Below are 72,089 nucleotides of genomic sequence, written 5' to 3' on the forward strand. Positions count from 1 at the left end.
TGATTCTTCAACTTATATGTTTCACGTGTGCCTCTACTTACAGTCACATCGATGTTTATAATGATAATCCTTTGCAATTACAGTGACTAATTACAGAACACTTGTGATCTAAGATTTAATTCATACAAAATGTTATCCTTATTTCTTATACACCATCTTCTTTTGTTTAACAGTGATTGAACAACCTTTATATTAAAACTCGGACTGAACAGTAAACAGGTAACAATAGGAGGTTTCTGAGTGACAGTCTAGCATTTGCTTTAAAACCCTAAACTGTAAGCTCTGTTTAGAAAATGGACACTAACCCAAATATGGAATTTATGAAGTTTAAGTACTGCTTAGAGGCGATCACATCTCTCTTAATCTTGAATTTACTATTTCAACCTTTAAGTATAGATCATATCAGTACTCTCTGCTGCTACTTCTGCTGCTGCTAAGTCGCTTCAGTCGTGTCCAACTCTGTGCGACCCCATAGACGGCAGCCCACCAGGCTGCCCCATCCCTGGGACTCTCCAGGCAAGAACACTGGAGTGGGTTGCCATTTCCTTCTCCAATGCATGAAAGTGAAAAGTAAAAGTGAAGTCGCTCAGTCGTGTCTGACTCTTAGCAACCCCATAGACTACAGCCCACCAGGCTCCTCGGTCCATGGGATTTTCCAGGCAAGAGTACTGGAGTGGGGTGCCATCGCCTTCTCTGAAGTACTCTCTAGGACTTTTGTATTTGTCATTCCTTTAGGATTTAAACTCCACAATGTATTGTGCTCGAAATTGCATGTCCTTATGGTTGACTAGGTTGTGGTTGCCTAAAATTATTGCTTCTGTCATTTTTTCCTTTGCCTATAACATATTTAACAAAGCTAGAATTTGTTAGAGAAATTAGCATTACATGTGATAGATTTTGTACTCAGCCCTGAAAAGAAATAAAACATAAACTCTTCCCTCATTAATAATCCAACCATTATTTTAATAGTATTACTTATGAGATGAAATTGTCTAACCATTATTCTCGCACCATCTAAATTTTTTTTTCATTTTGAAATTTGGAGGTATTGTACTTAGTATAATTTCCTCACTTGTTATGCTCCAAGTGTATATTGATATTTTCATGTTTAGGTAAGCACATGTAATGAAAAGACCCTGATGCTGGAAAAGATTGAAGGCAGGAGGAGAAGGGGACAACAGAGGATGAGATGGTTCGATGGCATCACCGACTCAATGAACATGAGTTTAGGTAAACTCCAGGAGTTGTTGATGGACAGGGAGGCCTGGTGTGCTGCAGTCCATGAGGTCACAAAGAGTCAGACATGACTGAGCGACAGAACTGAACTGATGTACACATGCATAGATCCATCATTGCAAGTTTTTGCAATTTAGTAATCCTTGTCAGTTTTTAATAAAATTAAAATTTGGCTATTTGCAATCAGAAAGTAAATATTTGATATATCAACATTCCTTCTCAACTTGTCTATGCCATGAATGCAAGATAGCTGATATATTAAAACCACTGCACATTAGCAAAAAAAAATTTAAAAAGAGGTTTAAAATACTATAAATAATGATGCATATTAGATTTTAAGACTGTAAGATCCTTATATCTGTGTGGAATCTGTATCAGATAATGCCCTTCCATCTAGAAACAGCACAAAGCATGTGTATAGAAGGAAATAAAAGATCACATTCCTAGGGTCTTCTTTGTGGTTTCAGTAATCCCCGATACCTGTATAGATGCTATGTAGGATTCTGTAAGACACCACTGTATTCTTATTATTATTGCCTTTTTACTGGAGCTAATTAGACTTAGTTTCTCTCCCTGGCACCCCAAAGCTTCCCAACTAAAATAATTTACCATCAAAATAAAAGTAGAATTAAGACTAATAGTTTCAGTAGTTTAAAATATTGGTTATAGGAATTAAATGATAGGACTTCCCTGGCGGCTCAGATGGTAAAGCATCTGCCTACAATGCAGGAGGCCCAGGTTCGATCCCTGGGTCAGGAAGATCCTCTGGAGAAGGAAATGGCAACCCACTCCAGTACTCTTGCCTGGAAAATCCCATGGATGGAGGAGCGTGGTAGGCTACAGTCCATGGGGTCGCCAAGAGTCAGACATGACCAAGCGACTTCATTTTCACTAGTTCATTTCTAGTTCCCCATCTTTGTAAGAAAATACATGGGACTATAACAAATGAGGAAAGATGTGAAACTATGAAATATATATATATAGTAATTGTGGAAATATTGAAGCAATGCATATATGAGGCCAGTATGAAGCAACATCTAAAGGGCACTATTTCAGAAACAGAAGTTCTTTTCTCTAATGAATTTGATGAAGAACAGGAATTTCCGGAAGGTAGTTTTTCATGATTCAGATTGCATAAAATCTAGTAACAAAAAATGTCATGTCTCCGAGTAAGATTTTGTGGTTTCTCAGCAAAAGGCCTTTAAAGAACAAGAAACATACATATTGCTCCACTGGGGACCGACAGAGTCTTTCATTGCAGACTCATTGGCCTAAAAAAAGTGCTGTCCTCAGGAATCTATAACTCCTCCACAATATGGGTGGGAAATGAAGAGACAGGGCTCTGAATGATGAAATGCCTGAGAAGCCAAGACTCTGAACACCCACAGGCAGAGAAATGCATGATTAACCATGGTTCAGATAATAAGAGCTAATATTTACTGATTGCTTGCTTTGTACTTACAAAGTCTTTCGTTATAGTCAACTCTTCATTCACATATCAGCTATTTGAGACTAGAAAGTGTTATCACCTCTGAGAAACAAGATTGTAATAAGTGATGGGCTAAAGATCACCTAGTCTGACAATGGAAGACTTTGGATTTTCATCTAAGAGGTCTGGCTCCAGGCGGCGGCCGCCAAATGTGATTCTGCTCTTTGACAGCTATGCCAAGAATAGGCAAGTGAATAATACAAGTGAGGGTGAAGAATAGCCTCCAAAAGATGTGTCCGTTCTCTAATTTTGTTTTACTTGTGCAGTTTTGTCCTTTACCTCAATGAGTCACACTGACATGACAATTAAGGCAATCACATTTGCAATTGCACATGCTCTATAATTTGATATATTCCTTTAGTAAATATTTGTTGAGCACCTCATCCAAAGCTAATCACCAGGCAGACCGTAAGAAAATACAACACGGAATGTGTTCCTGAAGCTTCTAAGAAGACTAGGGTAAGATGGTTAATGGCAAGTTGTAGAACCAAGCATCCATGAAGGGCAGAGAGAGCAGTTGCTAGGACCACATAGATGTGGAGGACAATCTCTCAAGGAGACTGGTCAGCCAGGGTTTCTGCAAGGAACTGGGATTTTACTTGACATGTAAGGCGATTGCCTCTGTCTCTGACTTATAAATGGGAAGCCCTTGTGAAGCAGTCATCAAATTCTTCATCTGCAACCACCCCATGACTCTTCAAACCTACAGAACAGCAAAAGTTAAAGTTCTAGAATGAGTATCTGACTTTGTTTAATAGATCTTCATGATCCTCTGGACCTGAATTCTTCCCTCTCTGTTATGTGTTATTTGCTTTTTAAGGCCATAATTGAACTTGATATAGTTTACAAAACATCTGTCTAGTTTGGTACTGCTGACTTCTGTGGTTCTCTCTCTCTCTGTCTCTTTTTTTTTTTTTTGCTTTATTCTTAGCAATCATTATCTTAACTTCCTAAACTTGTTCTAAAATTTATACCATTATTAGAAGATTTCAAATTACTATCCAACAATCTATGGCCCTGTTTCTTTTCCCCAACAATATATTGCTTTTGCACTGGGCACGAAGTGTGGTGCTATCTAGGATTTATGTGTATAACACTTAGAGATTATCTTTATTTTTAATTTTTTAAGGTATCTGGTTTCCACTGCTAACAGCTTAGTCCCAAATTATATGAGAATAGAAGTAATCTAAGCTTTCTAATTATTTTTGTTGGATAATTCTCCTCTATGGTATTTATGTGTTATTTTATACTATAAGATTAGTTATACTATAAGAAGTTAAGGATAGCATCCATAAAGGCATCAGTTGTGATCCTTTCCAGGAATACAACTGGTGGATTATCAATAAAGCAAAATCAAATATTAAGTGACTAGAAAAATTGGGTATGAACTCCTGAAATCACTGGAAAATTCATGAAATTCCAAGACCTGATCTAAATTGACTGACATCCTTGATATTCTATTATATAATTTGAGAGGAGGTAATCTATGAGTTATTCCTTTAAGTTTTCATATTTTTTCTTCTAAGATGTAAGAACCTGTTTTTGAACAGTTGAGGTCTTTAGATGAGGCTCTGGAATAAACCAAAATGTAATCAGACAAACGATGATTACTCTTTTAAATTATGCAGAATCTTAACAGTTACAATAAATGGGGAGAACACTTCTATGGAAAGAGTCATGGCCAGATATCAAATCCTCTGAGTCAATTATCCATACTTGTTCCTATGGATTGGAATGATATTGGAAACCCACCCAACTTTGATGCATCCTTTGTGACTGCTCAAGTTTCCTAAAGAAGAAAATGTTAGTAGTATTACATTTTAACTATATTTTACCTCTATCATCATTAATTATTTGAAATCCTCATTTCAGTGTGAGTTAGAGTCCCCTTGTCTCTTGAAACGCCCACTTAGAGTGAAAGTAATCTCCTGATTCTAAGCCTAGGGCCGTGTCCCCTGGCCCTACTTGCCTTCCTACTCCTTCCTTGTTCCCTCATTCTCAGATTGCTGTGAGTCTTGTTCATTTTCTTTTCTTTTTTTTTTTTTTTTTTAACATTTTCTATTCAATGGAGAAAGAAAGAGAGGGAGAGACCCTGCTTGGTGCCAATCTTCATAATTGCATATTGAACATAGTAATTGACTCAATGGAATAAATGTATATTTGGAACCACATCCTTGAGTGGCAAGTATGATTTAAAATTCTGCAAATCACATGAAAATACCAAAAGTGTAGGTTGAAGGCAATTGAAGTCCTTTTATAAAATCTTTGTGTGTTTGTAAGTACCTTTGCAAATGAGTGTGCAGTGTGCATATATGTGTGAAAATACACAGCAAAGGTCGTACCTTTAGCAGCCATAAAATTCATATGTTTTGGGGAACCAGAGGTAAAAAATGTGTTAAATAGTGATATTAAAAACTTCATGTGGTAACAGTTCCTAACCTTCCTTTTCTGAAATTACTTTTGACAGAAAGTGAACTTACTCTCTATGCTTGCTAATATATACTAGTATGGAGTCTTTAAAAATTAAGCCAGTGAGATGAAAAAATTAGCAGATAGCTGCTGAGCTAATATAATTTGAGACTTCTTGGATTGAACATAGGAATATTTTAGTGTCTTGGAGAAGTGATATTCGAAGTGCAGTGTCTACTTCCAAAAGTACACACACACACACACACACAAATACTGGAACTTGTATTATTCTTTATTTAGTCTCATAAGTTTAGATCTACTTCTGTTTATGAAGTTTTATTACAGTTGTGTGGGCATAGCGTTGACAAGTAAAGAACATGCATGTATTAGGGAAATGTGCTTAAAGTTATTATTATTATTATCATATTAAGTAGGATGTAAGAGAAAAAAATTAGTTACTGGTTGAACAGTGTTATGCAATGCAAAGCATAAATGGAAGTCTTCAACCACCTCCAAAACTCCAAAATTATTCTTAATGTGTCTGTCAACTTGACATGAACAACAGATTGTCCACTTTGTAGGAGGGAAAGGAAAAAGCATGAGTGACTTCCTATTCCCAGTGAAAGTACAAATGTATTTCTATAGATGGTTCCATTTAGTATTCTGTCTTAAAATGTGATTCTTGTTTTCTTCATGCAAAATTTATGTTGATGTGCACACACACACATACACACACAAATGAAAGATTGTTTCACAAAACGCAATGGCTATGGACAAATTCTTAGTAAATATCTATGTTGTAAACTGGCAAGTCCAATTTTATATAAAATATATTTTACAAGCTAAAGGTTGTGAAATAGAAACTGCAGAGAAAATTCCACTATAGGTTGTAGTGAAAAATTGTGCCATACAGTCATATTTAATATAGCTTACTTTTTTGGAACACTTGAGTAACAAATGACTCTTTAGAATTATATATGATAGATATTATGCCACACATTTGTGCTTTTACTTTTAGTTTTTATACTTCTCAAATACATTTAATACTGCATGTCAGTGTTTTAAGGATTTTTAACTACAGTCAAAAAGTTAGTTTTTGAATTTTAACATTTTAAAATTAAGCTTACAAAATACTATTTATCAATAATTCATTTCCCTGAACATTATAGATGAATCATAGTCAGATCTCAGAAGTGAGTGGTTAAATAAATATACTGAGATAGGTAGATTCACTATTTAAGTCAACCAGTTTTATAAAACTTCTGTAATGAAATTGAAATTTTCCCTATTATAACATTTTAAAAGTATATTTAACTAAATTTTACAAAGCACAGAAAGGAGGGTGATGGTAGCCAAATAGATAACATTTAAATTTAAGAACGATACTCTTCAGATCAAAACAAAACACGTGTAATTACTTAATGTCCTGAGAAATTTCTAGTTATTTTTAACTTTATTGCAAAAGCAGATGTCCTTACCAGTTTTACTAGTGTCAGTATGTTGCTAATGAAGATTTTTCCTGTATGAAAAATTCTCCCTAAGAATATTTTAGGATATTTCAGAAAATTAAGTTTTTCTCCTGTGCTATTACAGTATAGGTGTGGCTCTATTTTTAAGAATTCCAAATAGGTAAAGATCTTCTGAATTTACTCATAATACTTTATGCAGTTAGACACAACAGATAAATGACTAATTGTGCTTATCCTTAAAAAGGATTATTCAGCTAATGACATCTTTCCATTTTTGTTTGTTTTTAATAAAAACTTAATTCTTGCAAACTTTTTATATAGAGAGCCATTAGAAGATAGAGACTATACCTGAATCAATAATAAATTAAATTACTGTTCTAATGCCTCTAATCATATCCTAGAGGCCTAAAAGTATTGATGCTGTTTTCACAAAAATCTAATATATTCTAAAGAGAGTAGTTTCTTTGCTATAAATCTCAAATTCATTTTGTACAATTATCCCACTGATATTTGACACCGTGTTTAGAGGCATATTTATATTTAAATGTCTTTCTCTTTATTCATTATGAGCCTTTTGGAAGTAAAAAATTCCACTTTTTTATGTTGTAAAAGATAAGATTGATCTCTTTGGTATTGCTTAATTGTTGATAATAATGTTAAAAACACCCATCTACATACCTCCAAGAATGCTTGGGTGATTAATGAGGTATATTTAAATCATCTGAGTTTCAGAAATGAAAGATACTATATAAATATAACATTCCATGCTATTATTATTAAAATTCAGGCAGTTCTGATTCAACCTCATAACCATTTTATAGGATTTATTGGCCAAGGAAATTACCTGGGTAAAATAAAATATCATGTCAGTATTTCCAATGCTGAGCTTATTCAAAAACTTTCTTTGAGTCTATGTACACAAAAGAAATAGACACTAAGGGATAATTACATCGTAGGAGGCCGTCAGTTTAGAGATTAAGACACTAAGGTCGAAACCATGCAAAACAGCACAAGAAACTGAGATATCATACTCAAGACGACAGCAGGTTCATCAGTCATTCCTCCCACCTCATAAGATCCAGCATACAGATTCCTCTGCTTCCAGGCTTTTCTTCAGTTGAAAAGATCTATTCATTACTGAAAAGCTCTTGTGTTAAAACAATCTTTGCAATTTTTTTAAATTTGCTGCTAGATTGATTACCTTTAATTAACCTACTGCCTTATCAGAGAGAGGTGTGAAATTGCTCTTTGCTCTTCTCAGCTTCTGGCAGGTTATCGAGCAGCGTTCTGTCGGCTTTGCTTCACAGAGCAAACTGAAAATGACTGTCACTAAAACTTTCCTTTTCTGTCTAAACATCCCAAACAGTTGACAACATTTCCCCATCATGAGATCTCCCAACTCAGAATTTTTAATTTAATTCTACTTTTGTTTGGATTTAACTTGTCCTTCCTCCAAATTAAACAGCAGGAGTTCACACCCAGTGGGTAATATCAGAGTCTCATCTGCCTAAGAAAATGTTGTAATTCATGTTCATATTTAAATTTAGAAACAAACGAAACTTTACTAGTATTTTGTAAATGGGTTGGCCTTGACATCTGCACTTTGTGTATGAAATTATCAGTTTTTATTTACAATTTGGAGCTGCTTGAAGAGGATCACTTCCTACAAGAGACCTCTTTTCCAATACTGAGAGAGATGGTGGTTTTATCTAATGCTAAGAATCCAGCAAAGATCATGAAAGACTGCAATGAACAATTGTGTGTATGTGGTCAGTCTTGTCTGACTCTGCGATCCAATGGACTGTAGCCTTCCAGGCTGCTCTATCCACAGAACTTTCCAGGCAAGAATACAGGAGTGTGTTGTTATTTCCTATTCTAGGGGATCTTTCTGACCCAGGGATCCAACTTACACCTCCTGTGTCTCCTGCATTGGAAGGTGAATTCTTTACAACTGAGCCACCTGGGAAGCTACAATGAACAATCATATGCTAACAAATTGGAAAGCCCAGAAGCAATGTATATATTCTTAGAAACATATAGTATAGGAAACTGAATCATGAAAAAATAAAATATCTGCACAGATTGATTAATAGCAAGAAGATTGAATCAGTATTCAAAAACCTCATAACAAAGAGAAGTCTCAAACTAAATAGGCTTACTGATGCATACATGCTCAGTTGCTTTAGTCATGTCCGACTCAGTGACCCCATGGACAAAGAAGCTTGCCAGGCTTCTCAGTCCATGGGATTCTCCAGGCAAAAATACTGGAGTGTTTTGCCCTGCCCTTCTCTAGGGGATCTTCCTGACCCAAGGATCGAACCTGTGTTTCCTGCATTGCAGGCAAATTCTTGACCAACTGAGCCCGTAGGGAAGCCAGCTTTCTGGTGAATTCTACCAAACATGTAAAGAAGAATAAATGTCCACCCTTATCAAACTTATCACAAAATTTGAAGAGGAAGAAAGCTTCCTAACTTATTTTACCAGGTCAGCATCACCCCAATAGAAAAACCAAACAAAAATATCAAAAAAAAGAAAATTATAAGCCAATAGCCCTGAAGAACATAGATGCAAAAATCCTCAATAAGATGGAAAGGAAAGCTATGTTTGAAATGGGAGAAAATATTTTCAAACCACACGTTCAATAAGGAGTTAATATTCAAAATATATAAGGAATTCATATAACTCGAGAAATAAAAAATAACCCAATCAGAAAGTGGACAAATAACTTTAAGAGACATTTTTCTAGAGAAGATATTCAAATAGTACACAGGTACATACATAATACATAGTTGTTTAACATCACTAATCATTGAGGCAATACAAATAGAAACCACAATGAGGTATCCTCTCACACTGTTTGGGATATTTATTATCAAAACGATAAAAGAGTAAAAAAAGTGCTAACAAGGAGGTTTATAAAAGGGAACTCTTGTGCACTGTTGGTGGGAATGTAAATTATTATAGGCATGATGAAAAACAGACTGGAGATTCTACAAAAAATTAAAAATAAAATTGCCACATGATCTAAAATACCACCAGGGGGTATGTGTATGCAAAGAAAGTGAAATCAATATCTGGAAGAGATGTCTTTTCTTTCATGTTCATGGCAATATCATTCACAATATCCAAAGTATAGAACAACGTATGTGTCTGTTGAGGAATAAATACAGAAAATGTGATATACATATATAAAACGGAATATTATGTAGCCTTTAGAAAGAAGGAAACATTTTTCATTTGCAATGACAGGATGAACCTCGAGAATATCATGCCAAGTGACAGAAAAGACAGGGAAAGACAAATGCTACATGATATCACTTTTATTTAGAATCCTTAAGAAAGAGAGTTCCCCTTACAGAAACAGAGAGCAAAAAGTGGTTGCCAGGTGCTACTGCTGCTGCTAAACCGCTTCAGTCGTGTCCGACTCTGTGCGACCCCATAAATGGCAGCCCACCAGGCTCCCCCATCCCCAGGATTCTCCAGGCAAGAACACTGGAGTGGGTTGCCATTTCCTTCTCCAATGCATGAAAGTGAAAAATGAAAGTGAAGTCGCTCAGTCGTGTCCGACCCTCAGCGACCCCATGGTCTGCAGCCTTCCAGGCTCCTCTGTCCATGGGATTTTCCAGGCAAAAGTACTGGAGTGGGGTACCATTGCTTTTTCTGTGCCAGGTGCTAGCATGGGGAAAATAGGGAGAGGCTGGTAATAAGATAGAAACTTTCAGTCATAGTTGACTAAGACCTGAGGCTAATGCATCACATGTTTGCTATATTTGGTAACACTGAACTACATAACTGAAATTTGTTAAGGAAAATAGAACTAAAGTATTCTCACCAAAACAGGAAGGAGTATTAAATATGTGAAGTGATAGATGTATTAACTCAATAGGAAAAATACTTGGACAATGTATAAATATATTAAACCATTACATAGTACATTTTAATATTTTTTTCAATTTTATTTATCAATTTTATCTCAATAAAGCTGGAAAAACACTATAATCCTAATATTACAAATTACTTTTATATATAATGCTATGCCACTTTTATATTTTATATGATCAAAATATTCATGGTCTACTTGAAATCAAATAAAATTATTTTTCTCTGAATGTGTTTTATTTTTGTAACAGACTTTTCTAGTGTACTTTTAATTTGTTATTTTTATCACTAAAACAGTCATACATTTATTCACTTTTGTAAATATGTTTTCCAAAAGTGTTTTTATTATACCAGTTCATGCTAATGTTACAGCCTATGAAGGGTAAGCAAAATGATAAATGATATCTTTTCAGCTGCTAAAAGGATGCTAATAACAAGATATTTTTACAACTTATGATTATTCTTCAAGTTAAGTTACAAATACATATTATTTGTATTGCAAGCAATGCTTGATGTTATTTTTCTTCAAAGATAGAAAAGGTATCATTTTATGTTAATTGTATGGAAAATGAATAGAATCATAAAATTTTTTACCTATTTGGAAAAATTTGGCACTGATTACAAAGATAAAATTAGAGTTAATATATAGTTTTAAAAGGGCAGTAAAGTGACTTCCTTAGTAGCTCAGATGGTAAAGAATCCGCCTGCAATGCAGGAGACCCAGATTTGATCCCTGGGTCGGGAAGATCGCTTGGAGAAGGAAATGGCAACCCACTCCAGTACTCTTGCCTGGAGAATTCCATGGATGGAGGAAGAATTAGAGTTAATATATAGGTTTAAAAGGGCAGTAAAATTACAAAATTATTCAGTTATATAATTTAATGGCTAAGAAGACAGAAAAAGAATAGACAGATAAGAGAACAAGAAGATGAAACAAAGTAAACAACTTTATTTCTGTTTCTAAAATGATTAAGGATTCATTTAAGTATATAGCAAAATATATCATTTGAAAGTATTTTTTGTTAATTTGTCTATTGAGGTTTTGACTTAAAATATGTTCACTTTTAACTACAATACAGAATATCACTAAATTTCTTCAATTATATGAGCATCAACTACCAATACAATTCTGAAATAGATATGAATTTTAGCTTTAAGCAATCTGCTTGTTTGTTTGATTGTACTTTTCATTATATTATTCTCAGTCAAATCTTCCATTTAAGTTACAAAAACATGCTGGTCGTTTCCCTCACAGTTTACATGACTGGTTTTCATGTGTTGCTTCAAGACCGATAGTTTCATGCAGTTGGTGCTAGAAATTTCTTGCATAAAAAATGCTAATTTTAGTCTGATTCCTATTTCCACAATAACTGAGACACAAAAAATTTAAGAATTTGCTTACATTCCTTTGTTCTATGTTGAGTGACATTGATGTGGATTAGTGCATTGATTATGGATGGAATTGTTGTTGTTTATTCACTCAGTCATGTCTGATTCTCTTTGACCCCATGAATCGCAGCATGCCAGGCCTCCCTGGAGTTCACCCACTCCCGGAGTTCACCCAAACTCATGTCCATTGAGTGGGTGATGCCATCCAACCATCTCATCCTCTGTTGTCCCCCTCTCCTCCTGCCCTCAATCTTTCCCAGAATCAGGGTCTTTTCAAATGAGTCAACTCTTCACATCAGGTGGCCAAAGTATTGGAGTTTTAGCTTCAACATCAGTCCTTCCAATGAACACCCAGGACTGATCTCCTTTAGGATGTGACAGGTTGGATCTCCTTGCAGTCCAAGGGACTCTCAAGAGTCTTCTCTAAAGCCACAGTTCAAAAGCATCAATTCTTTGGTACTCAGCTTTCTTTATAGCCCAACTCTCACATCCACACATGACCACTGGAAAAACCATAGCCTTGACTAGATGAAGCCTTGCTGGCAAAGTAATGTCTCTGCTTTTTAATATGCTCTCTAGGTTGGTCATAACTTTCCTTCAAAGGAGTAAGTGTCTTTTAATTTCATCGCTGCAGTCACCATCTGCAGTGATTTTGGAGCCCCCCAAAATAAAGTCAACCACTGTTTCCCCATCTATTTGCCATGAAGTGATGGGACCAGATGCCATGATCTTTGTTTTATGAATGTTGAGCTTTAAGCCAATGTTTTCACTCTCCTCTCTCACTTTCATCAAGAGGTGTTTTAGTTTCTTCAGTTTCTGCCATTAGGGTGTTGTTATCTGCATATCTGAGGTTATTGATATTTCTCCCAGAAATCTTGATTCCATCTTGTGCTTCCTCCAGCCCAGCGTTTCTCATGATGTACTCTGCATATAAGTTAAATAAGTAGGGTGACAATATACAGCCTTCACGTACTCCTTTTCCTATTTGGAACCAGTCTGTTGTTCCATGTCCAGTTCTAACTGTTGCTTCCTGACCTGCTTACAGATTTCTCAAGAGACAGATCAGGTGGTCTGGTATTCCCATCTACTCAAGAATTTTCCACAGTTTATTGTGATCCATGTTATTTAATAATATCATAATAAAGTTGCAATGATAATTGTTCTTAATAATTGTGCTATGAGCATGTAAATTGTTAATATTTAGCAAAACATGATGGCAAATGTAAGGGAACTCTTGGTATTGTTCTTTCCATTTTTCTGTAGGCTTGCTATTAGCCTCATATTGAAAAATAATATACTGTTTAATATATACTAATTTAAAGTATTCAACAACAAATGATACAAAATCACACAGACCAAAATTTTAATTTTTTTAGTTCTCATGAGGCACTTAATACTGTGAGACAAGAAAGTGAAGTGTATTTACAATTTTAAAATAACAGACGAAAAAGAAATGAGCAAATTAAAGCAAGAAGTTAAACTCAGCTCTGAGAATCAATAAGAGGGAGTGGCAAAGCTTTCCCCTGCCCACTTCTTCCCCTTTGCCAGAATAGCATTACCTGTTTGCACAGTTATGGCTATATATACAGGTTTTTTTGAGTTATAGTTAATGTGTAACAGTATATAAGTTTTAGATGTACAACATAATGGTTTATAATTATTAAAGGCTATGTTTCACTTATAGTTATTGTAAAACATGGCTATATTCCCTCTTTGTACTATATATACTGGTAGCTTTTTAAATTTTATACATAGTAGCTTGTACCTCTTAATCTCCTAAACCATGTTGCCCCTCCCCACTTTCCTCTCCTTCCACACTGGTAACCACTAATTTACTCTCTATGGATTTGAGTATCTTTGCAGTTGTATTCATTAATTTGTTTAATTTTTTTAGATTTCACATATAAATGACATCATATAGTATTTGTCTTTCTCTGTCAAACATATTTCACTGAACATAATACTCTCCAAGTCCATCCATGTTGCTACAATGGCAAATTTTTATAGATACCACATCTTCTTTATCCTTTCATCTGTTGATGGACACTTAGGTTTCCTCCATGTCTTGGTTATTATAACTAATGCTGCTGTGAACAATGGGGTGTATGTATCTTTTCAAATAAGTGTTATTTATTTCTATTGGCCAAACACTCAGATGTGAAATTTCTGGGTCATATGGTAGTTCTATTTTTATCTTTCTGAAACACCTCCATATTGTTTTTTGGATTGACTGCACCAATTCACATCCCCATTCACAGTGTACAAAAATTCCCTTTTTTCCACACCTTTACCAAAATGTGTTATATGTTAAATTTTTGATGATAGTCATTCTAACATGTATGAGATGGTTTCTTATTGTAATTTAAAATTACATTTCTCTCATGATTAATGATGTAGAGCATCTTTTCATGTGCTTTATGGTCATCTGTGTGTCTTCTTTGGGAAAATGACTATTCAGGTCTTCTGTCCATTTTTTAATCTTGTGGTTTATTATTACTATGTTGAATTGGATGAGATGTTTATATATTTTGGATAGTAACTTCTATGGGTCATATCATTTACAAAAATTGAGCAAGTTGTCATTTTGCTCTATTGATGGTCTCCTTTGCTAAAAAAAAAAACTTTTAACTTTAATTAGTTCCTATTTCTTTATTTTTGTTTTTATTTCTTTTGCTTTAGGAGACAGATACAAAAACTTATTGCTATGATTTATGTCAGAGTGTTCCACCTATGATTTTTTCTAGGAATTTCATGGTTTCTGGTGTTACATTTAGATCTTTAATCCATTTTGAGTTTATTTTATGGTATGAGAAATATTCTAATTTTATTATTTGACATGTAGCTGTCCAGATTTTCCAGCACCATTTATTGAAAAGACTATGATTTTTACTCCATTGCAGATTCTTTTTCCTCAGTCATATATTAATTGACTGTAAGTGCATGGATTTCTTTTTGGGCTCCCTATTCTCTTTCATTGATCTATGTGTCTGTTTTTTGTGCAATATCATACTGTTTTTATTGTTGTAGCTTTGTATTATGGTCTAATAACAGGGAGCATTCATCCAGTTCTGTTCTTTCTCAAAATTGTTTAGACTATTCAGTCTTTTGTGTTTTCATATAAATTTTAAAATTATTTGTTTTAGTTCTGAGAAAAATTCCCTTGGTATTTTTATGGGAATTGCACTGCATCTGTATATTGCCTTATGTAGTATGGTTACTTCAACAATAGTAATTATTCTGATCTATGAACATGGTATATCTTTCCATCTGATTGTGTCATCTTAAATTTATTTCATTAATGCCTTACAGTTTTCTGAGTACAGGTCTTTTACTTCCTTAGGTAGGTTTATGCCTAAGTATTCATTTTGATGTGATTATAAATGGGATCATTTCCTTAATTTCTGTTTCTGATAGTATTGTATACTGTTTTAATAGTGAGCACTGTTCTCTCTAAAACTATGTGATTGGCATCTGAAGTTGAAACCTGCAAAGATACAAGTTTCTTTAAAATACATAATAGATTAATTTGCTAAACACCAAACTCTACACTGAGCATTACACATTGAACAGGAACTTTTCTGGAGACTTGGGCACTGGGCATGTCTGCCTAGCAGTGCTAGTTACCAGTAATAGTTCCAGTTTATATTACTCTAGATGATGGATTATGTAAAGAAAAATCTATTTCTCAGAATTATCTTCCCCATTGAAAGATTATACTTCATACCAAATTTAAGCATATTCATGTGGTCACACAATGTTAATATTTAATATCCTCATAATAACAGTGTGGCCACTTTATCTTTCTTTCTTTTCCTAAATATTCTTTCTACTGTAGCAGAAAACAAGATCTTTTAAAAGTTGTTTTATTTTGTTGAGTATATGACAAAGTTGACAGGATATTTTATGAAATAAAGTCAAAGTAATTTACTTTTATTTATCATTTGAATGATTTCTCTTCCTTTTTCCTCCAGCCAGTCACCACCTGTTCAGGTGGGAAAATAAGACAGCAATTGATTTATTTATTCTGGGACATAAGCTGTACAGAATCAGCTTAATACATGTTGATGCACTTAGAACTACCTGGGGATTTTATAAACACCCTGACCCCCAGGTTGCACCACATAATAGCTAAATGAGAATACCTGAAGGAAAGAACCAGGCATCAGTCTTTTAGAGCAATATTTCAAACAAAACACTGAAAACCTTTCTGCCTCAAAAGAGTTGAAAATTCTCAATAAAATGAAATAAGTTTTAAAAGGTTTAGATGAGCTGACGATATATTAAGGCAAATCCCTGAAAAAGGGACCCACAAAGTCAATAATATACAAAATAATGCTGAAACTCATTAGCAATTAGGAAAATGTAAATTACAATAATAATTACCTACAATTTCACACCTATTAAATTGGCAACAATTTAAAAAATAGCAAGAACTAATGGTAAGGTGTGGGGCAAAGGAAACTCTCATTCACTGCTGCGAGATTTGTAAACTGGTGCAGCCCCTCTGGAGAACAATTTCACACTCTCTAGCGAAGTAGAAAATGCACATGTATTATACTCAGAAAGTACATTTCCCCAAGAGATGCCCACATGTACCTAAGGAGACGTATACAAAAATGTTCCTGATAGCTTTCTTTGTAATTTTGAAAAATTGAAAATAATATGAATATTTATTCAGCAGAATAAATCAAGAAGTTGCTTTAGCCACACAACACTGAAGTAAATACTAAAATGAAAGAACAAGGGCCTCTTGTAATAATATGGATAATTTATTTTAAAATATTGACTGAAAGAGCAAGTTCCAGATGATCATAAAGTGTAATACCTTTAATATAATTTTAATGCATGCAGAATAAACTACATGCTGTTTGGATACAACTCCACACAAATAAAATATAAAAATTTGCATAAGAGTTTAAATGCCAAATGTGGAGTAGAGGTTATCTGTAAGCAGGAACATTGGAGATGAGTTCTGGAAGGAATAAATTGCAACTTTGATTCTATTTTATTTCTTAAACTTGGCAATAGATGCACAAATGCAAATTATATTATTATACATATTTTCTCATGCTAGAAATAGTTTACTAAGCAATAAATTGCTTATTGTACACTTTAACTACTGAAAATTTTGTGCTTCAATTTTGTACTTTTAGTTTTCAGCTCACAATCTCCTAGCCTAAGTAGACAATAATTTCTGAACGATTATGATTACCTAAAAGAAAATTTTAATGTACATATTCTGGATAAGAATTGCTGACTGTTAAATCCTTTAACCTAAGATCATTTTTCAAATGGAGTAAGTAAAAATTAATGTTTTTAGTCTGTTGCTGTTTGCTTTGCGCCATACCACATCTAAAAGTTTGCAGATACTGTTTCTCTTACCATTGCTAAAGAAAGAGACACCCATTTGAGGAAGAATTTCTTGATCCACAGGAAGAGTGAATTAGCTGTTACAAAGTTTCTGCCTGGAAAGTTGCTGTCTGACAGTTCTAGGGAGTCCACAGTGTCCCTGGGGCCTCTGCAATTCTGTTATCAACCTAAGTGATGCTGCCTTTATGTGTTAATTCTGGCTTCCAATTCCAGTTTACCTTATCAGTTGCACATCCATTATAATTATTCCCTGTTCTGTTTCTGTTAATGATTTATTCACTCTCATAGTTTTAATCAAAGTTGACAAGTTTAACCATAGGACTGTTAAGGGTCCTCTTTGTACTATAGGTACCATCTGGCATACTCCACTGGTGGTGTGCTGGATAGGGATTTCTCTTATTTCCAACTCCAAAAACATTTAATTATGAAGGATCATCTGGAAAAGCACTCTAGTAATCTAGTGTAATCATTTCCCCTTGATATTCTAATGTCATCAATGAAACCCTCTAGACTGTTGGCAGCCAGTGCCATGTCTGCTGTGAATAGAGGCAGCCATTTAGTGGTAATGGAGTTCGAAACACAACACCAAGTGGCACAGTAAAAAACACCCAGTACCTTCTACTATTGCTGCACAGAAAAGACTACAAAAAGCAAGAGAAGAAAAGCAGGCTAATGGAATAGGCATATTTCCCTATCATTGAGGCTCCTGGAACTTGCTACTATTAGTACTATGTTCTAGAGTAAGAATTCTGTATGATCCTTCCAGACACTTTCTTTGTTATACTCCTAAGGATTCTAACCTTTGATTAAGTCCTGATTGCTCTAGAAAGTCTTCTGATATAACTAGTATAGATGAGAAGTCTAGCATATTCATGAATCTTTATTAAAAGATACAGTAAAACAAATTTTGAAAGTTAGGTTTTTAGCTGAATCATTTTCTTTCTGGTCCTATATTTTAGGCCTACTTTATCATACTTTGCAAGTTATCGGTTTCACATAAAATTATTCTCTGGACCTTCTCAAAAGTAGGGAAAAAATGAAAAATTGACAACTTGAAATGGACATATATGACTCTTATTGGTCAGAATTCTTATCAAAATATAAACTGTGGTAGAAAGAAGTTGTTAAAATTAAGATATTTCACAGAAATTTTGTCTGAGAAAATAAATTTTAGACAGAGATTCTAGAATTAACTTTCTACCCCACAGCATAGAAGTGGCTTCTTAGAAAAGCTATTTCCTCTGCCATGAACATAAAGCTGCAAATCATTCATTCCTGCAGTTTCAGGTCTTTGCAAAACTTGGCATCAGTGTCAGCACAAGGCGTATGCAGTACTTTAGTTCTCCATTTATCCAATCAAAATTTCCCTTGGGTGCATAAAATTGGTGGAATCTAAATTTCATGTCTAAGCCTTAGTAGAAAGAAAAGAAAATGATTTTTTTAAGTAAAAGGGAGTGGTTTGGGGAGATTCTGTATTGGGAGGGCAAGTAAAATAAGGCCAAGTAAAAGGTAAAGCAAGAGACCAAATTATGGAGACAATTACTGTTGGTGATCAAAACAGATATCCACCAGAATTCCCACCTTGGACTGTTCAGTATCAAAACAGCAGTAACATACCTTTCAACATAAGATATTGCAACATCCTACATATAAACAAAATTAGATTTATCCCTTTCCCAAAGGGCAAGAGCCCAGTTTTATCCATCACCGAACACAGCTTTGAGTCTAAAGTTTTTAATTAATGGCCTTTCCTCTGTAATTTCTTCACAGACATATCTCAATAATCTCTTAACTGTGTACATAATAAAATTAACACCACAGTATATTAAATGAAAAGTAAAAGAGTATTTCAAAAAAATTAACTAATATAACTAATTTATTTCTATGACTTTTGTTTCTTCAACTTTTCACAAGGTCAAAATTACTATTTTTACTAGCTTTTCTTTTTTTCTGGTTTAACATTTCCTTTGCATTCAATGAGCACTTCACTTGACCAGGACTACCTAATTGGTTGGATAGCTAAACTTACCTGAAGATTAAGAAACTTTCAATACTACTATATGCATATTGCATTAACTTTAATCAAAACACATAGAATTTTGTGTTGGTGCCTTAGATCTTCTATGCTTACAACTTATTATACCAAAAGTATTGTTCTTTGTTAATCAGGAACAATTATTCAAGATTAATCTCTCTGTTCCTATTTTCTCAATGACCTGAGCAGTCCCAAATGGTAATTTTGATGGTTAATTGTATGTGTCCACTTGATTGAGTTAAGAGATGCCCAGGTATCAGGTGACACTTTATTTCTGGGTCTGTCTATGAAAGTATTTCTGGAAGAGATTGTAGATAACAGATTGTTACACTGTAGGATTTCTCGGTTTCCATATCACATGCGCTAATTCCTGTAATAAATTTCTCTTTGTGTGTGTGTGCATGTGTGTGCAGATAAATAGATAAAGATATGGCGGTGGCTTAGTCTCTAAGTTGTGTCTGACTCTGTGACCTCAAGGACTGTAGACAGCCAGGATCCTCTGTCCATGAAACTTCCCAAAATAGAATGTGAAATGGGTTGCCATTTCCTTCTCCAGGGGATCTTCCTGCCCCAGAGATCAAAACTGGGTCTTCTGCATTGCATATGATCTTTGACTTCTTTCACCAAAGAAGCCCGGATAAAGATACAGGTAGATTGACTATATATATATGTACATAGATCTGATGGATTCTGTTTACCTGAAAAAACAAGCTGGCTAATACAACCATTTAGCAATCATAGCTTTTAAATTCAATAGAAATATATTTGGAATCCTCTTTTGGAATGTTTTCAATCTTTTCCCTACTAGTATAAGACCTCTATAAGAGTGTAACTTTAATGTAATATGTTACAAAATCAATACTTTGAAAGGAATCTTGATTGGAAGTTGCTACTCTAGCTTGTAATCCTTGTTCCCTTGGGTTCATATTTCCAAACTCTGGGAGAAATAGCAGTACATATTGATCTTATGTTCTAAGCTAATACATCACATTCCAAACCCAGAGTATTATCTCCTTTTTAATGTCTTAACTGAGTATTCTATAGAACCTTCCACTATTCTTCCAGGCCAGCCATTTTTGAATGATAAGAAACATGGTAAAGCTAATAATTTGATAAGCATGAGCTTATTTTCTCCCTTCTCTTTCTATAAGGACAGTTTATTTATCAAAGAAAAATTCTGTGGGATATATGAGCAAATGAGGATTAGTAAGGATGCAAATCGGAGAAGGCAATGGCACCCCACTCCAGTACTCTTGCCTGGAAAATCCCATGGATGGAGGAGCCTGGTAGGCTGCAGTCCACGGGGTCGCTAAGAGTCGGACAAGACTGAGCGACTTTCCTTTCACTTTTCACTTTCATGCATTGGAGAAGGAAATGGCAACCCACTCCGGTGTTCTTGCCTGGAGAATCCCAGGGACGGGGGAGCCTGGTGGGCTTCCGTCTATGGGGTCGCACAGAGTCGGACATGACTGAAGTGACTTGGCAGCAGCAGCAAGGATGCAAATGGCAGCAGAACTGTGGACAAGGAAGGAAAATCCACCTCCATAATCAAACCCTATACCAGTAAGGGAAAACAGGACTCCTTCCATGGCGGAATATATTCAATATTATTAACCTGCCATTGGTAAGCAGGCTGTTATCTCCAGGGTATGATAACATGTGAAAGGCTCTGGATTGCTGATGCCTAACTCTAAGCAAATATCGAGTCACAGTGGTAGCCCAGTCAGCCTTGGTTAAGGAAAAAGGAACATATTAGTGAACCCACGTATTCCTTCCATTCTTGCTACACCCAGTTTGTCCATTAAGCTGGTAGTTGAAGATAAGTCTTGCTAACAGCTACAGAACAGATAATTCTGTCATTTGATTATTGGGAAATTTTTGCAGTGGGTATTAATTGATGAGCATTCACTTGAAACAAGCATATTTTCAATCTGGGTCTGCAAGGAAAGGGCTTCCCTGGTGGCTCAGCAGTAAAGAATCTGCTTTCAATGCAGGAGACTCGAGTTCCATCCCTGGGGCTGGCTACAGTTCACAGAGTCACAAGGGTCAGACATGACTTAAACCACCACCACCACTACAATGAAAAGTTCTTCATCCACATACAGGCTTTTCCCAACTTTGGCCAAACTTCCTTGGTATCAATATTACAGTCTTGATTCTCTCAAGTTCCCAGATAGGCTGTGAACCCAGTAATTATGCACATGGGATAAAGTAATTATATAATAAAGGCTGAATCAACAACAGAAGGGTTAAATGAATAATTGAATAAATAGAGCAATAAATTCACCCAAATCTTTTACAAAATAGAAAGCATGTAATTCTAAATGCATCTGGTGGACCTGCCACAACTTACTATTTAAGTTTAAATTTGTCTTTCCATAGTAACTTAGGCTCTTTATATTAAATACACTTATATAATGGTATCCAGCATATATAGGTACAGTAAAAATAATTTGGGGAGAAAAAAATATAAACTAAATTTATACCTTTCTAATATTATATTACTAGCAAAAAGTGGGCTTACCAGTATTATGATTTTTTAAAATTTAAAATTTAAATTTATTTATTTTAATTGGAGGCTAATTACTTTACAATATTGTGTTGGTTCTGCCACACATCAACATGCATTTTAGAGAAAAACATTTTTGCCATGTTACAAAGGAAAATAATTGCTCTTAAGTTATATCAACAGTCTTAAAGCCATAACATAATCAGAGACTAACTTTTCAATTGCACTCTTCTTGAAATGGTTAATTTGTCTCACTGTCTTCTATTGAAGCATTGTATTTTAAATACAGTTTATACTCATGATTCAATGCAATATGCCATCTTTGCTTTAAAACAACTTTTTTTTTTTCTGAAGAGTATGATTCAGAGAATGGTACTAAGTGCCAGAAATCATTTGAGGGGATATTTATCATTAATAATGGCAGGTACTATTGCCCAGTTAAAATAATTTCTTACAAACTACTCATTAACTAAAGCTTATACAGAATTTCCTTTTCATAAAAAGTTTCAATAGCTCTTTGTGTCTCTAGAATATTATTCATGTTGCAATATCTAGAATTAATTGAGTTGGAAACTAATTAGAGTAGATGAAATGCTACTGTAAATAATGACTAATCTTATTTATCATGATTTTATTCACATTCAGCATCACCGTAATTCACTCTTTTTAAGTTCACAAAGACAAATTATGTCTTTTTAAATACATGTTTTTATTTTGCTATTTTTTGTTGTAAAAATGACTTAGCTCTGTTCTTAAGTGTGTATTACTTGTTAAAAAAAACAGTATTTGTGTGATTTTTCTGCTAATGTTAGTGATTTGTGGTAAGGATTTAGCTATCTGCAGTAATTGAGCATAAATAAGCCAATATATCAAGAAAACATTAGATCAAATTAATCAATACTGGAACACAGGGAGACTATAGCATGAAATGGTTTTGACTGACATCTAAGATAATTCATCTAAATTTGTCAGGCAAGTAAAATTTGCAGTAAACAATTTTCTCCCATAAATGGAAAGATTAATTGCAGTGTTAACCAAATCTCTTTCATATCCAGGATAAATCACTTTTTCTTTTGTGAAGAGTGCATTAATCATTGCAGTGAGGCTGTGCTAGATTCTAATTAGTAACTAGATAATGCTTATAATGTGTTTTCTTCAGACTCATGCAGCTTAATTTTCTACCTTGATCCTTCCATGTGTATGTCTCATTGTGAAAAGGTAAATGGGGCAAACTAGATAAAACAAGAAGCTGACAACAAGAGTTAGCTATGACTATCGATGCTCGGCTAATGACATAGAACAAACTTATACACTTCATGCATATCATATCCTATGTAAGTCTGCCACACCAGACAGAAATCACTGTTTCGACAAAAATGATTAAGGTTAATACTATTAGGAACCTTTTCAGGAGTAAGATTCTAACTCATTAATTGCAGACATAAAGACACTATTATCTGTGCCAGTCAATGTGAATGTCTCTGGAATTCAGTTTTTAATTATATTGGGAAAGAATAAACCCCGTACGATTTTCACTATAGAATTTACTTATTAACCACTTTCTTGAGTCAGTCTTCTGTTTTGGATTAGTTATATATTCTGTAAGTAAAATCTATGCTAACTCTGCATTCCTTGTTATTTTGCACCTAGCATACATTAATAAATAAAGTAGCAAGTGTCGTGCCTTCTTCAGGGGGATAAAACAAGATAATCACCATAATTCATAAAGAACCAGGACTCTTAGTCTCTTCTTTATCCTGAGATGAGTATTATATTCATTACAAATTTAACTAGAAATAATAGCAGAGGGCAAGAGTTCTATTTTACAGACGTTCAATCTATTTTGACACTGACAGGCATTACATTTCAAAACTCATGGATCCATCATTAGGTTGCAGAGTAGCATTACCTGTAATTCTGGAGAGTCATGCAATGTACTGTTTCTTATTCTTTAAGACTCCAAATCTTGTTCTTCCCATTTTTTACTTTCTGAGTTAATTTCTCTACAGTTAATTTCTTCCCTATTTTATATGCATGAAAGACTCAGAAAGAGCCAGAATATCATGAAATGACTTTATCCTCTTTTATGGTAATTTCAAAATTCATGTTTGTAATGCATTCTTCATGATAAAATATAGTTTTGAAGACATTATTTTAATTTGCTTTCACACTTATTATATGGAAGGAAGGACAAGTATTACTAGTTTGATTTTAATAGTACATGAGGCTCATAGGGTGAAATTAATGTTTTTCTTCTAAGCTGAATAGCTGGTAAATATGACAGTCAAAAATTCAACCTAATTCAAGTTTTCCACCTAGCTCTCTTCCTTTCATAAAATACAGTTTTGTTTTTTTTTGCTTTTGCTTTGGGTGATCATCACAAAATAGTTTCATTAAATTGTCACAGTCTTTGAGGTAGCCCTCATCATTTAAAATTAAGCAATGTTTAAAATTTGCGTTGGTAACCTTTCATGTTACTCATATGATTAATAGCTTTTACATGCATACTCTTACAATAGGCATATGTATGCAAGCCCAGTTAGGCATACCTATACAACCTACTGCCACTGAATATATGTGTAAAAATGTAAATGTATGTGTGCAGTTCAGTCATGTCAAAGTCTTTTCAACTCCATGGACTACAACACTTTTTAGCCCACCAGTCTCCTCTGCCTATAGGATTTTCCAGTGGGTTGTCATTTCCTTCTCCAGGGAATCTTCCCAACCTAGGGGTCAATCCCTAGTCTCTTTCATCTAATGCATTGGCAGGTGAGTTCTTAACCACACTGGCACCACCTGGGAAGCCACCAAATATGATAAACACAAAAAACAAGCGCACCCTTGGCGGATTCATGTTGATGTATGGCAAAACCAATACAATATTGTAAAGTAATTAGCCTCCAATTAAAATAAATAAATTTAAATTTTAAAAAAACAAGAGCAAAGGAATGAATTTTAGTACTAATCATTTTCAAATTCCTCGATAGAGAAGGATCTAAGAAGACAAAGGTAAAATTAAACAAACAAACAAATAAACAAATATAACTACGTGACTGTGTCTGTGTGTATCTACTCAGTCATGTCCGACTCTTTGCAACTGGACTGTAGCCCAGCAGGTTCCTCTGTCCATGGGATTCTACAGGCAAGAATACTGGAGTGGGTTGCCATTTCCTTCTCCCAGGAACCTTCCCAATCCAGGGATCAAATCCATGTCTCCTGAGTCTCCTGCATTGCAGGCAGATTCTCTACCACTGAACCACCAGGGAAACCCAACTACATAACTACATGGCTTTAATGAATATATCATGAAATAACATTATCTATGCAACTAACATAAAACTCTGAACAACTTTTTAACATTAGTGCATATAAATATATTTTGTTACTCAGTATTTTCTTAAAAGTCATCTCAGAAAAATGAGTTATACCTAGTGTGTTAGTGTGTATAAGTGAGAACGTTTTAGAATTTGTCTAATAAGTGAACATCTGAATGAATATCTCACCCATATCGGCACCTAAGCATGTGGCTTACAGGAAATCCCAGCACCCATACTTTCAAAATTCTTTCAATTAATTTTAGCATTGAGAGATCCTTCATGTCTGTGTGATGCTAAATTTTCATGAGCTGAGTACTCTGTAGATACTAGAAATATTGTATCCAGCACAGATACACTTACTTCCCATTTTTCAGATACAGAAACTGAGGCTTAGAAAAGGAAAGCAATGACCTAAAGTTCTACAACTGGGAATGTAGATAAACACAGATTTCTCTAGCTTTAGAACTCTTGGACTTGCCTTGTGTCTTAGCATGCCATCACCAAAGTAATTTATTCTCTCTCCAGCTTCTTATTGTCTGACTGGCTTTGGGAAAATGTCTGAAGTTGGAAAAGTAAAATGTTACAAAACGACCTCTCTTTTGCAATTATTTTTTCTTTTCATTCTTGCTCCACTCTGATCTCTTAAAAGACATTATGATTTAAAGGGAAAATTAATTGCAAGATGTTCTGGAAAGTGCAGAGCTGAAATTATGAGATGTTAATGTGGTTATTTAAGCAACAATTCTGCCCTATCCCTCAGCTGCAAGTTTTTATACCAGAGAAACTGTATATTATCGACACATTTCCTAAGTCTTTGAGAATATTCATGAAAAATCTTGTATGTTATAGAATACTCTAGAATACCAAACGATGTAGCTACTAAGATATTTTTCACATGATTTGTAACTCATTTAGGAAATTGTTACACTTGTCCACAACCTACAGCAAAAGCATTAATGATCTTACCCTACAGATGGAAAAAGCTAAGGACCAGGGAAGTTAAAAAATTGCTTAAAATTAAAGTTACTAAAAATAAATAAATAAATAAATAAAGTTACTGTTGACAGAACCAGAATTCAAATACTAGTCTGCTTGATTTATATACATATATTTCAACCACTTTGTTTCATTGCCAATGATTTAATTGTAGACTGTCTAGCCTGATTTGATATTGTTTGCATTTGAAAATTTAATTTTCAGTAAAATAACTTGCTAACACATATATTTATTTGGCCTCCAAAATCAATATTGATGGTGACTGCAGCCAAGAACTTAAAAGACACTTGCACCTTGAAAGAAAAGCTATGACAAACCTAGACAGCATATTAAGAAGCAGAGACATCACTTTGCCAACAAAGGTCTGTATAGTCAAGGCTATGGTTTTTCCAGTAGTCATGGACAGATGTGAGAGTTGTACCATAAACAAGGCTGAACAATGAAGAACATTGAACATTGATGCTTTTAAAATTGTGGTGCTGGAGAAGAATCTTGAGAGTCCCTTGTACAGTAAGGAGATCATATCAGTCAATCTTAAAGGAAACCAACTCTAAATATTCTTTGGAAGGACTGATGCTGAAGCTCTAATACTTTGGCCATCTGATGCATAGGGTAGACTCACTGGAAAAAAAAAAAAAAACAAACCCTGATGCTTGGAAAGATTGAGGGTAGAGAAGGGGGCGACAGAGGATAAGATGATTGGATGGCATCACCGACTCAATGAACATGAGTCTGAGCAAACTCAGGCAGATAGTGAAGGACAGGGAAGCCTGGCATGCTGCAGCCCATGGGATCCCCCAAAATTGGACACGACTGAGTGACTGAACAACACCAAACTAAATATATACTTTCGACAACGTTTGTACAATATATCTACAGATCAATAAATCTTTCTACAACATATCTATACCATTTATAGATATGCTATAACATCTTACAGCATTGATAACAAAAGTCTGTTCCATTCTTAAAAGTTTGTTTTAAGTTCATAAACAAGTAAACCATTTCAGGAATGCTCTCGGTAAATGATCAAATCCTAACAAACAATTTTAAATATTTCAATAAAAATGTATGTGGGCGGAAGAACAAGAAACAACACAAATCAATTATTTAAATTCTTTAGCAGAAACAAGTTAGAGAATTAAAAGCAATTTTTAAGAAAGCTTCCTAAATGAGTGCACCCTCCCTCCCATATGAGACAAGAAGTCAAAGACTTATCTTTTCGAAGATGTCAAAGCAATTGAAGGTAAGTTTAACAACAAAGAAACAAAATGTCAAAGCTGGAGGAAGAAAAGTAAATCCTTTCGATGTGAAATGTCACTAACGAATATCATGTGCTGTGGTTAGTTGCTCAGTAGTGTCTAACTTTCTGCACCCCCGTGGACTGCAGCCCGCCAGGATGCCCTGTCCATGGAGATTCTCCAGGAAAGAATACTGGAGTGGGTTGTCATTCCCTTCTCCAGGGGATTTTCCCAACCCAGGGATGGAGCCCAGGTCTCCCGCATTGCAGGCAGATCTTTACCATTAGAGCCTCTTCCTGCTAATATCACCTTACCTAGAAACTGTGATCAGAACATCCCTCATTTACTTATGAGCTCAGAATCTGGTCTTCTCGACCTTCTGCCAGTTACTTCACAAAGTTTTTTCTCTCATGCCACATCAGGCAACTGACAAGTCTTTTATCTTTCATTAACCGCCCAACCTTGAAACCTCTTTAAGTGCATTATGTGTGATACAGAAACAGGTTTCTAGAAGAATTCTAGAATTTCTTCTTGCATCAAATCCATTGTCTATACTATTATTTCCAGGATTTTAAAAATTATTATTCTAGTTGGTGCTCAATATTTAGTGTGCTATTCAGATGAGGAAATCTATAGCTCTATTTTCTATAACAAATACTGTCTTTTTCTAAAGTCAACATTCCTGCTCAATAGTCAAGGAATAAGCAAAATTACACATAGAGATAAAAATCTCCTATATTCACTTAAAATCATCTCTTCCATATAATTAGTATTTCTCTCTTTCTATTTTTGAGCACTGCATGGCTCATATAGTAAATCCAATGAATTAAATATTGCTTGATTTATAGAATCATAACAAAGTTATTCTATAATAACATCACCATTTTCCAAATCAAAGCTTCTCTAGGGGCAACAAAGGATGATTTTCAGAACTAAAATAAGGAGAGCCAAATAAGGTTTTAGTGTCACAAAAAAAGCTTTCATTTCTCAGATTGTTTTTATTTTTTTCCCTACTTTGTATTATGGTTAAAAACTTGACTCTCAAAAGTTTATGTATGTCTTCCTGTATTCTAAGTGGTATAATCCCATCAAAAGCTCAGTTTTCGTAACTACTTTTCAGTTGTTTTGGTTTTAATATATTTTAATAGCATGGCATATTATGCAACTTGTCTCTTTTCTAATCTCCACATAACATATGAGCTGTTATTCATCTATGAATAAACATATGCATATATGAATTAAATTTTGAAGATACTCAAAGAGCTCTTTAATACACTTGTATTATAAATTTGTGCTTAAGAAATTGATATGTTTGAGTCTATTTAGTAGGTAAAAAAATGACAATTGAAAGTTACTTTCCAAAACTGCCTCTTTTAATAAAGTATATCAAATGTTATGCCTGTGAATATCAATACTCGTGCAGTTTATTTAGAGAAGGAATTTAATTTCTCTGATCACTTTCATTATCTGCAAAATGAAAAAGGATTTGACTTTCATGGGTGTTTTTAAGTTAAACTAAAGTTGGTAAAGAATTTTTAGACTCATTTTGTGTTATAGATTTTAAAAACTGAGAGCACTGTAAGTTGGGAGAGGAAAGAGTACATGCTGGTGGTGAAAAAATCAAGAAATGGACCATTCCTTCTATTCATAAAATCATTAGCTACTTTTGTGTCAAAATAATGTGGTTTCAACTCCCAATTTTTCCATAATTCTCATCTTTTAAGTTTTCTGATATTTGCCTTACTCACTTGAGAAGAAATAGTTAAATTGCAAGAAGGTAGAAAATTTAGAAAATAATATATTTTCATATATTAGAAAGAATTTTAAGGCTCAGAAGATTGATATAAATAAGTAGATAATGAGAGAAACCTGAAATTCTAAAATAACTATATTTTTGTTCATTTAAAGGTGTTTGTCCATTTTACTTCTCTTGGTGTTCTTTCTATTCAGTGAAGGAATTGAAAAAGTATGTGTATTTCTGTGTACATGAGCACAATAACTGTTTTGCTTGAAGGGCTATGCAGTGTTCATGATATGATTAAATCTTTAAAGCAGTAAATGCCTTGTTAGGATGCAGAAATGGGCATATAAACGCTGTTGTTGCTCAGTCATTCAGTCCTGTCCAAGTCTTTGTGACCTCATGGATTGCAGCATGTTAGGCTTCCCTGTCCTTCACCATCTCCTGGAGCTTGCTCAAACTCATGCCCATTGAGTCATCCAACCATCCAACCATCTCATCCTGTGTCGTCCCCTTCTCCTCCTGCCTTCAATCCCTCCCAGCATCAGGGTCTTTTCCAATGAGTCAACTCTTTGCATGAGGTGGCCAAAGTATTGGAGTTTCCCTTCCAGCATCAGTCCTTCCAATGAACACCCAGGACTGATCTCCTTTACGATGGACTGGTTGGATCTTCTTGCAATCCAAGGGACTCTCAAGAGTCTTCTCCAACACGACAGATCAAAAGCATCAGTTCTTCAGTGCTCAGCTTTCTTTATGGTCTAACTCTCAGGTCCATACATGACCACTGGAAAAACCATAGCTTCAACTATATGAACCTTTGTTGACAAAGTAAGGCCTCTGCTTTTTTAATACGCTATATAGGTGTGGTATAGCTTTACTTCCAAGGAGCATTTCAGTTCAGTTCGGTCACTCAGTCGTGTCCGACTCTGCAACCCCATGGACTGCACAGAACGCCAGGCCTCCCTGTCCATCACCAACTCCTGGAGTTTACTCAAACTCATGTCCATTGAGTCGGTGATGCCATCCAGCCATCTCATTCTCTGTCATCCCCTTCTCCTCCCACTTTCAATCTTTCCCAGGTTCAGGTTCTTTTCCAACTTGTCAGTTCTTTGCATCACATGGACAAAGTATTGGAGTTTAGCTTTAGCTGAAATATTCCAATGAATATTCATGACTGATTTCCTTTAGTATGGACTGGTTAGATTTCCTTGTTGTCCAAGGGACTCTCAAGAGTCTTCTCCAACACCACTGTTTGAAAGTATCAGTTCTTCGGTGCTCAGCTTTCTTTATAGTCCAACTCTCACATCCATACATGACTACTGGAAAAACCAGAGCTTTGACTAGATGGACCTTTGTTGGCAAAGTAATGTCTCTGGTTTTTAATATGCTGTCTAGGTTGGTCATAACTTTTCTTCCAAGGACCAAGTGTCTTTTAATTTCATGGCTGCAGTCACCATCTGCAGTGATTTTGGATCCCAAAAGAATAAAGTCTGACACTGGTTCCCCTGTTTCCCCATCTATTTGTGCTGCAACAGGATGCCATGATCTTAGTTTTCTGAATGTTGAACTTCAAGTCAATTTTTTCACTCTCCTCTTACACTTTTATCAAGAGGCTCTGTAGTTCTTCTTTCAGTTTCTACTATAAGAGTGGTGTCATCTGCATATCTGAGGTTATTGATATTTCTCCCAGCAATCTTAATTCCAGCTTGTGCTTCACCAAGCCCAGCGTTTCTCATGATGCACTCTGCTTATAAGTTAAATAAGCAGGGTGAAAATATACAGCTTTTTCCTATTTTGAACCAGTCTGTTGTTCCATGTCCAGTTCTAACTGTGGCTTCCTGACCTGTGTACAGATTTCTCAAGAGGCAGTTCAGGTGATCTGGTATTCCCATCTCTTTAAGAATTTTCCAGAGTCTGTTGTGGTCTACACAGTCAAAGGCTGTGGCAAATTCAATAAAGCAGAAATAGATGTTTTCTGAAGTTCTTGCTTTTTTGATGATCCAGGGGATGTTGGCAATTTGATCTGTGGATCCTTTGCCTTTTCTAAATCCAGCTTGAACAACTGGAAGTTCGCGGTTCATGTACTATTGAAGCCTGGCTTGAAGAACTATGAGCATTACTTTACTAGCGTGTGAAATGAGTTCAATTGTATGGTAGTTTGAGCATCGCCTTTCTTTGGGATTGGAATGAAAACGGACCTTTTCCAGTCCTGTGGCCACTGCTCAATTTTCTAAATTTGTGATATATTGAGTGCAGCACTTTCATAACATCTTTTAAGATTTGAAATAGTTCAGGTGGATTTCCATCACCTCTGCTAGCTTTGTTCATAGTGATGCTTTCTAAGGCCCACTTGACTTCACATTCTAGGTGTCTGGCTCTAGGTGAGTGATGACACCATTGTGATTATCTGGGACATTAAGGTCCCTCTTGTATAGTTCTTCTGTATATTCTTGCCGCCTCTTCTTAATATCTTCTGCTTCTGTTAGGTCCATACCATTTCTGTCCTTTATTGTGCCCATCTTTGGATGAAATGTTCCCTTGGTATCTCTAATTTTCTTGAAGAGATCGCTAGTCCTTCCCATTCTACTGTTTTCCTCTATTTCTTTGCATTGATCACTGAAGAAGGAGTTTTTATCTCTCCTTGCTATTCTTTGGAACTCTGCATTCAAGTGAGTATATCTTTCCTTTTTCCTTTTCCTTTTGCTTCTCTTCTATTCACAGGTATTTGTAAGGCCTCCTCAGACAACCATTTTCTCCTTTTTGCATTTCTTTTCCTTGGAGATGGTCTTGAAACCTGTCTCCTGTACAATGTCACAAACATCCATCCATAGTTCTTCAGGCACTCTATCAAATCTAATTATTTGAATCTATTCATCATTTCCACTGTATAATTGTAAGGGTTTTGATTTAGGTCATACCTGAATGATACAGTGTTTTTCCCTACTTTCTTCAATTTAAGTCTGAATTTGGCAATAAGGAGTTCATGATCTGAGACACAGTCAGCTCCTGGTCTTGTTTTTGCTGACTTTATAGAACTTCTCCCTCTTTGGCTGCAAAGAATATAGTCAGTCTGATTTCAGTGCTGACCATCTGGTGATGTCCATGTGTAGAGTTTTGTCTTGTATTGTTGGAAGAGGGTGTTTGCTATGACCAGTTCATTCTCTTGGCAAAACTCTGTTAGCTTTGCCCTGCCTCATTCTGTACTCCAAGGCCAAATTTTCCTGTTACTCCAGGTGTTTCTGGACTTCCTACTTTTGCATTCCAGTCCCCTATAATGAAAAGGACATCGTTTTGGGGTGTTAGTTCTAGAAGGTCTTGTAGGGCTTCATAGAACTATTCAACTTCAGTTTCTTCAGCATTACAGGTTGGGGCATAGACTTGGATTACTGTGATATTGAATGGTTTGCCTTGGAAACAAACGGAGATCATTCTATTGCTTTAAAGATTGCATCCAAGTACTGCATTTCAGGCTCTTTTGTTGACCTGATGGCTTCTTCATATCTTCTAAGGGATTCTTATTCACAGTAGTAGATATTATGGTCATCTGAATTAAATTCACCCATTCCAGTCCATTTTAGTTCACTGGTTCCTAGATGTCGATGTTCACTCTTGCCATCTCCTGTTTGACCACTTCCAATTTGCCTTGATTCATGGGCCTAACTTTACAGGTTTCTATGTAATATTGTTCTTTGAAGCATTGAACTTTACTTGCACCACCAGACACATCCGCACACCTGGGGGATTTCCATTTGGCTCAGCCTCTTCATTTTTTCTGGTACTATTTCTCTGCTCTTCTCCAGTGGCATATTGGGCATCTACCAACCTGGGGATCTCATCTTCCAGTGCCATATCTTTTTTTTCTTTGCCTACTGTTCATGGGGTTCTCAAGGCAAGAATACTGAAGTCATTTGCTGAAGTCCCCTTCTCCAGTGGACCACGTTTTTGTAACTCCTTATCATGACCCATCCATCTTGTGTGGGCCTACCCAGGATGGCTCATATTTTCACTGAGTTAGACAAGCTTGTGATCCATGTGCTCTATTTGGTTAGTTTTCTGTGATTATGGTTTTCATTCTGTCTGCCCTCTGATGAATGAGGATAAGAAGCTTGTGGAAGCTTCCTGGGGGTAGTGACTGGCTGTGGGATAAGCTAGGCCCTGCTCTGGTGGGTGGAACCTTTCTCAGTAAATCTCTAATTCAATTTTCTGCTGATAGGTGGGGCCTCAGCCACCATGCTCACACCACAAAAACATATTAATTGTTTGGATGTGTACTTTTAATTAAATGAAATATGGACTTCATTTTTAAAATAGTGCTAAATCTTATAAGATCTGTTTATGTGAATTGTTAATTGAGTTATTTCCAATGAACACAGCAAAGATATAAGTAAGTATTTGTCTATGTTCTTCTTTCCTTACTGACATTATATTAACACAGGCCAAGAAGGTACTTTTACATCTTGATATTTATACCAGGTGGACTACAGCCCTTGGGATCACAGCAAGTTGGACACAACTGAGCATGCAAAGCCAAAAAAAAAAAAGCAAAAATTTATGAATATGTACTATGCCATAAATTGACTACTTAGAAACACTCTTAATATTTGCTCAATTGTATAGTTAATAGATTGAAGTCCTTTGGTGAATATTAGGATTCATCACCAATTTTTATATTACATTAGAGAAAATAGCTGTATGTAAGTAATTTATAAAATGAAAAAATTTCCTGCAGCCTGAAAAATAACCTTTTTGGCCTTGGAAACAAAGATTTATAACACAGTGGAAAGAACTATCTCCTGCTACCCTGAATATCTTGTTTTGTTTCAACAATTGAGCCTTTACTGTAATTTTTTTACACGGTTGACCTACATTCAATGAATCATTAGAACTTGACTTAATTTACAAAGAAAATATTTCTAGAAAAACAGCTGCTTGATCCAAACTGACACTAAAAATTGCAAAATTGTGAAAGGGAAATGGTATAGTGAGTAATTTGGTGACTTCCTGAAGCACAGTGGACTTTGTATTAGTCTGTTAGTGAATTAGATGGCAAAGTATTGAGTTCATTATTCAGTGTCACTGTAGCTATGTCAAAAGTATACAATACACATCTACATTACTAAACTCAGCACCCATCACAATAAAAAAGCAATGAAAAAGTAGAAATTACAGCAATTTTCTCATCCCCCTCCCCAAAAATGAGAGACTGTAACTAACATCACTTCTAATTACTAGTCAACTAAGAAAAGTCATTTATCAAAAAAAAGAAAAGTCATTTATCAATAATGAGTTGATTGAATCACTTTGATCAGCAACTGAAAAATGTGTTCAGAAAAAAAATCAACTGTTTAAGACAGCTTTTGAGGAAAACAGTTAAAGATTTGAGATCATTGAGAGATATACGTATAGTCAAAAAACAAAGAAGTGATTTGAGATGGCTTTTCTTAGCTCTTGATGACTTAACAATTTATATCAATCCTTCTTAGTTGTTGATTCAGGGAAATGATGTTGAGTTTGAAGTGACTGAAGAATTAACCCCCATCAACAGCCTGCCCTGAAGAACTACAGTGGAGATAAGTTTCAAAGTTGAGAAAACACAAGTTAGTACAACTTGAGGTATAAACTACTAAGATGTGTTACAATGGATCATGGCAACAGTATGTGTAGAGCAAACAGCAAGTTCCTGCTCTGTAGCATAGGGAACTATATTCAATATCCTGTGATAAACTATAATGGAAAACAATGTGAAAAATGAATGTGCATATATATGCATGCATGCATGTTGAGCCGCTTTAGTTGCGTCTGACTCTGCAACCCTATGGATTGTAGGCTCGTCTGTCCATGGGAATCTCTAGGCAAGAATACTGGAGCTGGTTGCCTTGCCTTCCTTCAGGGGATCATCCAGACCCAGGGATCGAACTGGTGTCTTTTACACCTCCTGCATTGACAGGCAGATTCCTTACCACTAGTGCCACTTGGGAAGCACTGAAATATGTGTGTGTGTGTGTGTGTGTGTGTGTGTGTGTGTGTAACTAAATCACTTTGCTTTACAGTACAAATAAACACAACACTGTAAATCAAGTATACTTCAAAAAAACTGTAGAGCAGAAAAAAAGTTTATTTGGACAAAATTATAAAGCTTTTGTAACAGCTCATGCAGCTCAATATAAAAAAAAACAAAAAAACAACCCAATCAGCAAATGGGTGGAGGGCCTAAATAGACATTTCCCCAAAGAAGGCACATAGATAGTCAACAAACAAATGAAAAGATGCTCAATGTCACTAATTATTAAAGAAATGAAATAAAAAATACAGTGAAGTATCACCTCACACTTATCAGAAAGGCTATTATCAAAAAATCTACAAACAGTAAATGCTAGAGAAGATGTGGAGAAAAGGGAACCCTTTTTACACTGTTGGTGGGATTGTAAATCGATACAGTCTCTATGGAAAGCAGTATGGAGGTTCCTTATAAAACTAAAAATAGAGCTGTCACATGTCTCAGCAATCCATGAGTACCTGGGCGTATACCCAGGGAAAACTACAATTCAAAAACACACAAGTACCCCAGTGTTCACTATTTACAACAGAAGAACATGGAAGCAATATAAATGTTCTTTGACAGAGGAATGAATAAAGAAGATGTCTGGTACATTAATACAATGGAATATTGCTCAGCCATGAAATGAATGAAATTGTGCCATTTGTAGAGACGTAGGTGGATCTAGAAACTGTCATAGAGAGTGAAATAAGTCAGAAAGAGAAAAACAAATATCACATATTAACACACATATGTGCAATCTAGAAAAATGGTATAACCTTACTTGAAAGGCAGAAGTAGAGACTCACTTGTAGACAACAAATGTATGGATACCCAGGGGGAAGGGGGCATGAATTAAGAGATTGGGATTGATATATAGATATATATATATACAACTGGTATATATATATATATATATATATATATATATATATATATATATATATATACACATACATACACACTGTTGACACTATGTAAAGTAGGTGACTACTGAGATTCTACTGCATTGCACCTACTGAATGCTCTGTGGTGACCTAAATGGGAAGGAAATTCAAAAAAGAAGGGATATATGTAAACATATAGCTGTTTCACTTTCAGTTCAGTTCGGTTCAGTTCAGTCGCTCAGTCGTATCCGACTCTTTGCGACCCCATGAATCGCAGCATGCTAGGCCTCCCTGTTCATCACCATCTCCTGGAGTTCACTCAGACTCACGAACATCAAGTCCGTGATGCCATCCAGCCATCTCATCCACGGTCGTCCCCTTCTCCTCGTGCCCCCAATCCCTCCCAGCATCAGAGTCTTTTCCAATGAGTCAACTCTTCGCATGAGGTGGCCAAAGTACTGGAGCTTCAGCTTTAGCATCATTCCTTCCAAAGAAATCCCAGGGCTGATCTCCTTCAGAATGGACTGGTTGGATCTCCTTGCAGTCCAAGGGACTCTCAAGAATCTTCTCCAACACCACAGTTCAAAAGCATCAATTCTTCGGCGCTCAGCCTTCTTCACAGTCCAAATCTTACATCCTTACATGACCACAGGAAAAACCATAGCCTTGACTAGATGGACCTTAGTCGGCAAAGTAATGTCTCTGCTTTTGAATATGCTATCTAGGTTGGTCATAACTTTCCTTCCAAGGAGTAAGCATCTTTTAATTTCATGGCTGCAGTCACCATCTGCAGTGATTTTAGAGCCCCCAAAAATAAAGTCTGACACTGTTTCCACTGTTTCCCCATCTATTTCCCATGAAGTGATGAGACCAGATGCCATGATCTTCATTTTCTGAATGTTGAACTTTAGGTCAACTTTTTCGCTCTCCTCTTTCACTTTCATCAAGAGGCTTTTTAGCTCCTCTTCACTTTCTGCCATAAGCGTGGTGTGATCTGCATATCTGAGGTTATTAATATTTCTCCCGACAATCTTGATTCCAGCTTGTGTTTCTTCCAGTCCAGTGCTTCTCATGATGTACTCTGCATAGAAGTTAAATAAGCAGGGTGACAATATACAGCCTTGACGTACTCCTTTTCCTATTTGGAACCAGTCTGTTGTTCCATGTCCAGTTCTAACTGTTGCTTCCTGACCTGCATACAGATTTTTCAAGAGGCAGGTCAGGTGGTCTGGTATTCCTATCTCTTGAAAAATTTTCCACACTGTCTTGTGATCCGCACAGTCAAAGGCTTTGACATAGTCAATAAAGCAGAAATAGATGTTTTTCTGGAACTCTCTTGATTTTTCCATGATCCAACAAATGTTGGCAATTTGATCTCTGGTTCCTCTGCCTTTTCTAAAACCAGCTTGAACGTCAGGGAGTTCACGGTTCACATATTGCTGAAGCCTGGCTTGGAGAATTTTGAGCATTACTTTACTAGCCTGTGAGATGAGTGCAATTGTGCGGTACTTTGAGCATTCTTTGGCATTGCCTTTCTATGGGATTGGAATGAAAACTGACCTTTTCCAGTCCTGTGGCCACTGCTGAGCTTTCCAAATTTGCTGGCATATTGAGTGCAGCACTTTCACAGTATCATTGTTCAGGATTTGAAAGAGCTTAATTGGAATTCCATCACCTCCACTAGCTTTGTTCATAGTGATGCTTTCTAAGGCCCACTTGACTTCACATTCCAAGATGTCTGGGTCTAGATTAGTGATCACATCATCATGACTATCTGGGTCGTGAAAATCTTTTTTTGTTCAGTTCTTCCGTGTATTCTTGCCACCTCTTCTTAGTATCTTCTGCTTCTTTTAGGTCCATACCATTTCTGTCCTTTATCAAGCCCATCTTTCACTTTGTTATCCAGCAAAAACTAACACATTTTTAAGCAATTATTCTCTAAGAAAAATTAACTAAAAAAGAATAATGTGAGCAATAAAGAGTAATCCTACCAAAAATAACCACAAAAAATTGTAAAGCTTTTGCAAATAAATAGATATTAATTATATTTTTTCATCAACAGAGACTTTGATGATAATATTTAAATCTATTATATTACTGTGGAAGCAGTAATGTAAAAGTGAATTTCATTTGCTTTCAGGATTAAGCATTATCTGAATTTTTTGAATGGTATGCTAACATGCCTTACTACACAGAAATGCTATGAAATGGCTAAAAATCCTTGAGCTAAGAAGAAAGTCACAATTTTTACAAAATAAATTCAGTTCAGTTCAGTTGCTCAGTCATGTCTGACTCTTTGGGACCCCATGAACTGTAGCACACCAGGCATCCCTGTCCATCACCAACTCCCAGAGTTTTCTCAAACCCATGTCCATTGAGTCCGTGGTACCATCCAACCATCTCATCCTCTGTCGTCCCCTTCTCCTCCTGCCCTCAATATTTCCCAGCATAAGGGTCTTTTCAAATGAGTCAGTTCTTTGCATCAAGTGGCCAAAGTATTGGAGTTTCAGCTTCAAAATCAGTCCTTCCAATGAATATTCAGGACTGATTTCCTTTAGGATGGACTGCTTGGATCTCCTTGTTGTCCAAGGGACTCTCAAGAGTCTTCTCCAACATCACAGTTCAAAAGCATCAATTCTTCTCTGCTCAGGTTTCTTCATAGTCCAACTCTCACATCCATACATGACTACTGGAAAAACCATAGCTTCTACTAGACTGACCTTTGTTGGCAAAGTAATGTCTCTGCTTTTTAATATACTGTCTAGGTTGGTCATAGCTTTTCTTCCAAGGAGCAAGTATCTTTTGATTTCATGGCTGCAGTCACCATCTGCAGTGATTTTGGAGCTCCCCAAAATAAAGTATCTTACTGTTCCCATTGTTTCCTCATCTACTTGCCATGAAGTGATGGGACCAGATGTCACAGGTCCCTTGGACAGCAAGGAGATCCAACCAGAAAATAGATTAAAAAACAAAACAAAACAAAACTGGAAACCAGCTTTTATCTCATGCTTCATATTAAGTCAACTTAAAATTACAAAATAAAATAATGGCTACATGCAGAAATTATAATCAGAAAAGTAATTTCAATGACAACTCATTTTCTTCTGTATCTCAAATAATATCAAATTATTTTATTTGCTTCCCATGTATCAAGTATGAAAATAAGAAATGACATATCTATTGCCCCACCAATTTGCAGGAGATATATTTTCTGTGTTCAAGCTATAATTTTAATACTTTTTTCACATTATGATGCAAGTACAAAGGAAATTTCCATAATTCAAAATCCATTTAACTGTGCAATTGAAGATCTTCTCCTTGTTCTTCATTTGGAAGTGATTCATCCACAGTGTAATGACATGATAAAAGGAAAGCATAAAAAGAAGAATCTAATGAAGGTATATGAATGTTTTGACATGAATATGCTTAATTAAAATATATGCTAAAATAGATTATAATTATAATTATATTAGATTCATATCAGTATATGGCAATGCTTTCTATGTGAAAGACATTGTCAAAGGTGAAATACATAAAGTCCCATTAAAGTATGGTACTAACACATAGATATTTGCAATTATTTTTGATAAGTGAGAACAATAATTTTGAAAGCCAATTTAATGAAATGTTTTCCCTCAAAAATTTTTCATTCTTCTCATTAAAAGGATCAAAGTACAGAAACATTGTACTCTACTATCATTATAATTTGAATTTATTAAAAATTTTGAAAAATTATTTTGTGTCCTACATATGTACTTACAAAATCATGGTCTGCATAGCTAAATAACATACCAGCTTATCTGTTACAAAAGTTTTTTAATTACTGTTCTGTATCATAATTGTGGTGGTGGTTATATTATTATTTGTCAAGCTTGTTGAATTTTACACATATCATTCATGGAATTTTTGTGTGTAAATTATTTCCCCAAAAAGTTGGTTACAATGTAGGAGATGTTTTACATGTAGATCCTGATGTTTCCTTTGTAGAAAGACTTTAAAATACAAATCAACTTATTTTATTGGCCTCCTAATATTTGCTATGTCTCTATATGTCAAGGCACATAGGAGTGTATTAACACAAAGAATCAACTATAATGTGGACTATGAAATTTAGTTACTAATAATGTATCTATTTCTATTAAATGCAATGAAAAGTTGCACCCTAATAGAAAAATATTAATAGTGGGGGGAACTATGGAGGCACGAAGAAAGTTTAAGAAGTTTAAGGACATTCTCTAATATCTACTCAAAATTTTTAATCTAAAATTATTCTACAATAATTCATATTAATCAGATTATATACTAATGAATTAGCTCATTTGTTAAGCATGTTAAAAAATCTTGTTTTTCCATAGATATTCTGGAGATTTATTTTGCAAGTAAGTTAAATGGAATCCATTTAATCTGTTTGAGTCTTAAGATTTATTAGTGTGACTGAGCACTTGGGCTTCCACTAGGGCTCAGCAGGGAAAGAATCCACCTGGATGCAGGAGGCTCAGTTTCAATCCCTGGGTCGGGAAGATCCCCTCGAGGAGAAAATGGCTACCCACTCCAGTATTCCTGCCTGAAGAATCCCATGGACAGAGGAGCCTAGGGGGCTACAGTCCACAGAGTCTGAAAGAGTCAGATATAACTGAGCAACTAAGCAAGCAAGCCAGAGCAGCATTTTTTCTATGGCTAAATATTCCTTACTATTAGGGTGAAAATTTGCATGCATGCTCAGTCACTCAGTCCTGTGACCCCATAGGCTATAACCCACAAGACTCCTCTGTCCATGGAATTCTCTGGGCAAGAATACAGTAGCGGGTTGCCATTTCCCCCTCTAGGGGATCTTCCTGACCCAGGGATCAAACCCACTTCTCTTTCAGCTCCTGCATTGGCAGGCAGATTCTTTACCACTGAGCCGTCTGGGAAGCCCCAAGGCAAGACATTACTGAATAGTTTATTCAATAACCTATGAATTATCTGATAGTCCAGTCTGGCTAGTGGTAACAGCACTATTCCTGCTGCTGCTGCTGCTGCTGCTGCTAAGTCGCTTCAGTCATGTCCAACTCTGTGCGACCCCATAGACGGCAGCCCACCAGGCTACCCTGTCCCTGGGATTCTCCAGGCAAGAACACTGGAGTGAGGTGCCACTTCCTTCTCCAATGCATGAAAGTGAAAAGTGAAAGTGAAGTCACTCAGTCGTGTCCGAATTTTTGGGACCCCATGGACTGCAGCCTACTGGGCTCGTCCATCCATGGGTTTTGCCAGGCAAGAGTACTGGAGTGGGGTGCCATTGCCTTCTCTGGCACATTCCTCAGTTCAGTTCAGTTCAGTCGCTCAGTCATGTTTGACTCTTTGTGACCCCATGAATCGCAGAATGCCAGGCCTCCCTGTTCATCACCATCTCCCGGAGTTCACTCAGACTCACATCCATCGAGTCAGTGATGCCATTCAGACATCTCATCCTCAGTCGTTCTCTTCTCCTCCTGCCCCCAATCCCTCCCAGCATCAGAGTTTTTTCCAATGAGTCAACCCTTCGCATGAGGTGGCCAAAGTACTGGAGTTTCAGCTTTAGCATCATTACTTCCAAAGAAATCGCAGGGTTGATCTCCTTCAGAATGGACTGGTTGGATCTCCCTGGAGTCGAAGGGACTCTCAAGAGTCTTCTCCAACACCACAGTTCAAAAGCATCAATTCCTCGGCGCTCAGCCTTCTTCACATTCCAACTCTCACATCCATACATGACCACAGGAAAAACCATAGCCTTGACTAGATGGACCATAGTCAGCAAACTAATGTCTCTGATTTGAATATGCTATCTAGGTTGATCATAACTTTTCTTCCAAGGAGTAGGCATCTTTTAATTTCATGGCTGCAGCCACCATCTGCAGTGATCTTGGAGCCCAAATAAGTAAAGTCTGTCACTGTTTCCACTGTTTCCCCATCTATTTCCCATGAAGTGATGGGACCAGATGCCATGATCTTCGTTCTCTGAATGTTGACCTTCAAGCCAACTTTTTCACTCTCCTCTTTCACTTTCATCAAGAGGCTTTTTAGCTCCTCTTCACTTTCTGCCATAAGGGTGGTGTCATCTGCATATCTGAGGTTATTGATATTTCTCCCAGCAATCTTGATTACAGCTGTGTTTCTTCCAGTCCAGCGCTTCTCATGAGGTACTCTGCATAGAAGTTAAATAAGCAGGGTGACAATATACAGCCTTGACGTACTCCTTTTCCTATTTGGAACCAGTCTGTTGTTCTATGTCCAGTTCTAACTGTTGCTTCCTGACCTACATACAGATTTATCAAGAGACAGGTTAGGTGGTCTGGTATTCCCATCTCTCTCAGAATTTTCCACAGTTTCTTGTGATCCACACAGTCAAAGTCTTTGGCATAGTCAATCAAGCAGAAATAGATGTTTTTCTGGAACTCTCTTGCTTTTTCCATGATCCAGCGGATGTTGGCAATTTGATCTCTGGTTCCTCTGCCTTTACTAAAACCAGCTTGAACATCAGGGAGTTCACGGTTCACATATTGCTGAAGCCTGGCTTGGAGAATTTTGAGCATTACTTTACTAGCATGTGAGATGAGTGCAATTGTACAGTAGTTTGAGCATTCTTTGGCATTGCCTTTCTTTGGGATTGGAATGAAAACTGACCTTTTCCAGTCCTGTGGCCACTGCTGAGTTTTCCAAATGTGCTGGCATATTGAGTGCAGCACTTTCACAGCATCATCTTTCAGGATTTGAAACACCTCAACTGGAATTCCATCACCTCCACTAGCTTTGTTCATAGTGATGCTTTCCAAGGCCCACTTGACTTCACTTTCCAAGATGTCTGGCTCAAGATTAGTGATCACATCATCATGATTATCTGTATCGTGAAGATCTTTTTTGTACAGTTCTTCCGTGTATTCTTGCGACCTCTTCTTAATATCTTCTGCTTCTGTTAGGTCCATACCATTTCTGTACTTTATCAAGCCCATTTTTGCATGAAATATTCCCTTGGTATCTCTAATTTTCTTGAAGAGATCTCTAGTCTTTCCCATTCTGTTGTTTTCCTCTATTTCTTTGCGTTGATTGCTGAAGAAGGCTTTCTTATCTCTTTTTGCTATTCTTTGGAACTCTGCATTCAGATGCTTATATCTTTCCTTTTCTCCTTGCCTTTTTGCCTCTCTTCTTTTTACAGCTATTTGTAAGGCCTCCCCAGACAGCCATTTTTCTTTTTTGCATTTCTTTTCCATGGGAATGGTCTTGATCCCTATCTCCTGTACAATGTCTCGAACCTCATTCCATTGTCCATCAGGCACTCTATCTATCAGATCTAGGCCCTGAAATCTATTTCTCACTTCCACTGTATAATCATAAGGGATTTGATTTAGGTCATACCTGAATGGTCTAGCAGTTTTCCCTACTTTCTTCAATTTAAGTCTGAATTTAGTAATAAGGAGTTCATGATCTGAGACACAGTCAGCTCCTGGTCTTGTTTTTGTTGACTGTATAGAGCTTCTCCAACTTTGACTGCATAGAATATAATCAGTCTGATTTCGGTGTTGACCATCTGGTGATGTCCATGTGTAGAGTCTTCTCTTGTGTTGTTGGAAGAGGATGTTTGGTATGACCAGTGCATTTTCTTGGCAAAACTCTATTAGTCTTTGCCCTGCTTCATTCTGCATTCCGAGGCCAAATTTGCCTGTTACTCCAGGTGTTTCTGGACTTCCTACTTTTGCATTCCAGTCCCCTGTAATGAAAAGGATATCTTTTTTGGGTGTTAGTTCTAGAAGGTCTTGTAGGGCTTCATAGAACTCTTCAACTTCAGTTTCTTTGGTGTTACTGGTTGGGGCATAGACTTGGATTACTGTGATATTGAATGGTTTGCCTTGGAGACGAACAGAGATCATTCTGTCGTTTTTGAGACTGCATCCAAGTACTGCATTTCGGACTCTTCTGTTGACCATGATGGCTACTCCATTTCTTCTGAGGGATTCCTGCCTGCAGTAGTAGATATAATGGTCATCTGAGTTAAATTCACCCATTCCAGTCTGTTTTAGTTTGCTGATTCCTAGAATGTCGACGTTCACCCTTGCCATCTCTTGTTTGACCACTTCCAATTTGCCTTGATTCATGGCCCTGACATTCCAGGTTCCTATGCAATATTGCTCTTTACAGCATTGGACCTTGCTTCTATCACCAGTCACATCCACAACTGGGTATTGTTTTTGCTTTGGCTCCATCCCTTCATTCTTTCTGGAGTTATTTCTCCACAGATCTCCAGTAGCATATTTGGCACCTAATCACCTGGGGAGTTCCTCTTTTGGTATCCTATCATTTTGCCTTTTCATACTGTTCATGGGGTTCTCAAGGAAAGAATACTGAAGTGGCTTGCCATTCCCTTCTCCAGTGGACCACATTCTGTCAGACCTCTCAACCATGACCTGCCCGTCTTGGGTTGCCCTGCAGGCATGGTTTGGTTCATTGAGTTAGACAAGCCTGTGGTCCTAGTGTGATTAGATTGACTAGTTTTCTTTGAGTATGGCACTGTTCCTAGTTCTGTATAAATTGTTGCTGTTCAGTTGCCAAGTCTTGTCTGACTCTGTGCAACCCCATGGAGTGCAGCACAACAGGCTTCCCTGTACTTCATTATCTCCCAAATCTTGCTCAAACTCATGTCCATTGAGTCGACGATGCATGCCATCCATCCATCTCATCCTCTGTTGTCCCCTTCTCCTGCCCTCAATCTTTCCCAGCATCAGGGTCTTTTCCAATGAGTCAGCTCTTCACATCAGGTAGCCAAAGTATTGTAACTTCAGCTTCAGGATCCGTCCTTCCAACGAATGTTAGAGTTAATTTCCTTTAGGATGGACTGGTTTCATCTCCTTGCAGTCCAAGAGACTCTCAAGAGTCTTCTCCAACACCACGGTTCAAAAGCATCAATTCTACAGGGCTCAACTTTCTTTATGGTCTAACTCTAACATCCTTACATAACTACTGGAAAGATTATAGCCTTGACTATACAGACCTTTACTGGGTCCTATACCTTTTAATATTTTTATATGTTCTTTTCTTGGGTTCAGATAGTTTCTTCTCATGTGCACTTGGATCAATTCTTTGATGACTACTCAAAGAGACTCCAAGCGAGTCTCATCTCTGTTTCAGATGTATATCAATCTTCAGCTGCATTCTCTGTTCTCTTTGCAGCAGCCTGAAAATTTTCTCAGAACAAAAAACTGGTGACATTTTCAGGGTTGCCTCATTGGTTTTCCATCCTCAGCAATCATCATCTGTAACTGCCTGATGTCCATTATCTTGAAAACCATTTCTTATTTTGTCTCAGATGTATTAGGTAGAAGGTTAAATCCAGTGTTGTTTCCATTACGGTCAGATGTGGAGGTGTGATTTTTTATTTTTGTGATTTTTTTATTAAGTGTCTGGGATTGTGTATAAATGTTGTATCAGCTGAGAGTGATGATTTTAACTCCTTTTGCAGACAAGCTATACTTTTCTTTTGGAAGGTACTAGATGTAGAGGCAGCTCAAGCTGGTCTAATCAAGAAATGAGTGAATGAGTGACTTCAAAGTTAGACCTTTCTGGCCTACTTTTTATTAGTGCTTACTCTTAGATTATATCCTGCCATAATTTTTAACTGAAACCCAAGGTGTTCACCAGGGTTCTTCTTTACAGATCCATAAATAGCCAAGTTCTGTTTCTCCAATCCCCCCAGCATGCTCAAAGTTCAGCTGTTTGATCTGTTTTCTGCCTCTTTTTCTTCTCTTCTCAGCATTTAGCTCTTGTAACATAAGAATTGGAGAAGGCAATGGCACCCCACTCCAGTACTCCTGCCTAGAAACTCCCATGGACCGAGGAGCATGGTAGGCTGCAGTCCATGGGGTCATTGAGGGTTGGACACGACTGAGTGACTTCACTTTCACTTTTCACTTTCATGCATTGGAGAAGGAAGTGGCAGCCCACTCCAATGTTCTTGCCTGGGGAATCCCAGGGATGGGGGAGCCTGATGGGCTGCCATCTATGGGGTCACACAGAGTCGGACATGACTGAAATGACTTAGCAGCAGCATAAGAATAGTCCAATACCTTAGAAAGAAATGGCATGAAGAATAGTGATCTCCTGTGTATGCCCTTCCCATCTCTTTATGATATTGGACCTTCTAGTCAGTGTTCTTTGATTCTTTCCAAATGCTAATTTTATCTAGCTGTCATATCTCTTCCCAGAGAGATTTGTCTCATTTAAAACTACGCCATCACAACCAGAAGTATGTCTCTCTCTCTCTCTCTTTTTTTAACATTTGTTGCTCTCATCTTCTAATTTTAATCCTAATGCTATACTTTTGGCCAAACATTTATCATCAGTTATGTGGACAGTTAATATAGTCCAATGACTCATGACTTTCTCATTTTATAACGTTTTATCTTATCATTCATACTCATTAGCTTTAAATCTTTCCAAATTTTTTTCAACTAAAAAAACATTGTGAAATATATTCCATGATTGGCTCCTTGTCCATGTCTCTAGTTGTTTACTCCATTTAGAACATCGTTTTGTCATACATTCCACTAGGATGAACAATTTTCAGTTACTTAAAGAAGCCACAATCTTTCATCCTAACTTTTTTCATACTGCCACCTTAGCCTAGAGTTTCCTTTGCCTTCCACCCTCCGTTATTTAACTTTGCTCATTTTTATACTCAAATTAATTTTCACTTTCTGTATGTATTTCCATCACTGACAACATTTTCATCATCGGTGCCAATTAACAACCAATAGGTTTACACTAGATATTTTAAATGCTAAGTATATTTATTTTTATATATAATTTTATATTTAATTCAATAATATTCAATAGTGTTGATAATATTTTATACAGCTTTTAATGTGAACCATGTGATCTATATTTAATATTATAAATTATATATTACATTATATATAATTAATTTGATTCACTTTCTCCCTTTCTCCTTTCTTTTAGTGCATTCCTTAAGTACAAGACAGAAGTAAAATTTTAAATTGCTGTCAACTTGTGACTGTGTATCAAACAGAGAAGATAATGATGCCTTATTTGTGGGAGCCAGTCTCCAAGGTCTCCAAGATGACTCCCAGTGATATTTCCTCCAAATATTCACTTCCTTGTTTACCCCTGTCCCATTAAATGTAGGCTGGAGTAAGTGGCCAGTTTCTAAAGAAAAGAATGAAACAGAACTGATTAATGTGTGACTTGGAAACTAAGTCACAAAGGGCAGTTTGAAGTTATACTGTCTCTCACATCACTTTCTCTGGCTCCATAATATAAGCTAGCTCCAGGTTATGATCAACTCTCTGGAGAAGCCCATTTGATGAACTGAAGCCATGTGTGTGAACTTGGATGCGGATTCTCCAATCCAGTAAAGCTTGCAAATGGCAAGAGTCCATCTTGACATTTGACTGCAACCTCAGTCAAATGGACTCATAAATGGACTGACAAGTCCATTGTCATCTTGACTGCAACCTCAGGAAAAATAATACATCAGAGCTCACCAGTTAAGATGCTGAGGTCAGATTATTGACCCCATGAAATTATGTGAGATAGTAAATGTGTTCGTTGTTGGTTTAAATAACTAAGTTGGGGATAATTAATTATGTAGCAATAGATAGCAAATGTATTAGTCATAAAAAAGCATAACTAACATTTACAACATATCAGCTCTTTAATACTTGCAGTAACCTCTTGGAAATTGTCATGCTATACTTTTGTGGAAGACTCTGAAGCTTAGAGCAGAGGTTAAGTATGCCCATCCTAGAATGTTTTCACTTTATTATAGTTGCTTCTATCAGTTATTAAAAGAAACTATTGCATTAGAAGAGCTCTGGCAATTGAAGAAGGGAAGAGTTCAGAGGTATGTCCCTGAACATGGAAGATACCACCCTTTTAAAGTAATGGATTACAGCGTTTTTTATTTACTACATTGATAATTTATTACAGAAAATCCTAGAATTTGCTTTTAAAATTCTTATATGATATACAGAAATTTAATTTTATGGAATATGAACATCAAAAATATCAAGTTGCAACAGAATATTCTGATTTACTATAGAATTAAAGGTGTATAATGTGTTCTGTCTGCATACAGAATGCACTTTATTTTCATAAATACATGAAAATTTTAAAAAGCATATTTATTAATCTCTCTAAACTTTATAAATTTTAAGCATTTAATGTAAACTTGAGCTAGCTTGAGTCATTCATTCATTTTTGGATGACCATTCACTTGCAAATTGAAAGACTGTCATGTAAATATATATAAAAGTGTTATAAATCAGAGGGAAGCAGGACGTGAATGAATATGCAAATTGCATAGGATCTTGAAACTCTTAGTATTCTACTAATCCAATTACCAGGAAGCTGATTGCCAATCTGATTCAACTGTGTGAGGATGGCTGCCTCATTAAAGCTAATGGCTCCCTCTGGCTAGAAATGATTGGGGTTACCAACTGTTAAATTTTGGTAGCCCAGTAAAAAATGTGTCAGAAGCCATTTGAACATAACAACTATATAGAATTCCAAGTATGAAGAAAAATCCTTTCTTATAACTAAGATTCTGAGAGGAAAGAGAGAAGGGGAAGAACACCTGACTCTCTCTATGGGACAATATACAGCATCAAAAGGTATTTTGGCAAAAGAAGGTAACAGGTGTGCTATAACAAAAGCTTCAGTTCCTTATATTATATAAAACTAATAAAATTAAAACTGAATGAGAAAGCAGAGGTCCTTTTCTCTATTTTTTAGCAATTAACCTCTATTTTTCATGTTCCTACAGTGGTACATTGAAAAAATTTAAAGTACATACAAGAGTAAAAGAATAAAAATATGTCAAATAAAATTTGCATTTATGACTTCCCCAAATATTGTTTTAAAATCCATAAAGCATTCATTTAAATCCTTAGAAAACATTAACAAATGTGTATGTTTTATGAAGTGTCATTTCATTAGATAATTCTGCTTATAGAGAAGTTCCTGAGTTTGGTAAATTAATAAAATCTGTATCCATCAATCTTATTTCAGAAAGTGATTTGTTTCACTGAGAGTTAGTCTTTCTCTTAATTAACAGTGTCACATGAAGTCTGGGATCCAAGCTTTAATTAATGTGATGGGAATCGCATATTTAAAAAACTCATGGATAAAAATGGTTCTATTCCTGATAATGGCACCACTTTACTTCCTCCATTAGGTGCATAAAAAATAGCAGAGAAACATAACCTCCCAGGGCAATAGCTCAGAGTTTAGTGTTTCCCATGGGATATGCAAAGCCAGGACCAAGATGTAAAGCAGTCTTGGGATGCTTCTTTTTGGTAGCTGCTTTAGACTCTTAGCTTCAAAAATTGGAAAAGAATAGCATGGCAGAAGATGAAGAATCAATCTTAATCATATAGAATGTAATGTATTTTTGAAACATTTTTTAAAATTTCTTATAAAATTAGCATTTGTCAACGAACAATCAAGATGAAAAAAATGATAATTTTATACTCTAGTGAGCAAGGCACTTAGAGGCTCCACTAGTTTCAGTGACAAGAAAATTGCTATGCCACTGACAAACATATTACTAGAAAAAGTTAAACTAAATTTTACATCAAGGCTCAAGTCAACAAACAAGTTTTCATGTTAGGCTTTGATTGAGAGATGAAACCATGAAAAATCAATAACCTTTTTGAAAGACTAGAAGATATGATATTAAAGTGATGCTTGGTATAGAAATGAATCCTGAGAAGCTCATCTCACAAAGAAAAAAATGTTGCGACATTTTTCACTGATATATTTTTCAAATTTGTGTGCAATCATTAAAAATAAGGCATCTGCAAGGAAGACTGAGGTTTGAAACTTTCTAATTTGAAATAATTGTTTTGAATTTAATGTTGAATAGAATTTCTAGCAGTAATTTGCATGCCAACTTGTATTCGTATTCTCTAAACCAGGAATACAGAATTTATTTCTTTTAAACTGTGGTAAGCATCTTGATAAAATCTGTCTTATTTTTCTTATCTTTCCCCTAAGTAAGAAGGTTAGGGGCAACATAAACTATATAATTATTCTATAAGCAAAGACTTAAGAAAAATAACTTAAATGGCAATAGAATTCCCTCTGAAATAAAGAAAGATGGCACAGACATTCTAGTTCATTTCTCTTCTGGCCAGGTAGAGATTGTTTTTCAATTACTTGTTCAAAATGAAAGCTTGTGACCCAAACACCTGTGCCAGATTGGTATTTGAGATTACTAATTTACTCTGCATGACATCCCTTGGAACAGATGCAAGTGGACAGAAGTGACTAAAATGCACTGTTCTGATGGTTGATCAGAGGCTGATGTAGCCAAGAAACAGAGAAGAGTGGCTTATATGAGAATTACCGACTGCATCAATAGTCCATGACGGAACCATTCCCTGCAAATGTATGAAGGGAGAAAGGGAAAGTGTTCATCACTTGGTTGTGTCCGACTCCTTGGGACTCTAAGGGATGTAGCCTGCCAGGCTCCTCTGTCCATGGAATTCTCCAGGCAAAAATACTGGAGTGGGTAGCAATGCCCTTCTCCAGGGCCAGCAAATACATAGTTTGAGAATTTTATTAGTACTTGGGAGTGCTAAATGTCTCTGTTAAAACTATGGAAGGCACTTTCTCATGTATTATTGAGAGTTCATGAGGTGGTATACATTAAACCGGTCAAATAATATAAGTTGGTATTATTTAATGAGATGCCATTTGTTCCTGATTTGCCTGAGTGATATTAGTGTTAATAACATGCTTTAAGTGTCTTAGGATTTATTTCCGCTAACATTTTGATTTTATATTCCCAAAAAAGGTGAACGCTAACTTAGGTTAAACTAGTAGAGAGTTAGATGTAGATTACACATTCTATCTTTTAAAAGTCAGATGTTTGGTATAACTATTATACCTTATGTTGAGGTTCTTAATACTTAGAATATTCAATCACATAGAGTCTCATGCAAATCTGAATGCTTAAAAAACAGGCACCAACTTTTGCTTAGAGCAGTGGTTTCCAAAGAAGTTTGCATGCAACCGGAATGAAAATATTAGCACTTTTATTCATATTAATTTTTATAACTAAAAACTGTAAGATAATAAGAAAAATACCAGGATGTGATAATATTATACAAATTGCAAGGTTCCTTTACTTATTTTAAACATCCTGTATTTAAGCAATTCAGTTATCCTAAGAGAAAAGTGAGAATTTCACAACAGGCAAGACTGACAGTGCTGCCCTCAAAGTTTACTCATACATGGTTAAGTTGATTTAATTTTAAACTATATTACTTCTAATGATTGACAGATAAAAATCATACCACTAATACAAGCACAAACAGAGTATATGGTATATAATTTAAAGATACCAAGTAAGTCTCGTATTTCTTACCTGAGGTAATTTACAGCTGTATCACATAGCTAAAAAAAAAAAAAAAAGGAAAATTCAAATCAGAGCTTACAATGAGTAACTCAAAATGCTTTTTAAATTTGAATTTGAATGGCAACCTTCACTTCAATATTGGAGATAAAGGTGAAGGGTGTTTCTTGTCCAGAGAGAACTACATTGGGACAAGAGCTAAGAAATTTTAAGAAAGCTGTGAGTTTTTAGATTTGTTTAATATTTATGATACAAGCTGAGAAAAGTGGGACTTTCTGTGGAGTCTTTACATTAATGAAGTACATTGGTGACTGGGAGAGCAAGGGATAACTGCCAGAAAGTTGGGGTTCTTCCTCTTGCTCTTCATGGAACTGGCTTTGCAGAGAATAAACATACATGGCTGTCAGCCCTCTGGTTTATATTCCCCCTTGCTGCTGCTAAGTCACTTCAGTCGTGTCCGACTCTGTGTGACCCCATAGACGGCAGCCCACCAGGCTCCCCTGTCCCTGGGATTCTCCAGGCAAGAACACTGGAGTGGGTTGCCATTGCCTTCTCCAATGCATGAAAGTGAAAAGTGAAAGGGAAGTCGCTCAGTCGTGTCAGACTCTGACCAGGCTCCTCTGTCCATGGGATTTGCCAGGCAAGAGTACTGGAGTGGGGTGCCATTGCCTTCTCCAATATTCCCCCTTACTAGGGAGAAATTCTTTTTTTCATCATTAACAAGAAAACTACATGAAGTAGAGATTTCATATGCGACTGTGGGACTTCTCAGGTGGCACTAATGGTAAAGAATCAGTTTGCCAATGCAGGAGATTTAAGAGATGCAGGCTCAATCCCTGAGTCAGGAAGACCCCCTGACTGAGGGCATGGCAACCCACTCCAGCATCCTTGCCTGGAGAATCCCATGGACAGAAGAGCCTGGGGAACAACAGTCCATAGGGCTACAAAGAGTCAGACATGACAGTGACTTCACACTCACGCACGCTTGCAACTTTGTGAAACTACTGTGAATGTTGAACTTTACCCTGAATAACATTCGAATTGAAATGTATAATAACTTCTTTTATTATGACTTTCATGTTATCAGTAAGATAACAGAATATGAATATAAATATACAGAATATGAATATAAATATACAGAATATGAATATAAATATATAGAATATGAATATAAACTTTATCATTGGAGAGCAAAAATCTTTTTTACATTTAAAGTGTTTTTTTCCTCCTTAGTTTTTCACAGTCTATTTCGTATATACTTTATAATGCACATAATATGCCTACATAGTCTATACTAAGTACATATATTTGGGTTATATGTTCAATAATTTTTATTGAGATGTCAATCCATGCAATAAAGTGTTTTGGAGACTTCTCATTTCCCAACTATGTGATGGCAGTTTGAAGGTACATGATTGTGTTTAGAGTCTTTAACCACAAGACCTTACCCACATTTTCAGCCTCATCTCCTTTTTTCCCTCATCCTTGCATTAGCATTGCAACCATGAAAAGTCTTTCAGCAAAGTTTACTCTCACAACCCTATGCTTTTACAATGATGGATAACACTAAGATGCATCAATGTGAATTTCACTAATTTATTTTTTATTGAAACTGGTCTATGGCCTTAAAAGTCTATTTTATAAGGGCTGAAAATTTATGAGAAATAATAGCATATTTGAAATAATATTTTATTACCCTGTTGTCAAAACCTGTAAACAAATGTGAAATTCCCTAGGAACTAAACATTCAAAGAAAAAGATTTTTAAAGTAATATACATTGAAAACTAATGAACATTTTAAAAAACCAATATCTTCATGATTTATAAAGTAAACCAACAGCAACAATAACACAAATTTCATAATATATTTAGCATCACAATGAAGTTCACATATGACATGGGTTGTTAACTGTCTGCAAATTTTATTTCCATCATTTGAGCAATAGATTCCCTCCTTTTTTAGTACAAAGCAGAGTAGAGAGAACATGTCCCAGCCCTTTTGCAGATAGTTATGACCAGGATAAAGTTCTACCTAGTAATTAAACAATTTATGCAATATTTGAGTAATACCCTTAGAAGCAACCTGATGGTCCCTACTGAATGTCTTTCTGACTTCATGTGGGCAGTAACGTGAAGGTGGGTGTTTTGTGCAAAGTTGAACTCAGGAGGCAAGTAAAAAATCTAAGCAAGAAAACCTGAGTCATCTCAAGAATGAATCCTTCTGTCCCCTTAAACCACATATCAGCTTGGTCTGGGAAAGAAATAAATGTTGTGTCCTTTTAGAGCCACAGATTTGGTATAACTAGTGTAATTTATATCAAGATTCTTAATAACTAAAATATTCTATTTAAAAGAACCTTATGCACAAATATGGATATATTTTCATTTTTTTACAAACAGTTCATTAGATATTCAATGGTTTATTTATTGCCTAGAAAGATAATAAACTTGTTCTAGCTTGCTCTATAATTCTTTTTCCTTATCTGACTTTGGGAAATGGAAAAGACTATATATATATATATATATATATATATATATATATATACACATATATATATATATATGTGTGGGGGGGGGGGGTCAGCATTTTATATGAATACATACAGCTGATCCAAACTGGATTCTGAATATTTCTTCTATATAGTTGTCTTTTCACTATATATTTTTTAAAAAGGCCCAAATGCCTCAACATGTAAACAACACATTATAAAGTTCAAGGATTATACAAAAAGATTTTGCTAATCATGTTTTAAGAGGAAATGAAAAATCACCAGCTGCTTTCTAGCAGTGAGATGTTGGGCACATCATATAATCTGTTTTCCATGTTTAAAATGAGGGAAATTTTCTCTAAAAAGCTATGTTTCTGTTGGTTTCTAATACAATCAGTATATAAAAATTGTATCTATTGTTTTGACTAGTTATTGCAGTAAATATTCTTGGATCTTAAAAAAAAATGACCCTCTTAAAATGATAGAAATCTTAGAATAATGAAACTTGAATCAATTGTTAGCCTTTAAAATGTTATCATATATTATTTGATAATAAATGAAATTAAATATTATAGTTTTCCAATATACAAATATAGATTTAGAGTAAAAGTTCTAAACCAGTAAATTCACTTTTATAGGAAAAGAATTTTTTTAAAAGGCAGTAAAGTATGATTTTCTTTAATCTTCCTTATATTCTAAGAAAGATTCTTAGAGTATATTCTTATATAGAATATATTCTTATATTCTAAGAAACATTTTTTAGCAAATCTTTTAATACTAAAAAAAGGATGTTGGCATCTCATTAATTTGTACGAATGAGTTACTTTAACTACTGAGAGGATACCTTTCACTTTCACTGAAAATTCTTTAATTTCATGTATTAATTGAAAAGGAAGGACTAGGACTCTTCCAATTGCATCCACTACCTGCAATACGCTAATTTAATCTTTCTAAGTTGCAGACAGGTAGCAGACTCTGTGAGCTCATTGCTACCATGTGAACTTGAACAAATGGGTGTCCAAGCCCCAACTGGGAACATTGTACATGAATCCTGAGTAAGAAAGCATGGCGTCAAGTAAGACAAACCTGGTTAAAGCAACTTGGGGTGAGAAGAGCAAATGCTAACCTGTAAACAAACACCAGTTTTGCAAATACGTAGGCATGTGCTGCTTTATACTGTACTGTGTTCTTCTGCATTTTTTATCAATTCCTTAATCCAGGAGTGCATGCAGTATCATGTAAGGGTGTGCATGTGTGTGTGTTCAGGCACAAAATATGAGCTAGGTATAGTAGAGTTTCATACAAGGCACGTGAGATTTCTTCTTTACTATGAGGTACTGATATACCATAAAGATATGTATTAGGATGTTCACAGCAACTTTATTCATAAAAGTGAAAAACTGGAATCAATACCAATGTTCATGAATGGACACATTGTTGCATAGGCACTCAGCATATCTTCAGAAAGAAACACATTTTGTTTATATATTGTATATTCTTTATTATTCATCTGTTGATTGATATATCTCAGCTATTACAAATAGTTCTGCTATAAACGTTGACAAGGGTATCTTTTCAAATTAGAGTCTTAGTTCTTTTTCTTTTTCAGATTATATCTGGGAGTGGAATTCTTGGACCATATGGTAGTTCTATTTTTATGTTTTGAGAAATCTCAATACTGTTTTTCATAGTGGCTGTGCAAATTTGCATTTCCACCAACAGTGGAGGAGGGTTCCCTTTTCTCTACATTGTCACCTGTATTTGTTATTTATGTTCTTTTTGATGCTAGCCATTCCATCAGGTGTGAGGAGATAGTGCACAGTGGTTTTGATTTGCTTTTCTCTGATGATTAGTAGAGTTAAGCATCTTTTCATGTACCTATAGGCCATCTGAACGTCTACTTTGGAAAAATTCCTAATCAGATCTTCCGCCCATTTTTTTAATCAGATACTTTTGTGGTTTGCTTTTTGTTTGTTTTTGATGTTCTGTTGTACCAGCTATTTGTGAAGCTGATAATGAAGTAGGCTATGCATGTGTAAGTTGTCGCTGCTGTTGTTCACTCACTAAGTCATGTCTGACTCCTCTTTGTGACCCCACTGACTGCAGCACACCAGCTCCCCTGTCCTTCACTATCTTCCGGAGTTTGCTTAAACTCATGTTCACTGAGCTGGTGATTGTATCAAACTATCTCATCCTATGCCATATTCTTCTCGTTTTACCTTCAGTTTTTCTCAGCATCAGGGTCTTTTTGACAATGGGTCAGCTCTTAGCATCAGGTGGCCAAAGTATTGGCACTTCAGCTTTAGCATCAGTCTTTTCAATGAATAATCAGTGTTCATTTCCTTTAGGATTTACTGGTTTGATCTCCTTGCAGTCCAAGAGACTCTCAAGAGTCTTTTCAAACATTATAGCTCGAAAGCATCAATTCTTTGGTGCTCAGCCCTCTTTATGGCCCTACTCTCATACCCATGGAAGATACTAGAAAAACCATAGCTTTGGATTATAGACCTTTGCTGGCAAAGTGATGTCTACTTTTTAATATGCTGTCTAGGTTTGGCATAGCTTTCCTTCCAAGGAGCAAGTGTGTTTCAATTTTATGGCTAAAGTCACAATCCACAATGAATTTTGAGCCCAAAAGATAAAATCTGTCACTGCTTCTACTTTTCCCCCTTTTATTTGCCATGAAGTGATGGAACAGATGCCATTATCTTCCTGTTTTGAATTTTGAGTTTTAAGCAGCATTTTCACCCTCCTCTTTTACCCTCATCAAGAGGCTCTTTAGTTCCTCATGAGTAAGGGCAGGGGATATTATAGGAAATTTCATTAACTTCCTCAACTGTGTTTGAAGTGAAGTAAAGTGAAGTGAAGTCGCTCAGTCGTGTCTGACTCTTTGCGGCCCCATGGACTGTAGCCTATCAGGCTCCTCCATCTATGGGATTTTCCAGGCAAGAATACTGGAATGGCTTGCCATTTCTTTCTCCAGTGTATTTTCCTGACCCAGGGATTGAGTCTGCACTGCAGGCAGATTCTTTGCTGTCTGATCCACCAGGAAAGCTTTAAAACGTAATATATTAAAACAACAACAACAACTTATAAATAAAGTGTGAGATCTTCAAGAATACTGTGATTTTTATTTATAACTTCAATATAAAAAGACATTTTCTCTTAAATATGTAAGGCAAAATACTCATAATTGTGGAATACATTGTCATGAACAAAATAATTATTGACCAATTTGAAATAACATGAGGTACTTACAGCTCATATCTTATTATACAGACTAATTTTCAATATTTTTATTTATGACTATATAACTGAATAAGTAAACCTATTTTATTCTCACTTTACAATATCTCAGTCAAAATAACTATTGTATGATTTCTTAGCTCAAAACAGTTATTTTTCAGACATTTTCCTTAGTACTGAAAAAAATAAGTGTATTCCAAGATCCAGAAGAAGATCTGTCTAAGGGAAATACTGCTGAAATCAGTTTGTTGTTGTTATATAGTTGCTAAGTCATACCAGGCTCTTTTATGACCTCATTTACTGATATCAAGGGAACATTTCATGCAAAGATGGGCACAATAAAGGACAGAAATGGTATGGACCTAACAGAAGCAGAAGATATTAAGAAGAGGTGGCAAGAATACACAAAGATCTATACAAAAAAAGATCTTAATGACCCAGATAACCACTATGGTGTAATCACTGACTTAGAGCCAGACATCCTGGAATGTGAAGTCAAGTGGGCCTTAGAAAGCATCACTACAAGCAAAGCTAGTGGAGGTGATGGAATTCCAGTTGAGCTATTTCAAAACCTAAAAGAATGATGCTGTGAAAGTACTGCAAAATATGTCAGCAAATTTAGAAACTCAGCAGTTGCCACAGTACTGGAAAAGGTCGGTTTTCATTCCAATCCCAAAGAAAAGCAATGCCAACGAATGCTCAAACTCCCACACAATTGCACTCATCTCACACACTAGCAAAGTAATGCACAAAATTCTCCAAGTCAGGCTTCACAGTACATGAACTTTCAGATGTTCAAGCTGGATTTAGAAAAGGCAGAGGAACCAGAGATCAAATTACCAACAACCATTGGATCATAAAAAAAGCAACAGAGTTCCAGAAAAATATCTACTTCTGCTTTATTGATTATACCAAGCCTTTGACTGCATAGATCACAACAAACTGTGGAAAATTCTTAAAAAGATGTGAATACCAGACCACCTTACCTGCCTTGCAAGAAATTTGTATGCAGATCAAGAGGCAACAGTTAGAACTGGACATGGAACAACAGACTGGTTCCAAATCAGGAAAGGAGTATATCAAGGCTGTGTATCATCACCCTGATTATTTAACTTATATGCAGAGTACATCAGGCAAAATTTCAGGCTGGATGAAGCACAAGTTGGGATCAAGATTACCAAAAGAAATATCAATAACCTCAGATATGAATGTGATACCACACATGGCAGAAAGTGAAGAGGAACTAAAGAGCCTCTTGTTAAAATGGAAAGAGGAGAGAGAAAAGCTGGCTTAGAACTTAACATTCAAAAAACTAAGATCATGGTAAACTGGTTCCATCACTCCATGGCAAATAGATGGGGAAACAATGGAAATAGTGACAGACTTTATTTTGGGGGCTTCAAAATCACTACAGATGTTGACTGCAGCCATGAAATTTAAAGATTTATTCCTTGGAAAAAAAGTTATGACCAACATAGACAGCATATTAAAAACCAGAGACATCACTTTGCCAGCAAACCAGTCAAACCTATGGTTTTTCCAGTAGTCATGTATAGATGTGAGAGTTGGACTATAAAGAAAGCTGAACACCTAAGAATTGATGCTTTTGGACTGTGGTGTTAGAGAAGACTCTTGGGAGTCCCTTGGACTGCAAGGAGATCCAACCAGTCCATCCTAAAGGAAATCAGTCCTGAGTGTTCATTGGAAGGACTGATGCTAAAGCTGAAACTCCAATACTCTGGCCACCTGATGGGAAGAACTGACTCATTTGAAAAGATCCTGATGCTGGGAAAGATTGAAGGCAGGAGGAGAAGGAGACAACAGAGGATAGATGGTTGGATGGCATCACTGACCTGAAGGACATGAGTTTGAGTAAACTCCGGGAGTTGGTAATGGACAGTGAGGCCTGGTGTGGCCTCAGTCCATGGGGTCACAAAGAGTTGAACGTGACTGAGTGACTGAACTGAACTGAACCAGGCTCCTCTGGCCATTGGATTTTCTAAGCAAGAATACTACAGGTGGCTGCCATTTCTTTATCCAGGGGATCTTCCCAACCCAGCAATTGACCACGCAGCTCCTGCATTGGCAGATAGATTCTTTGCTGCTGAATCAGTGGAGAAGCCCTGAAATTAATTTAGGTTTATACTAATTACATCCCTAACTTCCCTTATTTTTCATATTTGAAGTGAGAAGCCCAGCATTTCTCAATTCTTTCCAAACATTTTAAAGAAAAAAAAGTTATAAAAATTTTATATGGTATATTCCTTTTCCTTTAAGAAACTTGTTTTTACTCACAAGGTAAATCATATAGTCTTCTGCAAAGAAGATCACGAGTACTTTTAAGGAAAGATTAACTAGAATAGAAAATACTTTCCCAAGGGATTTATATTCAAAACTAGCCACTAATATCAATATTATTTTTCTATATTGTTTTTCCCTTTCCTCCTTTCCTATGTAAGAAATTTAGTTAAAAGATATTTGAATTTATATTGTAGTATAATTGTCTTGAAGTAACTACTTTCTACCAATAAGAATGTTGATACAAACAAGATCCAGTGGGTTTCTGTGATATTTTCCTTAATAAAACAACAAAAATTGATGTTCTCACAAGTACTCCATGACTGAAATTTCTATGTTTGAAATACAATTTGTTAGAGAAAAATATTTTCAAATTGTGTTTGACTAGACAAATACTTGTGAAAACAGAGGGCCTGCTCCTAAAGAAACTACTAAAAGGAGAAACATTTCATTTTGTTTCTAGCTTTTTCTTATAGCCACCATATTCTTTCTGCCTATAATTTTGTTTTCTTAAAACACTTTTATTAAATAGCATAGGCTCCATATACATTTAATCATCAGCTTTGGGAAATATAAATTATAATTCTTATTTTACTTAAAGAATTGGCTTTATGAGGAAGGGATCAAGTTGATAGAATTTATGGAGTAGAAAAACCCTGAGCTCATTCTCCCTATGGGCATACCAAAGTTAAAACTACTTACAGAGCAACTCCCTATGAGAATGACCTGAAGATAAGCAGAAAACATTTTCCACGATTAAAAATATATATAAGGAACCATAATGAGGTGGGTAAGAGTGACAAATATGTGATCTTGTCAAGAGGCCTGCCTCAGATTGGTGACTTATAAGTGGGAAGGATGCCACCACCACAGAGGTCCTCCCCCAGGAGCAAGGAGAGAGAGTCCCACACCAGCCTGAATATCTTGCAACAGGAAGAAGAGCCCCCAGAAAGTCAGACTTTGAAAGCCATTGGGGCTTACATTTGGAAGAAATAGAGAACTATAGGAAATAGAGACTTTGTGCTTAAAAATTGCATGCAAAGTCTCACATGCTCTGAGTTTGGCACAAAGGAAGTCATTTGAAAGACATCTGTGTCAGACCCACTTAATGATCTTGGAGCCTCTCCCACAAAGGCCAGAGGCAGCTGGAATTCTCCTTGGGAACTAAGATGCTAGAGGCAAACATTTTGGAAATCTCATTCTTTCATGCTGACATGGCACTGGCAAAGGCCATTTTGGAATCCTCCTTCTTACCCTACTAGTGTCTGGGGCCAGCCCCACCCACCAAAGGGCCCACAACAACTGTAAGAAGCAGCTTGCACAGCCAGCTGAGCCAGGGTCAGCCCTGTCTACCCTCACGCCAACAGTAGCTGACCCCATCAAAACAGAAAGATACAGCTCACACAGGGGCCACTCTTGGAGCACTTAACTCTAGTGACAGAGGGGAGTATGCTGCTGGGATCCGAAGGACATCTCTTACATAAAGTCACATCTCTTACATAAAGTCACTGCTCCAAGGTCAGGAGATGTAACTAGCCTAATATTTATAAAACAAACACAGAGATCAGGCAAAATGAGGAGACAGAAGAATATGTTTCAAATGAAGGAAAAGACAAAATATAAGAAAAATGACTAAGTTAAATAGAGACAAGCAATCTACCCAATGAAGTCAAGGTATTGATAAAGATGCTTACCAATCTTGCAAGAATAATAGATGAACTCAGTCAGGACCTCTGCAAAGAGTTAGAAAACATAAAAAAGAACAAATCAGAGCTGAAGAATTCAATAACTGAAATAAAAACACAAAATCAAGAGTAGATTCGATGATACAGAAAGTGGATCAGCAAAATTGAAGACAGAGCTGTGGAAATCACTTAGGCTAAACAGAGAAAAAAAATTTTAAACAAGGACAACTTAGGAAATTTCTAGGACAATAGTGTATTAACATTCACATTATAGAGGTTCAAGAAAAGAGATTGGCCCATTTTTTTATTGAGTCTGTTTATTTTTCTGGTATTGAACTGCATGAGCTGCTTGTATATTGAGATTAATTATTTGTCAGTTGCTTCATTTGCTATTATTTCCTCCCATTCTGAAGGCTGTCTTTTCACCTTGCTTGTAGTTTCTTCGTTGTGCAAAAGCTTTTAAGTTTAATTAGGTCCCATTTGTTTATTTTTGCTTTTATATCCATTACTCTGGGAGGTGGGTCATAGAGGATCCTGCTGTGATTTATGTCAGAGAGTGTTTTGCCTATGTTTTCCTCTAGGAGTTTTATAGTTTCTGGTCTTACATTTAGATATTTAATCCATAATAGACTACTATCAGCAACTATGTGACAATAAAATGGACAACTTAGAAGAAATGGATGAATTATTCAAAAAGTATAACCTTTCAAAACTGAACCAGGAAGAAATAGAAAATCTTAGCAGACCCATAACAAGCATGGAAATCGAAACTGTAATAAAAAATCTTCCAACAAACAAAAGCCCAAGGCCAGATTATTTCACAGATGAATTTTACCAAAAATTTAGAGAAGAGCTAACACCTATCCTAATCCTTCCAGAAAATTGCAGAGGAAGGTAAACTTCCAAACTCGTTCTATGAGACCACCATCACCCTAATACCAAAACCAGACAAAGATGCCACAAAAAAAGAAAACTACAGGTCAATATAACTGATGGACATAGATGCAAAAATCCTCAATGAAATTTTAGCAAACAGAATCCAACAACATATTAAAAAGACCATACATCATGACCAAGTGGGCTTTATCCCAGAGTTGCAAGGATTCTTCAATATCCACAAATCAATCAAAGTGATACACCACATTAACAAATTAAAAGATAAAAACCATATGATTATCTCAATAGATACAGAGAAAGCCTTTGACAAAATTCAACATGCATTTATGATAAACACCCTTCTGAAAGCAGGCATAGAAGGAACATACCTCAACATAGCAAAAACCATATATAATAAACCCGCAGCAAACATTATCTTCAATGGTGAAAAATTGAAAGCATTTCCCCTGAAGTCAGGAACAAGACAAGGGTGCCCACTTTTACCACTACTATTCAACATAGTTCTGGAAGTTTTAGCCACAGCAATCAGAGAAGGAAAGGAAACAAAAGGAATCCAGATTGGAAAAGCAGTAAAATTCTCACTGCAGATGACATGATCCTTTACCTAGAAAACCCTAAAGACACCACCAGAAAATTACTAGAGCTAATCAATGAATATAGTAAAGTTGCAAGATATAAAATTAACACACAGAAACCCCTTGCATTCCTATACACTAACAATGAGAAAACAGAAAGAGAAATTAAGGAAACAATTCCATTCTACATTGTTTTTTCATTCATTTTTGTCTGTTTGTTTTTGTTTTGTTTGCTTGTTTTTGTTTAACTTTACCCTACTTGCTTTCAAAGCATTGTAGAACTGTGGTTTGGTGTTTGTTATTAATTTTAGAGATTTCTCAGTTTTATATTTTCAAATATTTATTCTATTTTGTTTTCTCGTATTTTTGCTCTGGTTTTAAATTTATATGTATATTATACTCTGAAATGATCTCATAGTTCTTCATATGTGTGTTGTTTTCATTCTTTTCTTTTGAATTTTAATTTCTGAAGTTTCTTCTGACCTATCTTCCATAGCACTGATTCTTCTTCTGCCATGTCAAGTCTACTGGTAGATTTATAGAATATATTCTATACTTATGTCATACTGGGTTTTTCCCCACATCACTTTCTTTATTCTTTCTTAGATTTTTCATCTCTCTTCTCATGTTTGTTCTTGCATGTTATCTACTTTTTTCCCATTAAAGTCCTTATCAAATCAACCATAGTTATTTTAAATTATTTGCTTGATGATTTCAACATATGTGTCACATATCTGTTTGGCTGCAATGGTTTTCAGAATGTGTCTTCCTTTCCCACAGGACTTTTTGTAACTTCTGTCGTTGTTGTTGTTGTTGAAAGGCAACAGTGGTGGCTCATAGCAATAAAGGAAATGGGTCGTCAGTGAGAAATTCTACATTAGGGCTTCCCTCGTGGCTCAGATGGTAAAGAATCTGCCTGTAATGCAGGAAACCCGGGGTTCAGGCCGTGGGTTGGGAAGATACCCTGGAAAAGGGAATGGCAACCCACTCCAGTATTCTTGCCTGAAGAATCCCATAGACAAAAGAGCCTGGTGGGATACAGTCCATGGGGTTACAAAGAGTCATACACGACTGGATGACTAATGCTAATGCTACATTAGTTTAGCTAGGAATCATGTGCTTCTTAAAGTTTTCTGTAGCTATAAGTGCCAAATGTTTCAAATTACTCTGGTGTCTTTGTTTTTGTCTCACCTTCATTTGGGGCTTCTCTAAGAACTCCTCCTTGTGTCTCCTTCAGCAATAATCTTTGGTAGAAATGCTAGAAATGTATGGATAAAGATATTTCTAAAATCTAATGAAATCTCATTTTTTAATAGCATTTGTCAGAGGATTTTGACTTTCCCAACATTTTTCCCCAACATTATTATTTTTTCCCCCTTCTCTCCTATACCTCAGCCTTTCATGGACATGATTCTTCTCAATCCATTTCAGTGATGTTCTGACTCCTATCGATTATTTCCCAGCTTAGTTGACACAGAAAGACTACAGTAGGCTGAAGTGGAAGGAATGCCCTTCCCCTGATTGGGATAATGCTGTAGCAATCTTTTCCCCTGGAGAGTAAGACTTTGTTATGGAGATGGCTCAGGGAAGTTTTTCCCTTGTTTTTGTTTAACTTTACCCTACTTGCTTTCTAAGCATTGTAGAACTGTGGTTTGGTGTTTGTTATTTATTTTAGAGATTTACTCTTCCCCTCCCCTGGCATGTGTGTGTTAGTCCCTCAGTCCTGTCCAATTCTTTGCAATCCCATTGACTGTAGCCTGCCAGGCTCCTCTGTCCATGGACTTCACCAAGCAAGAATACTGGAAGGGGTAACCATTCCCATCTCCAGGGGATCTTCCTGACCCAGAGATTGAACCCAGGTCTCCTGCAGTGCAGGCAGATTCTTTACTAAGTCACCAGGGAAGCCTTCCTAAGTGGTGCTATTGGTAAAGAACCCACCTGCCAATGCAGGAGACACAAGAAATGTGGGTTCGATTCCAGGATTTGGAAGATCCCTGGAGGAGGGAATGGTACCCACTTCAGTGTTCTTGCCTAGAAAATCCCATGGACAGAGGAGCAAAGACTCAGATGTGACTTAGCACACATGCACACATGCATACCCTGACATAGTTACAGGGTATCTTTCTTGTATGTTTATTATGAGAAGCTGGTGTGATTTCCTGGAGGTTAAACACACACAAAAACTTAACATTGGCTTTGCCTCTAAGAGTTCTTTACTTTCAAGTTGAAATCCACACTCAGACTAAAGTGATTTGTCAAAACAGCTTCTGCTCCAGGTAACCAAATCTTGGCTGTGTCTCTTTGAATGAGCACATTTCTACAGATTTTGGTGTGGTGGTTTGCCCTCTGATTGGTTCAAGTGGAATCCTTTATTTTTAGTTTAGTTTTGTTTTGTTTTTTTCTTTTTCTTGTTGTAAAGACAGAAGTGATGACTGCCAAGCTCTTTACAGATCAGCTCTGATACTGGAAGTTCTCTTTAAAGAGTTTCAGTTGTTCCCATTTTTGGGGTCAGAATGTGGTTGTAGATCAAACTGAACTCATTCAGTGGTGACCAAATACTCTTCACTGGAAATATTTTGATGTACAAAGAGTTAAATATCTTCTTTTTGAAAGAAAAGCATTTTGCAAAACTATTTTCCTAATTTAACTGTTGCTTATCAATCAGTGAATACTGATTCTCTAATTGTAGTTGTAAGCGAAATTGACATATGTTGCATATCTTCAACAAGTAGATCTAATTGTTGAAAAGCATTTAGGCTTCTGTAGTTTATTTTTATTTCCAGATCCACAGCCCATATCCTGGCCACAGAAGATTGATACAGATTATTGTGTTGTGACTTTTGCCAGATTGCTAAAAGTAATAGAGACTCAGGTATTTTCCTTTTCTGCTTCAGATAAATCTTATAAAATCTTACATTAATAAAATTCTACTTAGAAGCTAGAGAAAGGAAGGCAGATTTCATAACTATAAAAGCACTATTTTTTAATGCTAATGATGATATGTGCTTCTCTCCTACAGACATATTTAGTGATAAATATAAATGTTTTTGTATTTTGGGTTTCTTGGGGCAAAAAAATCCATAATGTTATCCATTTTATTTTGTTTAGTCATGAATCAGAATTCAATTTACCTTAAGGTTCAGGAAATTTTCTTGGAGGTGAATAGCTGAGCAAAATTGGGAATTAGCTAAATAAGAAAGAATAACAGACTTCTGTGTAGAAAGGATGGTTTGTAAACAGAGAAGAAAAGAATTACTATAGTAAGGAAGTTAGAAAGGCTTGATGTTTCCTAAGAACAACTGGAGAGCTTTTGCTAAAGCATGCAAGAGATAAGCAAGAAAGGATATAGTTGGAGATCTGTCATGAAAGTTCTAAAAAGCAATGTTAAGGAATCTGGATTCAATTCTATCGGCAATGAGGAGCTTGTGCCCAGGTGATATAACAGATGATGAGGGTTGAAAGGGTCATAGTGGAAACAGGAAGAGAAAGAAAGAACAAGAGAGTCAAGAAAATACTGAGACAAAATTGGAATGATTTTCTGTTTCAATGTGAAAGTTGAGGGAAAGGTAGAAATCAAGATTCCTGCTTGGATTTCTAGGTGTGGTGATTGAATGGTTGGTACTAATATTTCCAGAGAGAGGGAAAAAAATTGAGAAGAAAGCCACACTTGAAATGGGGTGAAAATGGGAAAGAAGGAATAGGCTCAAGTTGATATTCTATAATATGAATTGGGAGTGTGTTACTTGTAGCATATTTACTATCAATAACATAGCATTTATAGAATAAACTTATGTGAGTGATTCTTGAGAGGAAAGAGCTAAGATAGGCACTCCAGAAAATATCAGAATTTAATTAATAGAAAAAGAGGAAACAAGATAAATGAAGGAATGAAAGTAAAAGTGTTAGTAGCTCAGTCCTGTCTGACTCTTTGCAACCCCATGGACTGTAGCCCTCCAGGCTCCTCTGTCCACGAAATTTTCCAGACAAGAATACTGGAGTAGGTTGCTATTCCCTTCTCCAGGGGATCCCTTCTGCAGGGATGAACCCTGCATTGCAGGCAGATTCTTTACTGTCTGAGCCACCAGGGAATACTAGTGTCTAAATGGAAGACGAAGCAGGTAAATGACATCACAGAATTCAACAGGCAAATTATTTTAAGGAGAAATATATGGTCAATGACACTAAAAATATTAAAAATCAGTGATTCAGTAACAGAGTACAGAATGTCTGTTGTTCTTAGACAAACAGAATTTGTTGGTTGAATTGTTTTTTTCAGAGTAATTTTAGTAGGCACATATGGATGTTAGTGCAACAAGAAAAGAATGGAAAATCATGAAAATACCATACCAATAGACTGAAGAAGTTTAGCTGCAAAATTAACAGAGCTAGGGAAAGATATCTGAACCTGAAGAGGGAAATGTGAGTGAGAGTGTGTGTGTTGTCATGAGAAAGACGGGCACGTTTGCAGTCTAGGGGTAAAGAGTTACTATCCTAAGTAAGAATGCAGATGCAGAAGGGATAGCAGAATCCTAGGTGTAAAAATGGGCTAGAAGGGCACTTTCATTCCTGTGATTTTGGATAATTGGTTAGTTCTGTGGGCAGATAACTGTGAGAGAATTGCAGAAACCATCAGTTCAGTTCAGTTCAGTTGCTCAGCTGTGTCCCTTTTCGACCCCATGGACTGCAGCACGCCAGGCTTCCCTGTCCATCACCAACTCCTGGAGCTTACTAAAACCCATGTCCATTGAGTCAGTGAGGACATCCAACCATCTCATCCTCTGTCATACCCTTCTCCTCCTGCCTTCGATCATTCCCAGCATCAGAGTCTTTCCAAATGAGTCAGTTCTTCCCATCAGGTGGCCAAAGTACTGGAGTTTCAGCTTGAGCATCAGTCCTTCCAATCAATATTTAGGACTGATTTCCTTTAAGATGAACTGGTTGGATCTCCTTGCAGTCCAAGGGACTCTCAAGAGTCTTCTCTAACACCACAGTTCAAAAGCATCAATTCTTCGGTGCTCAGCTTTCTTTATAGTCCAACTCTCACATCCACATGACTACTGGAAAAACTATAGCTTTGACTAGACGGACCTTTGTTGACAAAGCAATGTCTCTGCTCTTTAATATGCTCTCTAGGTTGGTCATAACTTTTCTTTCAAGGAGCAAGCATCTTTTAACTTCATGGCTGCAGTCACCATCTGCAGTGATTTTGGAGCCCCCAAAAAATAAATTCTGCCATTGTTTCCACTATTTCCCCATCTATTTGCCATGAAGTGATGAGACTGAAACCATACTGCATGATTTTACTATTCTTCTTGTTCTAAGTGACACTGCCACATTAGACATTTAGTTTGGCCAGTTTCTTAAAGTGCATGCATTGAAGGAAATGTTTATCTACAATCATCATGAAGACTCCAGGTTTGCCAGTGGTCTAATATTCTGAAAACAACCACATATATTAAAAAAAAAAAAAAAATAACATCCCCAAATATAAACAAACCTGTGTCCTCTTGTGCAGCATACTAAAATTAAAGCCTGTATCATTTGGAGTTTTAAAAACCATTTGGGAATTGCATTATCTTAGGTAAAACTATGACCACGTGCTCATCTTTTAATGAGAAATACAGTAAATTCTAAGATAGAAAATAAATAGAAAAGACAGAAAATAAGTCAGGTTTGCACATTTGCCTCCCTGTTTCTTATCTGCTCCATTTTCCTTTCTGCATCTTCACTGAGCTCAGGAGAAAGGCCGCAGCTGCTCTGGAAGTGCTGTACCAGCCTGTACACAGGCACTTCTTACCCATTGTGAGTGAAATTGACTAGAATCACACATTCTTCATCAATTTCCCACTCAGTGCAAATCAGTTCTTCCACTCAAGGGGACTGCACTACATTTGCTCTGCAGCTGGCAGTCCCATGGAGCTAAGTTGGAGGAAAGAAACATGGCCTGCTGCTAGTGAGTAAATGCACTCTGGGTGGGTGTGCTCAGCTGATTCTGTGATTGGAATCAGCCTCTTCTACACAGAGAGTGGAGGAGGCTCAAGTTGAGCTGAAGGAAATGAAGAGTTTCTGGTTTTAATGCTCAAGTTCCACTCTAACTCATAACTAATGAATTAGCATCCTGCACAGCGGTACCATGTTCCACAGGCAGCAATTATATAAGAATAGCATTCCAAACTTGGTCGTCCTGTGACTGCCTGGCATACAGGCTGCTAGTGTGGGAAGAAGCTTTCACACAGATGCTAGCTAGCAAATAGACGGATGGAAGTGGTGGTGGCTTACTGGGTTCACAACCAGAGAGGACAAAGATTTAAATTTAAAATCCTTAAACTAAGGCACAAGATGATTCATGCTGAAAATATGTTTCTTTGTGTGACCTATGAAATTTCTAAATGGGTGTTTTTCAACTGAAAGCACAAAATGGGTTATCTTAGTAACCAGCCTCATGTAATCTCCCAATAATTTGAACTGGAATTTCTTATGAAACTTATTATAAAGCAGATTCCTAGACCATACCCTGTGAGTCTAATCAGTAATTATGGATGAGGCACAAGAATTAGTCATTTACAACAACTTCCCAGGTAATTAATATGTACAATAAAGCTTAAGAACTACCAGCATATACTGACCTTGATAAATGACACAAAAACATAATTATGAAAAAAGAATCCAAAGGCACTTTCAATTTAAATGGTGTCATTTTTAAACTAGTAGCAGTTAAATAATCCCAAGTGTGAGAAAAAAGAAAATGAATGCTATGTGGATAAAGAGTAAGTAGTTATCATTTGGATAGCACAATTCAGTTTCTTTTCATACAGATGGGAGAACTGAGTTAAGCATTTGAAGACTTTTATTAATTGCTATTAGAGCTAGAGAGCAAACAACTCTACTGTAAAAGAAGGCTCAGAGGACTTGCTGAAATCATGATAATCCAACCTATCACAGAATTTTAGTTGTATATAACTTCAGCAAACAAATGCAAATATAGGGCACAATAGGTGCTTCTGTTCTTTATTGAGTCAGTGGTTCAGTTCAGGTCAGTTGCTCAGTTGTGTCTGACTCTTTGCGACCCCATGAACTGGAGCATGCCAGGCTTCCCTGTCCATCACCAACTCCTGGAGTTTACTCAAACTCATGTCCATTAAGTTGGTGATGCCATCTAATCATCTCATCCTCTGTCGTCTCCTTCTAGTCCCACCTTTGATCACAACCAGCACTAGAGTCTTTCCAAATGAGTCTGTTCTTTGCATCAGGTGGCAAAAGTATTTTCTCCCAAGGAGCAAGCATCTTTTAATTTCATGGCAGCAGTCTCCATCTGCAGTGATTTTGAAGCCCCCCAAAATAAAATCTGTCACTGTTTTTGTTGTTTCCCCATCTATTTGCTATGAAGTGATAGGACCAGTTGCCATGATCTTAGTTTTCTGAATGTTGAGCTTTGGCCAACTTTTTCACTCTCCTCTTTCACTTTCATCAAGAGGCTCTTTAGTCAGTGGAATTGCTCATTAATTACAGCAATCCCACTCCCAAATCAGATTCTGATGGTGCCTCAGAATCTATGTCAACAAGCTCTCCTTTTTTCTAATCTCCAAATTACAGGTAACCACACTGAATAAATAATCTCATGAAAAACAATTTTCTTTTAGTTTAGGGACATTTATTAGATAAAGGACACTACTTAATCTTCAAAGGCTGAATTCTACACAATGTATAGACATACACTAATTAATAGGCCTTTATAGACTTAGTTTGAAAAAGTCCAATATAGATTAATATCTTACTTTATCTAACAGTAAAAATTACTTTTGTTTTTATTATGGTCTTGGAAATAGAAATTCATGGTTTTCATAAGCAATTTACTTATATAAAAATATGTAATCAAGGAAATAATGATGTTATCCAAAATATCTTCATTCCTTTAATTAGTTCTTAGAAAAATAGTTCACTGAAAACAAATTTTTTCAGCAAAACCGGGCATAAATTTATAGTCTAATCAGTTTAAAAAACAGTCTTTGAAATTTAATTAACCTAGCTAGAACAAAATATAGGATGCATGATTAGAATCTACCTTTAAAATGTTCAGATGTCTGTTGCCTCATTAATCAAACATTCTTGGTGAGTGTACTCCCGCCTCTGTTATATACACTCCCAAAGGAAGAGTTTACACCCTGAAATAAGTGTTGCCATGTTTTTTAATGAAGTTTCTGTATCCATGAAGAGGAAAATGAAGTGTAGCCAATCAATTAGTAATACCCCTTTGTTTTTTGAGGGGCATTTTATTGATATTTGGCTTTACAAATATCAGTATGTCATATACTAAACAGTTTCACTGTGGAAAAGAAAGGATAGGGGTGATTTTTATACACTGCTTTTGTGTTTTGTATAACCACTGGCACTAGGGAGTGCTTGCCAGGAGGTGCAGTGGAAAAGAAACTGCCTGCCAATGCAGGAGACACAGGAGGCTAGGGTTCAAATCCCTGGGTCAGAAAGATCCCCTGGAGGAGGAAATGGCCACCTACTGCAGTATTGCTGCCTGGAGAATCCCATGGACAGAGGAGCCTGAAGCTACAGTTCATAGGGTCGCAAGAGTAGAACAAGGCTGAGCAGACATGCAACGTGCAAGGCATTAGGAACAGAACACATGGGCTCAAGAGAAAAGAAGTGCGAAGAGATCACCTTAAACCTCTTTTAGCCCTTACATACGTAATCCAAAAACAATTGTACTTCATGATACTATTCTATATCCCAGGCTCTGTAATTATCTCTGGTAACATTTTCACTAAGGGCAACTCTATCCAGGTCAACTTGGTAACTTTTTGCTCCACCCTTATCTTGCATTCACAATCTTTCAGCATTTACTAAATCACATTGTGATTACTGATTTTCTACTACTCTTTTAGTTTCTTGAGATTATGGACAAAATTTGTTTGTTTCTTATGGACAAATACAACCTCAGAATTGAGGTTGTATTTTGTATAAATCAGGCAGTCAATAAAATTTCATTGAAGGAATTTTAAAAGTTATTTGAAAACTGTCTTAATGATGTCTTTGGAAAAATATAGATCATCTTCCATAAATATTTCTTTCCTTTTGAAGCTTTAGAAAGCAGAACACTATTCAGGGATTAGGAGTAGAGAGTTGTTAACTCATACTGCTTATTGCCTCAATCATGAGATAAGTAATCTTTTGAAACTATGCTCAAAATGAATTGTGTTGAATTTGTTTAAATCTGGATCAGCTACATTTAACATTGGATTTTCAAAGTTTGCTGTTCACTGTTAAACTGAAAGGAATTAAGGATGGATCTTTTTAATTAAAAACAAAAACCAACTAAGATAATGTAGTTTATTGACTTCATTGATGTATCTTGAGGTTTTTAAATTTACTTTCATCAATAAGAGACAAGAATTAAATTGAAGTAAAATCATACACTTATAGAAATCTTGGATGTGTGCTTACGTGCAAAGTCACTTCAGTCATGTCCAACTCTGCGGGACCCTATGGACTGTAGGCCCGCCA

The sequence above is a fragment of the Budorcas taxicolor genome, chromosome 5 (assembly GCF_023091745.1).
Source record: "Budorcas taxicolor isolate Tak-1 chromosome 5, Takin1.1, whole genome shotgun sequence".
NCBI lineage: Eukaryota > Metazoa > Chordata > Mammalia > Artiodactyla > Bovidae > Budorcas > Budorcas taxicolor.